Source organism: Prionailurus bengalensis, chromosome A3 (genome assembly GCF_016509475.1).
Source record: "Prionailurus bengalensis isolate Pbe53 chromosome A3, Fcat_Pben_1.1_paternal_pri, whole genome shotgun sequence".
NCBI lineage: Eukaryota > Metazoa > Chordata > Mammalia > Carnivora > Felidae > Prionailurus > Prionailurus bengalensis.
Window position 1 is genome coordinate 25884889 of NC_057354.1, and position 69745 is coordinate 25954633.

The window sequence follows — 69745 nt, forward strand, 5'->3', positions numbered from 1 at the left end:
CACTAATCTAATCCCATCATGCCTCACTCCTCCACTAGCACCCGCCAGTGCCCCAGAAGTCCAAGCATTCTGGACCATGTATCATCATTTGGACCCTCAACCCCGTGCTACTCTGCCTAAATTCTAATATGATCCAACCTCGTCCCTTCCTCCTTCCCTATTCTTCCAAATCTTTCCGTCTTCCTACTTTAAAGAATGACTGAACGTGTCCTTTGAATGTTGAGAAACCACAGTCGATGGAAAATGAAACGAGTTATTTATAATCCAAAAGTTCTACACCTCCCCCCCCCCCAAAGTTTTAGAAATCCCCTAGAAAATTAAATAGCAGAATAAATTAAACTTGTTGGAGCGTACGGGTGTGTTTTAATGTCTGAGGAAGGGTTGTAAGGGGCCTATGGAGAGCTTCACTGCCCCTCCTCCAGGGAGGACCAGGGGACACATGGCTGGGGGCAGACCCTACAGGGGTCCTTGTGGACAGTGATTTGGGATTTGGATTTTGCTCTGGATGCCATGAAAAGCCCATAGAAGGGCTTGAAGCAGGGAAAGGAGGTGATTGGATGTCTGCAATTACAAAAACCTTCTGGCCACTGAGTGGAAAATGGATAGTATGTGCCAGCCTGGAAGGGCGGAGACCAATGACAAAGTTGGAGTGGTTCAGAAGAGAGATGATGGGAGGAACCAAGGTGGAGGTAGAAATAGAAACAAATGGACGAATTCATGGGAATTACAGGAGTTGGTTCTAACACAATGGCAGTAAGAACAGTAAAGCCATGCATGACCCATCTGCCTGGGAACCAAGTTCTGGATTCTCTTCACAGACACCGCCCTCTAAGGCGGGACTTCCTCTCCTCTAGCCTTTCCCAGAACAGACTGGACAGGAAGTCCTGCCCCACTTCTCTCTGAGCTGCCCCTCCCCCCCATCTCTGGGGCTAGGATTTGGGCATTACCAAGGAGACCAGGGGAGAAAGAGACCCTAGATCCTTCTACTAGGAAGAAGAGTGATAATACAAAAGTTTCAAAAAAAAAAAAAGTTTTAAAAATCCCGTAGAAAATTAAATGGCAGAAGAAATTAAACTTCCGCCCCAGAGAGGTCTGTCTGATGATGGTGTGTTTCCTCTTTGGAGAGGTTGACCTTCCTTGACAACCCAATGGTGTCTCCCCCTCTCCTTTCCCTCTCTGATACGTGTCCCTGTTTATTCCCTCCCTTTATGACCCTCAAGACAATCTCAAAATAGCCTTTTTGGTCATTTGCTTATTGTTTTCTTCAGCCTTATTATTTAAGGTGTGTCTTGTGGACTAGAATCTAAGCTTCTAAACTTCGTGAGGGCAGAATGGGCACTCAGAGAAAGAAGGAAGGAAGGAAGGAAGGAAGGAAGGATGCAGCCAGGAATACACCCAATACACTATTGAATTACATAAACTATTGGGAAAAACCAAACCAAACAAACAAAAACAACAACAAAGAAAGTCTTTAAAAAAAATCCCTGGGCGGGGCGCCTGGGTGGCGCAGGCGGTTAAGCGTCCGACTTCAGCCAGGTCATGATCTCGCGGTCCGTGAGTTCGAGCCCCGCGTCAGGCTCTGGGCTGATGGCTCAGAGCCTGGAGCCTGTTTCTGATTCTGTGTCTCCCTCTCTCTCTGCCCCTCCCCCGTTCATGCTCTGTCTCTCTCTGTCCCAAAAATAAATAAACGTTGAAAAAAAAATAAAAATAAAAAATAAAAAATAAAAAAAATCCCTGGGAGGAAAAGCTATCTTAATTATGTAAAAGGGACTTCAGTGTTTCTGTGCCCTCTCAAGGCTGGGAGCTGGGATCAAATAGCTCTGCTGAAACCACTCTGAATGTGCCCTGTGGCTCTAAACATAGCCACGGAGCCGTTTGGGAGAGCAGCCTCTGCCTTGCTCTGGGAGGGGTTCCTTGGGCACTCTCTTGCCAGCATGTCAAATGCCCTTCCTTGTTCTCAGTTTAGCTCTTATCAGAGGCAAGGGGCCCCGAGGGCTCACACTTGCAACACTAGCACTAACCACAGCAAGCCCAGATTGAGTGCTTAACTGTGTGCCAGCCTTAGTGCCAAACACTTCAGAAAAAAAAATCTCATTTAAATAGCTTCACACTTAGAGTGTAATAACAATTATTATTATCCATTTTACAGATGGGAAAACCGAAGTTCAGAAGGCTAAGGGTCTCACCAAGTCAACCAACTGGCAGAAAGGGAAGAGTTCCATTCTTCTGACGCCAAGATGCTTATTCTCTAGTGACCTCCTGACACCAGAATTGAGTTTAGTGACGCACAAAGCTGTCTTGTTGGCAGGGGAACCTCTCTGTAGAATGCCGTGTGATTGTTTTGAACATGAAGACGCTGGCTGTTCCCCTCGCTGTCTGGCAGACAGGGTTTCCAGGAGCCTTTGGGTGTGGGTTAGCCAAACAGGTACTCTGAACTGACAATACATTGGCAGGGTCTGGGTTTCAGCAAACCTGGAGTCATTGGGCTTTATTTCTAGAAACCAAGGGCATGCATGAGAAGGACCAGCTTGTGAACCTCATTTTCTGGGCTGCTGCTGCATCTGGGCCTCCCCAGTTTGGACCTGAAGGCATGAGGTGCCTTGGGTTTCTGTAGAATCTCTGTGCAACAGGAGTCTCGCTATCCCCCTGTCCTAGCCTCATCTCCCCAGGAGGACATGGGAGAGCGTGGAACACAGTGCCTGTGCTCAGCAATATGTCTGGTTTTCCTCCCCTTCCTCGCCATAAGAAAGGATCACACTTCCCTACCCCTTGAGGTCGGGCAGGGTCATGCGACCTGCTTTGGCCAATGAAATATGAGAAGAAGTGATATGCCTCTCTTCCTAGCAGATGCATGGGAGCAGTACAGGTGTGTGACTCTCTGTGCTTTCTTTCTGCTCAAGACTACACAGTTTTGGGGCCAAACTCAGTGGGGCTTCTCCCTGCAGCTTATGAACAGAATCAGTGTGGTGGGTGGTTAAGACATGGGCTCTGGAGCTCACTCGTCAGGTTCCAACCCCAGCTCTGCCACTTTGCAGCTGTGTGACCTTGGGCAAGTCCCTGCATTTCTTGGTTCCTCGGTTTCCCCATCTGCAAAATAGGGACCTACCTGGTACCTACCTCATGGTGCTCTCATGAGGTTAAATGAGATCAAGACACAAAGCCTGAGTGCAGGGCTCAGCAGGTAGTTAAGCCCTTGATGGACATGAGCTCTCAGAAAGATGGGGCAGAAGGGTATCTTTTTTTGTCCCCTGGGACCTGGGATACAGCCATGCACCCTTTAGGACCTGGGAAAGTCTTGCTGGGGACACAGAAGAGGAAAGGAAGGGAGAAAGCAGCTGAAAGCTGAGGAAGGAGAGGAGACCCTCGTCATCATGGCACATGGGAGGTAGGCTAGATGGCAGTTCCTCTGGCAGTGTGGAGCCTGATGATTCTGAACTTGTTGCTTCTGAGTCTGGGCCCTCCCTGTGTCCTGAGGAGTGGTGGGGGAAACCGAGGCAAGAGGAATCAGCCAAATTGAGCCCTGAACCAAGGCAGTGAGAACTGAATTAAATCCCCTCCTGTCCATCAGTAGGGTCCTCATAGGTATCTGATATTTTTTTCACTCATGACCTGAACCATCCTCCATCAGGTCATAGCTACAGCTGCCAGGTGCCCCTGGCCAGCCATCGAGGGAAGAAACACCCAGACCCTGAGGGAAGGTCTTTGTGGAGACTTGCCCCAACTGCAGGGAAATTGGAATCTTTTATTGAAAGTGTAAAGTATGCAGTGTGGAGTCTGGCATGGAGCACAAAAGGCCTCTGTCCTCCAGGTGACCTCCTTCCCCCTGTGGGTGCTGACTGTAGGGCTAACCGTGGATGGGACTGTTTGCCCACAGGGCCAATGGCTGGTTCCTTTTTTGGGTGGGGGCATGTGGGAAGAGGGTTGCAGGGCTAGGGAAGGACTGTCATAGGGGGCTGAAGGGACTCGGGGCCAGGGGCTGTGTTAGGCAGAGCCTTTTCAGGGCTGGTTCTGGCTTCTTCCAGGGCTTTGGCAGCATCTCTGCCTCTGTTGTTCAGGCACTCAGCACCAGAAGGTCCTTGGAGAACAGAAGAGAGAATCCAGTTAATGGATGAGATGACTTCTGCCTGCAGCCTAGTAGTCACCTGCCTTTGGATTGGGCAAGTCACATTTCTGGGAAGGAGCAGTTCTGAAGAGAGGAGACAATTGGGGGCAAGGGGCCTGAAGATCACCCTGGCCATGTCATTGGCTTGCCCTGTACAGGGGACCTTGGGCAAGACACTTCCCTCCCCACCCCTCATCTCTTTCTTCTCCCAAATAAGAGAAGCAGGCCTGGGCCTCTGTCCACACTCTCCCCAAATCCAATTTCCACAACTAAAAATATCTACAACAAAGTAAATAATAGGTTTAACCCACAGAACAAAATAAATACCCATGAGTCTGTACTGATATAAATTATTGGATCAATAAATAAATGGTGAGCAGGGATGGTTCTTCCTCGTAGGAGATTTCTACCTAATAAATGTGAAAGGAGTTATAGAGTCTCCATTGGGCAAACACCGCACTAATAACTGTTGCAGACAAGAACCATTAAAGAATGCTAAAATGAGTGGCAGAAAGCATGATGAGAAGTAGGATATTTGGGCCATCTCCAAGTATCTCCTTGTGAGATATTTATTAGTTACAATGGGAAAAATCGTAACTTAGCAGTGGGGAAACTGGCAGGAACCACCTTAACCACATGATCAAAGTCAATATCCCTGGGAAGAAGGCGTTGACATTGTGTGCCCCCGATACGGTGCACTGAGAAGGCACACAGCATCGCTTCAGTGGTGTTCTTGCCAAAAATACATAACCTCAATCTAATCATGAGAAAACATCTGTCAAATCCAAATTGTAAGGCACTCCACACAACGGGCCAGACTCATCAGAAATGTCAAGGTCATAAAACACAAGGGAAAATTTAGCAACTGTCACACATTGGAGGACACTGTCGCAGATTTGGACTGATGACCAAATGCAAAGTGGGATCCTGGATCCTAAACCAGACAAAGGACATCAGTGGGAAAACTGTCAAGGAAGGCCTGTAGATCAGTTAATAGTTTTGTATCAGTGTGAACTTCCTGGTTTTGATCATTATACTCTGGGTATAAAAGATGGCAACATTAGGGGAAACTGAGTGAAGAGTGTTCTAGTGCTCTGTGTACTATTTTTTCAACTCTTCTGTAAGTCTAAAATTGTTTGAAAATGAAAAATTAGGGGCGCCTTGGTGGCTCAGTTGTTAAGCATCTGACTTTGGCTCAGGTCATGATCTCACAGTTGGTGAGATCAAGTCCCACATCGGGTGAGCTCAAGCCCTGTGAACACGAGCCCACTTCAGGTAAAAGATGAACCCTGCTTCGGGTGATCCCTGCTTCTCTCTCTCTCTCTCTCTCTCTCTCCCCTTCTGGGATTCTTCCTCTCTCTGCCCCTTGCTCACTTGCGCCCTCTCTCTCTCTCTCAACAACAAAAAAAGAAAATGAAAAATTAAAATACATGGCTAGACCCATATAATAATAACAAGAAGAAAGAGGAAGAGGAAGAAGGAGAAGAGAAGGAGAAGAATTAGCTACTATTTACAGAGGTTGTACGAGACCAAGACTGGACTGGGTCTTTCTTTAAATCAGTGGTTCCAGGGGCGCCTGGGTGGCACAGTCGGTTAAGCGTCTGACTTCAGCCAGGTCATGATCTCGCTGTCTGTGAGTTCGAGCCCCGCGTCGGGCTCTGGGCTGATGGCTCAGAGCCTGGAGCCTGTTTCCGATTCTGTGTCTCCCTCTCTCTCTCTGCCCCTCTACCATTCATGCTCTGTCTCTCTCTGTCCCAAAAATAAATAAACGTTAAAAAAAAATAAATCAGTGGTTCTGCTACTAGGAATTTATCCAAGGGATACAGGAGTGCTTATTCTTAGGGGCACATGTACCCCAATGTTTACAACAGCACTTTCAACAATGGCCAAATTATGGAAAGAGCCTAAATGTCCATCAACTGACGAATGGATAAAGAAGATGTGGTTTATATATACAATGGAATACTACTGGGCAATGAGAAAGAATGAAATCCTGCCATTTGCAGCAACATGGATGGAACTGGAAGGTATTATGCTAAGTGAAAGAAGTCAGTCAGAGAAAGATAGATATCATATGTTTTCACTCATATGTGGATCTTGAGAAACTTAACAGAAGACCATGGGGGAAAGGAAGGGGGAAAAATAGTTACAAACAGAGAGGGAGGGAGGCAAACCATGAGAGACTCTTAAATACAGAGAACAAACTGAGGGTGGATGGGGGAAGGGGGAGAGGAGAAAGTGGGTGATGGGCATTGATGAGGGCACTTGTTGGATGAGCACTGGGTGTCGTATGTAAGTGATGAACTACAGGAATCTACCCCCAAAGCCAAGAGCATTCTTTACACAGAGTATGTTAGCCAATTTGACAATAAATTATATTAAAAAAATAAAAAAATAAAATGTTTATGCACAAAAAATAAATAACTCAGTGGTTCTATACCTTTCAGAACCAACACTCCATTTTACATTTTATTACAGGTATTTGTGTTGTCTCTCTTATTATTCTTTTTTTTCTCTTTTATTATTCTGAAATAAAATTCATAACCTATATAATCTACTTACATCCCTTACCAGAATATAAAGAAGAAATAAAAGATAAGTAATTTATAATGAAATAATATGTATTTTGATGTGAAATACTCAAACATGATTATCCAGGAAAGAAAAAATCATCCCCAGTAATTTAAAAAGGGCTCTCAGGTTGGGGAGGGGGCTTGCAATACAGCCCCCGTCGAGAATCACTGGTTGGCGCCACCTCCGTTATTTCAGTGCAAAACCTACTTCTCAGGAGCTGGCTGACCTCGGGCAGGTGGCCTACCCTTTCTGACCCTCAGGTCCTACATCTATGACATGAGGGCAAACAGCAGCCAGGGTCATGCTAGGGCCCAAATGCGTACGAACTAGTGCATGGGACACAGGATGTGCTTGGGAAATGGCATATGATGATGATGGTGACGGTGATGATAAATTTGTGCCAATCCCATCCGTATTTCCTAACCCCCCTTTAAAAGTGAAGAGTAGTAAACACTAATGCTGTATCTTGGGGCGCCTGGGTGGCTTAGTCGGTTAAGCGTCTGACTGTAGATTTCAGCTCAGGTCAGGATCTCATGGTCGTGAGAGCCTGCTCAAGATTCTCTCTCCCTCTCCCTCTGCCCCTCACCCCTGCTCACATGCGGACGCTCTAAATAAATAAATAAATAAAAAAAATGCTGTATCTCATTTAATTTCTCATCACATACCCTATGAGAGGGGCATTACCGTTCCCATTTTCAGATGAAGAAACTGAGGCTCAGGGCAGCACCGAGGCCCTCCAGGAGCTCAAGAGATGGGACCAGGACACGCACCACTGAGGACCATCCCAGCGCCTCCATCTGACCTCTGTCCGCACTGCCCTTTCAAGGTCACTGCCCGCCTCCTTTGACTGCTCCCCTGAGGTGGTGGTGGGGGCCATCCCTGCCTGGGCTGAGACCCAAGCCCGGCAGGTGTGTGAGGAGCTGGGCTCTCTGCACGCTGCTGGAGGCGGTGTGGACGGGGCCATCTTTTGAAAAGGAAATGGTTGTTCTGGGGGAAAAGCCCATTCTTTCCATTTCTGGGAGTGTGTTCTGAGGAGCATACTGAATCCCAGACCCAGAAACACCTTTGTGCACCAGGATCTTTATTACAATGAGGACACTGAGGATGATGGACCCTTCTAGATTCCTCTCTGTGTGCCAGGGGCTGTTTAAGGCACTTTACACGTAGAATCTCACTTTATTCTAAAAGTAGCCCTATAGTTAGGTACTATGGTTAGCCCCTTTTTACAGAGGAGAAAACAGGCTCAGAGAAGTTAAGTAGCTTATCTGGGGTCTCCCAGCAGGATACTGGCAGAGGCAGGATTTGAACCCAGGCTGTTGGGTTCTAGCATCCTCATTCTTTAATGCCTGTGCCCTACTGATCAAAATTGTGTTTAAAAATAAAACTCCAGAAAGACTGGGATGAAAACAGCGAAATGCTCTAAATGTTCATTTCTAGGTTGCAAATATGTCTAAGAGGATAAACAGGTGTTTGTTTAATCTTTTTTGTATTTTCCAAATTGCAGATAATGAGCATATGCAGTTTTTATAGTGGAAAAAGACCCCCTGCATTTGAATTTCAAGGCAACTTCCATGATTATAATTAGCAATTACTTCAGGAATATTTATCCAAAGGCCCATCTTCCCACTGGCTGGACGAGCTTTGCAAGGGTCAGGGTTGTACATTTTGCTCACTGCTGTATTCCCAGCCCCTTGCATATTGTTTGGCACTCAGAAGGTGCTCAGTAAAAGTTTTTCCAATGAACTACATCACTCTTCCACTTTGGGTGAGCCCCTTACTGCTCTGAGCCTCAGTATTCCCATCTGTGAGATGGGGGCAAGGACGTCTGCCATGAGGACGAAATGAGATGGTGGGTTGGAAAACTTTATTTAAGGGTTCTTAAACTTGGTGTCCTGTTCCCCCAGCCCCGCCCTTTGAGGAAACAAGCCCCTCTTGCCCCACCCTTCACCTCCCTTCTCTTCCTCCTCCCAATTCCTGGGCATGGAGCGGAGAGCGAAAAGAGCTCTTCCTCCCTTACCTCCAAGACGTCGATGTCTGCATTGCTGAAATCGATGTTGAGGATTTTGGGGAGAGGGACGCCAGAGCCCAGCACGGCTGTGAAAAGAGACAACAACAAAACGGTCAGGCACAGTCAGCGTGGCTAAGACGTGTCAGCCACACAGGAGGCTACCAATATTTTCAAGGAAACCAGCCATTTCTCCTCCGTCTCTAAGCCTTTGTCCTTGTAGATGCTCCCACCCAGAGCACACTCCCTCACCCTTGCCTGCCTGCCAGGCTCTGAGCCTTCCCCAGGACTGTTTGGATGTCATGCCCTCTATGAGATTTCCTCCACCCCAGGCCGAGCAACCTTGGGCTCCTGCCTCTCCCTCGAACTGCCCCCCCCCCCACCATTATTGAAATCACAGAATGTTAATTCTCTGCTTCCACATCTGTCACCTCTACCCGTCTTGTGAGTTTCTTGCAGGCAAGGACTGTGTCCCTGGTGTCGCCCAGCCCTGGGCTGGGCACAGAGGAGTGGACAGATGTTTGCTGAATGGAGGTATGGAAGGATACACATGGGGCCCCAACAAGTGACTGCCATGGGATGTGCTGTTTGCTTTTAGATTGGCAGAACTGAAGTAGATTCATACTGATTCATGTTCTGGGAAGGAAGGAAGGAAGGAAAGGAAGAAGGAAGGAAGGGAGGAAAGAACGTAAGAAGGAAGAGAGGGATGAAAAGACAAGTGAAGGAATCTGGATTAAATGAAGCCAAACAGATTTTCTGCCTCCAGCAGGACTTTTCAGAGAGCAAGGGACATTGTAAACCTACCCCAGAGTAGTATATTCAGAATTTCCCAAACTTGCTTGGCGCCACGGAACCCTTTCCTTAAGAGTATCTTATGGGACAAATTTTTTCACGGAACCCACGTTGAGAATCCTGGCTCTTCTCCAACCTCTCACTTTTGAGAATGGCAAATTGCATTACAGCGAGACCAAGGGGCCTGCTGCCCAGTTCACACCACCTCTTAGTGACCAAGCCAGGGTGAGAGTCTCCACCTCTTGCCTCACAGGTCAGCCCAGCCCAGCCTAGCTCCTGACGTCGTCCTCTCCCGCTGGCGAACGTGCCTGGCCTTGGTGGCCAGGGCTTTTCTGTGATTGAGATTTGGCCTCCTCTGGTGACAGTTTTCGGGATAAAGGTCCATCTGACATCAAGAGCACCCCCAACGAACCCTCGCTGGTAGAGCTCACAGCAGCCCCTCTCTGTCCTCTTCTCCATGACGCAGAAGCAGGGAGAGGGAGGGTGCGGCCAGACCAGTGGAGGCCTTGGGGGCGAGGTTTCCAGTTAAAATGGGGTTCAGCTACCCCAGCCTCCAGTGGCCCTGCAGGTCAGGTGGCTTCCTGATAACATCCTTGAGGCACCACAGAGAGGGGGAATCATGCTCAGTCCCTTCTTTTTATGAAGTTGGGCAAGAAAACCCTCTCATGATAACGTGGCTGCCTAGGGGGCGGATTCTGGGTTAGGAGGCTGGGGAGATCGGTAAGAGCAACTTTAGCTTTATCTGTACTGACGAAACTTTCTACAACAATAATGTATTCACACTGTCTCTGCATGTAAAATTAAATACGTGATATCAAAGATAAAAAAAAAACACAAAACACAAAACACAAAAAACAAAAACAAAAATCAATCAGGGACATAACAATGTCAATATACCTAATAATACTAAACTATATACCTAAAAATGGTTAAGAAGGTAAATCTCACATTATGGGTATTTTACCACGATTAAAAATAAACCTCAAAGATACCAGGAAATATTTTAGGCCATATTTTTTTTTTAACGGAGAAAAAAGAGTTTAATAGGAAATATAACCAGGGGTCGAGATTAATTGCCTCTGGGAGGTGAGATTTTACCTTTTATTTATTTTTTATTTATTTAAAAAAAATTTTTTTTAATGTTTATTTATTTTTGAGACAGAGAGAGACAGAGCATGAACAGGGGAGGGGCAGAGAGAGAAGGAAACAGGCTCCAGGCTCCGAGCTGTCAGCACAGAGCCCGACGTGGGGCTCGAACTCACGGACCGCGAGATCATGACCTGAGCCGAAGTCGGACACTTAACCGACCAAGCCACCCAGGCGTCTCGGGATTTTACCTTTTAAACTGTTCAGGACTTTCTAAAACTTACACACATATAATTTTCATGTGTGATCAGAGTTTTACATGGATAATCAGAAAAATCAGCCAAATAAGTGAAGAAGAAGGAAAGGGAGGAGGAAGAGGAGGAGGAGAAGGAGGAGAAGGAGAGAAGAAGGCGGCAGAAGCAGCAAATATGGAAGTTGATGCACCCTTGGGGCAATATTTGCGCTCAGAGGGTTAAATAAATAAGCTTAGAATGAAGCTCTCAGGAATACGGTTGAGGTAGAATGGCTGTGTGTCAAACATGCCCGACGAACCGGCAGCCGCCAGGTCCCCAAGCCACCCCCCACCCCCGCGGAGGCACAGGCGCCGCTCTCACCGTTCATGGCGGGCAGAAACGCCAGGTCGAAGATCTTCCCCACCAGCACCTCCAAGAGGCCAACCTGCAGGGGAAGGACGAGAACTCAACCCAGGCATTGGTTCGCTCAGATCCCCGGGGGGCCCCTTGAGGCCCTGCCCTGTGGCCGGAAGGCGCAGAGCTGCTCTGGGAGAATCTGGGAGCTGCCGTGACTTTAGAACCACCTAGGTGGACAGCCGCAAAGCTCATCTGTGCACCTGCTCTCGGTGTGGTTGGGGAGACTGAGGCCCAGAGCAGGGCAAGCGCCGGCCCCAGGCTCATGGTGAGGCAGGTACTGGGGGAGGCCCAGAGCACGGGTCTACCGTGGCTCGCTCTGCAGCCACCCTGGTGTCATGGAAGGCCCTCGGGCTGTGTAGCCAACACTCTGGGGTTCCATCCCAGCTCAGTCTCCGTGGGCCTCTGAGAAGTCTCCCTCGCCTCTCTGACCCTCAGTTTCCTCAGCTGTAAAATGGGCCAGCAAGCCCAGCCTGCAAGGATGCGGCGAGGATCACAGGCGGATCAGGTAAAATACCTGGCCTTGAGACTTCTCATGTGCGCACGCTCTTGACTTCTCTAAGCCCTGGTTTCCACAGCTGAAGATAGGAGTGAATACTCCTTTCTCGTACAGCGGTTGTAAAAGCCGGATGTAAACTCCTCCGTGTAAAGTCCCCGCCTGGCTGTAGAACCGCATGGTGCGGCCGCGACAAGAGCACGCGACTTTCATCCCAGCGCTGTGACCTTGGGCAAGCCCCCCAGCTTCTCTGCATTGGGCTGCCTTATCTGGAAAACGGGCTAATAGCTCTACCCAAATCATAAGTTTGTTGTGAGGATTAAACGAGAGAAATTTGGTTAAAAAAAAAAAGAAGCTTAATTTGGTGTCAGTCTCTGTGGCCCCAGAAATAGTCTCTAATTTCACACTGTGCGAGCTTCTTTTCTTCTCGGAGTCCAGAGATGCCAGTTCTGGTCCCAGCTGTGCCCCAGGCAGCTGTGAGGCACGTCGCTGCCCAGCCCTGGGCCCCAGCTTCTCCATCTATAAAATGTGGCTGGTGACACCAGCAACATGGGTTGTGGAGGCTGGGGGTGGAAAACCCCAAAAATAGGCAACACGGTAGGTTTTTGACTCTCTCTGTGCACATGGAAGTCTCACCACGACTGTTCTAGAAAGCAAACATCTGTTGTCAATTTGTAAAAGAGAAGAGGGGCATTTCTGGAGACTCTTGGTGGTGTGGGGGGACCCAAGAATAAACAGATGAAACGGGACCCACCCCTAGAACCTGAGCTTCTCCGGTTAGAAAGGCAGAATTTCAGAACGTGGTGGTAAAGGGGTGGTTAGAAACATATCCGGAACTGTTTGCTTTACAGATGAGGAAACTGAGGCTCGGAGTGGGTTGGTATTGCCCAAAGTCACATAGGAGTCAGTGGCAAAGCCAAGCCTCCAGATCCAGAAAGGAAGGGGTCCTGGGACATGGCTGTCCCTACCGCCCCCCTGCTTCAGAGCAGAGGGATTTGGGCTAGGTTGCCTCCATTAGAGCAGGTGGTTTAAAATGGGACAGCCTCGGGCGCCTGGTTGGCTCAGTTGGTTTGGTGTCCGACTTCGACTCAGGTCATGATCTCGCGGTTCATGAGTTCGAGCCCCGCTTCGGGCTCTGTGCTGACACCTTGGAGCCTGGAGCCTGCTTCCAATTCTGTGTCTCCCTCTCTTTGCCCCTCCCCACTGATGCTCTCTCTCTCTCTCTCTCTCTCTCAAAAATAAAAACCATTAAAATGGGACAGCCTCATTGGCAGAGTTGGAGCTGTGAGTCTGTACTCTGCCCCTCACTGGCTTTGGGGGCCTCAGTTTCCCCACCTGTAAAGGAGGCCTGGCAGAGATGGTGCCAATGTTTAGGAATTCACAGACTCCCTCGGCCCCAGCTAGCCACGTGGGGACACCGTTCCCAGAATATCTTGCCCTTGAGCTTGCGCTTAGTACTTACATCAAAGTTGCCTACGTTTGAGGTTCTGAGGTTGAGGTGAGTCCTGCCAATAAAGCAAACGGCCTGTTAGAAGTGGTGATTGCCTGAGAATCATAAGGGGTTTATATTCCCATAAACTATCGAAAGCCCCTCCGCGAACATCCTCACAAAGACCTTGCTTGACCCGGGGGGCAGTCAGTAAGAACGACGTTGATCTCCGCGTATTGAGCACCAACTATGTGTTAGACGCGACGCGGAGGCTTTTATACTCTACACAGGAGCCCCTTAGCGGAGGTTTTGTTTTCCGTGGTCTCAGTGACCCGCACTCAGCTGCAGTCTGGAAGAGATGATCCCCCTCCTGATGTGCTGCTGGAAGGTCAGTGGTAGCCTAATGCTACATCACAGTGCCTACATCATTCACCCAGCTTCATTCATCTCGGCACCTAGACATTTTATCGTCTTGCATCATCACCAGAAGGCGGGTGAGTACAGCACAGTATTTTGAGAAAGAGAGACGTAAATTTTATTATGGGGTGTCGTTATAATTGTCCTCTTTTATTATGGTTGTTGTTAATCTCTTACCGGGCCTAGTTTATAAATGGAACGTTATCACAGGTTCATTTGTACAGGAAGACCCAGACCCAGTAGAGGTGGGGTTCGGTACCGTCTGCACTTTCAGGCATCTGCTGGGGGTCTTGGAACGTATCCCCTGCGGATAAGGAGGGACTGTCTGTACATAAGGCTCAAATCATAACTGTGACCCCTACTGGCTGTATGTCCTTGGCCAAAGTACTTACCCTCTCTATGCCTCAGTTTCCTCATCTGCAAAGTGAGTGGCTGCAAGGACTAAAGGAATCATCCAAGTCAAGCCCGTGCCTGGTACATAGTGCGTGCCGTGCACACATAAGCAATCATCCCTACCTCGCCGGATCCTTCCGGCAACCCTGTCAGGGAGTAACCTGAGGCTCCCGGGGTAACTGGCCATGGCCACAGAGCTCAGAAGGGAGAGCCCAGGACTCTGCCCTGAGGTGCGTTTTTGGCTGCTGGGCTATTCTGAGGAGGGAGGCTCGAGGCCTGGGTTTGAGGTCCCTGTCTGTGCTGTGAGGGTCTCAGTCTCACTGCACTCGAATCTTACCTGCAAACCCACAGCCCTACCTGCGGCCAGACCAGACTCACGCATGGGGCAAAGCCATTGGGGCCGTAGGGCATCCAGCAGGACAGAAACCAGTGTTTTACTGCCGACTTCCACTCCCTTCCCTCCTTTTCCCTCAGCCCCTCCATCCACAACACCGCAGCTTTTTCCTGCCCTTTAAAGTTTGCCTGCACTGCTCTGGCTGCCCCCCAAGCCCCCACTGGCCCCTTCTCGTCATCCAGGCCTTAGGTCGGGCATCACCTCCTTAGAAACTCTTGGATGGCTCTGAGTCATGTCTTATTTTGAGTAATTCCCATTGTTGGGCTTGATCAACTGTCCTAAGAAGAAAAAGTGATAATGAACGAGGCACACGCTGACAATTTTGCACACAGTCTCGCTTATCTTGAAGTGGGAATGAGAATAGTACTTACTGCCATAGGCTGAGGTCAAGAATGAAATGAATTGAGACACATTCAGGGCTTAGCTGAATGCCTGGCACGTAGTGTTATTATGAGTCCTATGAGGTAGGGACTATTATCCCCATTTTCAGATGAGAAAGCTGAGTTTCAGAGAGACAAAGTCACTTGGCCTCTGTCACACAGCCTGTCAGTGGTCACGTTAGGATCTGAGCTCATATGGCCTGGCTCCAAAGCCTGCACTTGTAACCACGCGATGCAGCTCCAGCTCAGACAGACCTGGGCTGGCCCAGAGCCCCTCTCTGGACCTGCTGTGTGGGCCTGAGTAAGGCAACCCACCTCTCTAAGCCCTAGTTGTCTCCTCTTTAAGATGAGAGATGCCGCAGGGCCATTGTAAGGCTGAACAAGAGAATGCACATAAATACCTAGTGCAAAGCCTGACCCATCATCATCACGGCCGTCATCATTATTATTGATATGGTAGTTGTTGTCGGCAGTAGGTTCCTTCTAGCAAGCTCACGGCATCACCCCCACTGCCCAGCTCACGCCAGCGGCCTTGGCGGTCACAGCCCATTTTCACCTTTGCAGCCTCTTGGATTTACCCAGCCCTGACAGCCATGCTGGGGGACCTCCGGTGACCTCCCAGATGTCCCTTCAGGAGCCGGCACCAGGCACGGCAGCACCAAGGAGGCCTTTCTGAGCAGCAGGGGCCCGAGTCTGCAACCCCCTTACTTGTCCAGCTTGGCGTCGATCATCAGCTTATCCCCCTCCACGGAAAACATGGCCAAGAGTTCTGTGTCCTGGAGGAAAGAGGGATGAGAATGAAGTGTCACCACTGGGAGCGCTCTGTGCACCAGGCGCTGGTTGGGCGCTGCGTCAGCACTCAGCGTAACACAGGCTGTTCCCCGAGGTCTTGGCCAAACCTCCTTTCACGGGCCGCTGAGGCCCCAGTAATGCTCACTCGGCCAGATGAAAAAGAAGGTGTGAGAGTGATCCAGGCAGTGGGAAGGGTATGTGCCAAAGCCCTGGGGCAGGAAAGAGGATGGCGTTAGATGGAAGAGAGAAAGCCGGAGAGCAAGGAGGTAAGAGGGCTGCAGGAGACTGAGTGGGAAGGGGCCAGATCGGGCAGGGCCAGAAAAATCAAGGCTGCATCCTAGAGGCACTGGAGAGCCATGGCAGGACTCTGAGCTGGATCATACAGACATTTAGGCTATTGATGGAAAAATTTCCACACAGCAGGGGCTGATCAACAGGGGACTGAATCAGGCACAGCCATGTCCACTCCCTGGGTGAGAACCAGCCCTTTGAATCTGACATCTGATGATGCCCAGAAAGGACCCCCAATACACCATGGCTTGGCATGGTCTAGCTGAGAATACCCACTTCCCGGATTAGAAGTGGCTCATTTGGTCTTGAGCTCTGGGAGGAAAGACCGAGAAGACATAGCAGATGGGGCAGAACCCTAAGTGTCTGAATCTTAAGCTTTAAGCACCAAGGGGGAAATGGCACTTAACACAGCTCATTGCTTCAACAAATAGGTGCTTTACTGAGCACCTACTATGTGTAGCACTCTGTGGCTAGGCTGAGGATGCTGTAGTGAATAAGACAAATTACATCTCTGTCCAGAAATAAACTAACAAATGCATTTTATAGTGTCAGGTTAAGGCTACAAACCAAGTAACGCAAGAGAGGCAGAGAGAGAGAGAGAGAGAGAGAGACGCATCCAAGCTCACATAGCTAAAAGTGCTAAAGGTTGAATTTGAATCAGATCATCTGGCCCCAAGTTGGGCTTATAGTCACTACGGTTGGTTTTGTGGGGACCTGAGGGGGTCTGGGGACTCCGGAAGACCACTCGGCGCCCCCTCCCCCCCCACTGATACTCACCACATCGATGAGGCAGATGGTGGTCTCAACGTCATTGGGCTGGGAGACCATGACCTCGGAGGTGGCGAACACCCTCACCAGTGCCTTGTCCTTCTGCAGTGTCACTGAAGGCGGGTTCGGTACCTGGATCCTGATGGTGAGTGGGCGGGACTCGGGGTACTGCTGGAACACCTTGCGGGGGGGACACCAGGCCACAGTGAGTGGGGCCCTGGGTAGCAGGGTCAGCAGCCAACTCTAAACACATGGCACAGGTGTCACCCTGGGCACCTGCAGCAATGCCCGAGCCCTGCATGCACGTGAGGGCTCTCACCTGCTGCCGCGTTTGGGGAGGGGGCTGCCCTCTCTGAGCCCCTCATAGGGCGTTGCTACGAGAATTAAATGTGGGGGTGCCGGCAAAGCCTCGAGCTCAATGCCCGATACATGGAAATGCTCAGAATTTGCGACTGAGCAAGATGGGTTTGTCCGGACATTCACGGTTGCATCGAATCATTACAACAAATCCATAGGGTATTTTTTTCTCCGTGTGACAGAGTTAAAAAACTGAGGTTCAAGCAAATTGTCCAAAGTCAGCAGGCGAGCTGAGATGGCAGCCCAGGGCTGTGTCACTCAGAAGCCCAGGGCCCATCTCCCCTCCCGCTGCCTCTGGACACCCCACCTGGAATGAGAAAGTTTGTATTTTGGGGCACCTCACAGTGAAAACTCAGAGCAAGGCACAGCCTACCTGGGTTTGCAGGGGTCTCTGGAGCCCCCCAGGTGGGAGGAATCTGAGCCTGTTTGCTGTGAATGGGCTCCCCAAAAGCTAATGAGCTAAAGGGACGGTTCATCAAAAAGTCAGTTCCCATATGTGCTGAATTACTGCTTTACCAAAAACTTTATTTTAAGGAACATTCTTCTTTCTTCTTTCTTTTTTTTTTTTTTTAATTTTTTTTTTTTCAACGTTTATTTATTTTTGGGACAGAGAGAGACAGAGCATGAACGGGGGAGGGGCAGAGAGAGAGGGAGACACAGAATCGGAAACAGGCTCCAGGCTCTGAGCCATCAGCCCAGAGCCTGACGCGGGGCTCGAACTCACGGACCGCGAGATCGTGACCTGGCTGAAGTCGGATGCTTAACCGACTGTGCCACCCAGGCGCCCCTCTTCTTTCTTTTTTTAAAAAAAGACTTTAATCTCTACACCCAGCGTGGGGCTCACATTCATGACCCCCAAGATGAAGAGTTGCATGCTCTTCTGACTGAGCCAGCCAGATGCCCCGAAGGAACACTTTTCTTAAAAATACTAAATGGGGGCACCTGGGTGGCTCAGTCGGTTAGGTGCCCGACTTCAGCCCAGGTCATGATCTCGTGGTTTGTGAGTTCGAGCCCCACGTCGGGCTCTGGGCTGACGGCTCGGAGCCTGGAGCCTGCTTCTGATTCTGTGTCTCCCTCTCTCTCTGCCCCTCCCCCACTCACGCTCTGTCTCTCTCTCCTTCAAAATTAACATTAAAAATTTTTTTAAAAATATATATTAAATGAATTTAACTATATGGGAAAAACTACAAAGTTACTTTAAAAAGAAATCCATGTAAATGGAAACTTCTCCGCAGGCAATGCAGCAGTGTGAATCCTGGAACTAAGAAGATTCTACTCACGTTCTTGAACACATTGTCAAGGTGAAATTCTTTTATTTATTCTTACTTATTTTTAAAAAGTTTTTGTAAAGTTTATTTATTTATTTTGAGAGAGCACAAGCAGGGGAGGAGCAGACAGAGAGGGAGGGAGAGAGAATCCCAAGCAGGCTCCATGCTTTCAGCACAGAGCCTGATGCAGGGCTCAAACTCACGAACGGAGAGATCATGACCTGAGCCAAAATCAAGAATCAGATGCTTAATTAACGCATCCGACTGAGCCACCCAGGCACCCCAAGGTGAAATTCTTTTAAACAAACTCTTGATCTGTTGGCAAATCTAGTAGATTTAGCCAAATGACCACTGAGCGAATTCACCCTTTGGCAAATTGGCTTTCAACAAATCAATAATTTGGTAACTGGCTTTTCACAAGGGGATTTTGGGGATACCTGGAGGAGCCAACCCCAACATACACGGTCTCCAATAATTAGCAACACCTTCCTTCACAGGGACGCGGAGAGGTTACCTCAAACTCTCCCCACAGCAGCAGGAGACCCAGGATGTGCACCCCAGCTCTGATTAAGCCTGGATCTCCGGGGGACACTCTCTGTGTCTAGCCTGAATCTCTGCTGCTGCAGACCCAGAGTCCCATTTCAAGGTCTGAGTCTTTGTGCCAGCACAGCATTTGCCATGTTGTGTGACTTCTCTGAGCCTCTGTTTCCCTGTCTGTGAAATGGATTGCTCCCCTTTTCCGGCTCCATGAATGAGGGGGATGATTAAAACCAAATAAAAGAGGGGATTCTTAATTTTTTTTCATAAACTGTAAAGTGCAGTGGACATAGAAGTGGTCCAGTAAATAAAAGGTCCATTTGATAGAACTCTACCTGCCCCTGGGACCTGCCGCTGTTTTTGACCTCAGATAATGGTGCTATGCCATTCAGCTTCCAACCGCATGAGGGCGATAGTGATCATTTGTTGACTTAGGTCTCCTTTCCTGCTTCTGAAGTCGAACCAGGAGCAGAACAAGTAGAAAAGAGATGAAAAATGTCTAAAATGGTCGTAGGTTACAGCAATCCTTTGTACCTGCCTAGCGCTTACTGTGTAAGAAGCTCTCTCCTGCCAGGTGCAGGCTAACAGGTTTTGGACCAGCGCTGGGACAAGAACTGGGATCGGAAAGGCCTTTGTTCCAATCGTATATAGCTAATAATCTGACAAGAGCACACTTGCCCTTTCTAAAAAAAAAAAAAAAGATTTTGTTATTATGAACAAGAACAATAATAGTGAACATTTATCAAATGCCTACTCTGTGCTTATGTTCAACTCCCAGGTTCACAGCCACATGGTGAAGTGGGCATTGTTAGCCCCATTTCCCAGAGGAGAAAACGGAGGCTCAGAGAGACGTCATTTGCCTATGGTAGTATGGTTGAGATATGCTTAGCTGGAATTCAAGTTCATGTTTGCTCCAAAACTCTGGCTCCTCCCTTCTGAGCTACCATGCACCTGCGCGTGTCAGCATCTTTACGTGAACCATCATCACCTTCATCTCCTTCACTCTCCTAGACGAAGGTGTGGAGTAGGAGCTTGCATCCTTTTTTTACCAATGAGGAAGCCAAGGCTCAGAGATGTTAAGACTCTTGCCTGAAGACACACAGCGATGAAGTAGCCAGACGAGGATTAGAAAGGTGCAGACCAGTCCACAGCTACAGCTCAGGGTCTTTCCACCTCAACCCTCCATGCCCTCCTGGCATGGGGATTTGGACACCACACCTTTGTCACTGCACTCAGATCACCCCACCCTGGTTGTGGGCGTCTCCCCTTCTGACCCAGTTCCCGGGACACCTAGAAGGAGGGGAGGGCTGAAGACAAGGGGACGCGTCTGCTTTACATACCTTGGGAATCAGAGCTCCCAGCGTGGACGTGGTGAGAGGAGGAAGTTCTTCAAACTGCAGGGCAAGAAGGGGCATGTGAGTCCCTGAGGCTGCAGGGACAGACAGGAGTTGCTAACACAGTGCTTAAACGCCTACACACCCTCAGGCAACCAGCAGAGGCATCTTCTTCCCTTCAAAGACCCCTTGGGAGGTCCTGCCTGTCCAATGGCAACCCACATACTGATCACGGCAGCCATCTTGTGGTCAAGGGGACAGGGCCAGCCACTTAAGCTTACTATAGGCATGACTTTATGGGGGCAGGAGGTAAGAAAAGACCTGACTCTTTCTCCTCTAGATGTAATTCTTAACTTTTTTTGTTGATTTATTTATTTATTTACTCATTCATTTATTTATTTATTCATTCATTCAGAGAGAGAGAGAGAAAGAGGCAGAAAGAGAAGGAGAGAGAATCCTAAGCAGGCTCTGCACGCCAGCTTGGAGCCCCACGTGGGCCTTGAACCCACAAACCGTGAGATCATGACCTGAGTCAAAACCAAAAGTCAGATACTTAACCGACTGAGCCACCCAGGCGTGCCTAAATGCAATTCTTTATCAAAACAAGGTGAACATCGGTGAGTCCATGTGCATAGCCCAGTGTCCACTAAATGCATAATTCTGCCATATCCAAAGATCTGCTTTTGAAAACCTCAAATACTAAAAAATGAAAAGTCTGGGGCGCCTGGGTGGCGCAGTCGGTTAAGCGTCCGACTTCAGCCAGGTCACGATCTCGTGGTCCGTGAGTTCGAGCCCCACGTCAGGCTCTGGGCTGATGGCTCAGAGCCTGGAGCCTGTTTCCGATTCTGTGTCTCCCTCTCTCTGCCCCTCCCCCGTTCATGCTCTGTCTCTCTCTGTCCCAAAAATAAATAAACATTGAAAAAAAAATTTAAAAAAAAAAATGAAAAGTCAGTACCATTTGACAGAAAGAAATGGCAACTGTGAAAGTAAATCCAATAAAAATGAAACAGTGCCATTATATTCTCCATGGATCTTGTCTGTGGAGGGCTTTGAGGGGGGTGAGTCCTGTTCTCTCTGAGTTACAAAGAGGACACTTAAAAGTACAAGAGAGGATTAACTATATACTAGCACCAAATGGAGACTTCTTGGTGGAATCAAGATGGACGTAATTCATACGGTGGTTTTTTTGGAGAATAGCTTGTTCTTAGGAGACACACACAAATTTATGGAGTGGGATGTCATGTTTCTAAAAACTTAAATTGTTCAACAATAGCTAGCTAGTTTGCTGATAGATAGGTTAAATAGGTGGATGAATGGAATGATGGAAGGAAAGAAGGAAGGAAGGGAGGGAGGGAGGGAGGAAGGAAAGGAGGGAGGAAGGGAGGAAGGGAGGAAGGAAGGGAGGGAGGGAAGAGGGGAGGAACGGAGGGAGGAAGGAAGCATGGATGAGTAGGTGGGTAGATCAGTGGGTGAGCAGATGGATGGATCCGTAGACATGAAGCAAATATGGCAAAATATTAACTGGTGAATCTAGGTGAAGGATATTTGGGCACTGTGCTATTTTGTAACTTTTCTGAAGGCTTGACATTTAAAAATAATTTTTTTTTCAACGTTTATTTTTTTGGGACAGAGAGAGACAGAGCATGAACAGGGGAGGGGCAGAGAGAGAGGGAGACACAGAATCGGAAACAGGCTCCAGGCTCTGAGCCATCAGCCCAGAGCCTGACGTGGGGCTCGAACTCACGGACCGCGAGATCGTGACCTGGCTGAAGTCGGACGCTTAACCGACTGCGCCACCCAGGCGCCCCGAAGGCTTGACATTTTTAAAAGAAAACGTTTGGAAAGAAAATCATTCTGGAGCATACCTTATTCTTATGTATCTTTCAGTTATTTAATACCAATGTTTACCAAGTAAAAGGATCCTAAGCATTTATATTGAGATACGTATGTAAGAATATACACTATGATTTTAAAGAAGGAGTGACATAAAATTAAATAGAACTGAATAGAGACCAACTTTCTCATCATATGATTTGATCTTCTTTAATGCCACGTCAATGAATCACCTAAAATCATCTCAGTCACCGTGCTTTGGTAAACACTGACATAACCAATACATGCCCGTGAGTGCGAAATGAGTCAGGGGCGCACTGTCTGCTTACTGTTCTCACTTGAAAGCAATTTGCCCAAGGCTGTGGGGACTAGACAGGACCAACGGGGAGCTGTTTGCTGCCCGGCCCAGCCCACCTCCGGATGGGACCATGACTCACCATGCCGTCGGTGATGTCGATATCCAGTGCCCCCTGCTTCTGCAGGAGGGCCAACACTGAGCCCAGGAAGTTGGCAGAAATGGCCAGTTGGGAGTTGGTGTTGTCGCCCATGGGGGGTAATTCTGGCATCTTTTGTCTGGGAGTCATGGCTGGTCGCCCCAGTGGATAGTCAATGAGCTCTCCTCCAGCCTCCCCGACCAGAGTCTGGGGAAGCAGAGAGGAAAGGGGTCACAGGGAGGGTTACAGGGAGATGAGCGGAGGAGGCTGAGACTGGGGTGACGTCCTGGCAGCCTTCCTCGATTAAACCCACTGGGTCTGAGTTACCCTTTCTTTTATGGTCTCTGGCTTTTCTTCGTTTGTGATGGCATGGAACCTCCTGCAGTTCTCACTTTATGGCCACTTACAGCCATGAGCTATCGCCCTTTATTTTAAATACGTGTCCAACATGGATTCTTGCCCCTCCACCCTGCCAAAAGGAGCTAATTACGTGTCCGCACAGTGCCTATGGCGTATCTACTCCCTGAAGACCAGACCCCTCTCCCTGCTCTACAGATGCTGTGTGGTCTGCCCGTGGGGACTTCTCCGCCTCGTTGAGAGCCACTCCGTCCCTACTGCCCCTGGTCAGTCCCTGCCACCACCTCACTACTCCCACCGTGGCTCCTTCCCACATACTGTTCCCTGACCCACGCTCTTCTCTTATTATGGCCCACTTACTGGCAGGTCTCAGCTTACATGTCACTTCCTCCGGGAAGCCCTCCATGACCTCCCTGGATACAGCCTGACTCCTTGCTTTAGGCTCTGATATCCTGGGACCCTCTTGCACAGAACTGATGATCTTTAATTGTGTATTTGTTTGAGTGACTCTTGGATGGCCTAGCCCCTCCAACGGATTGTAAGCTCCATTAAGGCAGAGGTCTTGCCTTGTTCACGGTGCACCCCCAGCCCCAGCACGGAGTCTGGCACGCAGCAGGTAACCGACAAACACCTCTTGAATGACTACTGTTTGCGAATAGACTGGGGGGCACGTATATGTGTTCACACGTATCCTGTGTACGTGGCAGCGTGGGGTTCACCCGCAGTTCTGTAGCTGATAGAGCAGCGGGGGAAGCACCCATGTTGGTACAGGCTGGGGGGGAAGAACGTGTGTGTGTGCCCCGTGCACAGGTAGGGGTCAGATTCAGTGGTGTGCTGGAACCCGCTCACGCCAGCTCGGAAGAGCAAAAGCTCCATGCATGTGATATAAAGTTAGTAGCTTGAAACTGGCCCTGGTGGGAGTCTTTAGAGCATGGACATCAGCACGGAGGTCACCTTATTATGTCATACAGTGGCTGTGAAGACAGACGGAGTCAATCTACATAAAGCACTTGGAACGTGCCTGCCACGCAGCGAACACTTGGTAAGTGTTGGCTGCGATTGTGTTTCCTGATGTGGCTTCTGGAAGGTCTTCAAGTAATCAGAAGAGGGTCCTGGTCCAACACTGCTTCCCAGACACTGAGTAGAAGCCCATGGGTCTGGCGCTCACACCCCTGCCCGCCTTCCCTTCCCTGAGGCCCCGGCACTCACGTTGAGGTCCAGCTCCAGGAATTCCCCGGTCACGAGCGGGAGGCTGGAGAAGGTATACTGAACACTTCCCAATATCCCCAGAGGAACCAGAGCTGCAGGAAAAGGTGGGGTCACAGGGAGTCCCCTTCATCCTCCCAGATGCCTTCCCTTCTTATGCCCCAAGGGGGGCGGGGCAGCAAGGCTCCAGCTCCAGACGGCAGCATGAAAAGAACAAGAGTTCTGGGTTCAAATCCCACCTCTGCCTCTTCCTTGCTGTGTGACCTCAGGCAAGACACTGTGCCTCTCTGAACCTCAGTTTCTTCCTCTGTAAAATAGGTTTGTATAACTCCTTGGACTATATTGTGGGGTCTGTGGGATTCTGGATATTGATAAGCTTTGTAAACTGTGGAGTACTGTGACCAGGGAGGAAGTTTTAAGGTTCCACAACGTGGTGCTTAGTTGAAGCTGGCATTTCCCTGACTGCTTATGACCAACAGCCCCATCTTCTGGGCTCTCCCTCCCTTGTTCCTGGCCACAAAAGGACAGAATTTCACCCGTCTGCAAAAGCCATCCCCAAACTTCCTGGGGTCCCAGAGAGACGGGAGCGCCACCCAAGAGGACCGCCCTGTATGGCTATAGATACTGTGCACCTCACAAGTCAGGTGCCTCTGTTATGTTGCAGTCTATGTGAAAGGAGGTCCCTGCCATCCTGCTGTGCATGAACCGCACAACCATACGGGGCAGGCTTGCCTCCAGGAATGTTCACTCAGAAATCGTGGACCACGGCTGGTATCGGAGCCTGGTTCTAGGGACCTGAACGGTATTCATGGTGTCTCCTGTTATTCACTCTCCAATCCCTCTGTGGGCTGAAGCCAGCCCCCCATATTAGAGTTGAGGAACTGGAAGGAGTCTTTCCAAGTCCACACAGCTGTCAGGAAAGAGCCAGGGCTCTGACCAGCCTCACTGTCTCTGTCCAGAGACTTAGCCACCGGGCCAGGTGGGATGCTCCTCCCTCCGGGGGCATGTCTGGCGCCAAGAGGGAAGGCCAGGTAGCCTCTCTCCTGTGACATCAGCCACACCACGCTCTAAGGGCCCGAGAGGGGCCTGGTGCCCCCACCTCACTGGACTTTCCTCCCAGACATGCTATGCCCCCCGGCGCCTTCCCTGGCTGGGCCCAAATCAGGGCTGGAAGACGCTGGCTGAATGAAGCAAAACAGGAAGGACTTACAGTCCACGAGACCCAGCTGGTCGTTGACAAGACCCAGCACCACATCCACGATGGGGCAGAGCTGTGGGGGAGAGATGGAATGAGGTTCTGGAGCCGGGGCTGGGCGCTGGGGCGCAGGGCGCAGGGATAGCAATGACAATAGCTGCGTTTACTGCCTGCGTGCTCTGTGCCTGGCACTGTCCTCCCCACAGCCCTGCGGGGAAGGCGCTCTCCTGATCCCCATTTTATATATGGGAAAACCGAGATCAGAGAGGTGATAGGATTGTCACGTGGCTCGCAAGTGCCCGAGCTGGGATTCAAACCAGAACTGTGTGACTCTTAAGCTCCACTTCCTTATCCCGTCACTCATCTGTCCCTCCACATTCGTCAGGATCCTCCCCAGACCCCCAAGAACAGGCCCCAGCCCTCTGGTTCCTCTGGGTCACCTGCACGCCCACAGGGATGGAGGCTGGACTGCGCTCCCTCCGTCTGGGGAAAGTCTGTGCTCCTTGCTCCCCATCCCAGGATAGGTTCTTACCAAGTCAGGGAGGACGTTGGCCAGGACTCGGTTCACTAAGTTGTCCACGAGGTTGGGGAGAAGCCTGAGGAGAGAGGAGTGGGGGAGGAGGAGGGAGCTCACCAAGCTTGTCCATGCAGCGTCCCGAGCCAGGCCCTGGGCAGCGAGAACCCCTGAGTGCTGGAAAATTGTTCCGAAAGCCAGATAGACAATGTACATTCACCACAGACCTGGCCGGACAGGCTGCCCAGGCAAATTGCTTGGCTTTTCATTCACTCATTCACTCATCCATCCATCCGTTTGTTCAACAGACGCTCCTTGAACTCTGCACTGGGCTAGGCCCAGGCTGGGATGCTCCTGTGTGCAGAAGTCACTCCCTCCTGCTCATCTGCCCCTCTAGCGGGCTGCTTGCTGCAGGAAAACGAACATATTCCTCTGTCCAAGCACCCAGCACAGTACCTGGGGCACCGTACGTGCTCAATAAATGTGTGTGGAAGGGACGGGAGGAGAAATACTGGCCGACAAAATGTGCTCATGGGGTCCACAGGAGAAAACGAGCTGTTGCTGTTGAAAGTCTGGGAGATGGAATTGGTTCTACAGACAAGGAAACAGCTCTGGAGAAGTGGTCCAAGTGCATCATCCAGCTGTAAACAAACCGTCCTAACCAGTTGGTTAAGGGGGGAAAGAGATCATAGTATTGATGCATAGGCAAGACACCTAGATGGACAGACAGACAGACTTGTAGGGCAAGGGTTTATTTCCCGAGGCCCCGCAGTGAAAAGAAGGTGAGCGAAACATGGTCATCCTCACGCAGTGTCACCGATAGCTTGGCCCCTTAAAAATCCGCCCTTCTGTCCCCACTGAACACTGCCCTGCCTGCACCCTCCCAGCTTGTGTCCAACGCTTGCCAGTTTGACAGAGCAAAGCATTTCTTGAGATCATGTCCTAATTAGAACATTTCTGTACACGTTTTGGTCTCCTTCTTAGGTGGATTCACAGCTTAAGGGACCTTGTGTTGGTTCCAATGCTCTGTGGATGATAAGGCCCTTGAGAATTTATCCATGCATGGGTGCGTGCGTGCGTGTGTGTGCATATGTGTGTGTGGGGGGTAATTTGAATTTAACCTATGTCCATTCAGGGCACAGACCGTTGTCTCCTTCTGAGAAATTATCCAACAGATACATCGGCCCATGTTTAAAATGTACATAATTCACTGTAACCTATTCATCAGAGCAGAAGATTAGACAAATTGCAATGTCCCCACACCAGGGGACTGGACGAATACATGATGGCTCATCCGGACAACGGAATACCACACAGCTGTAAAAAGTTAAACAAAAAGGAAGCTCTTGATGTCCAAATACAGGAAAATCTCCAAATAGAGTAAATGAAAAAGTGCAAGGTGATGTTTATAGTATGTGTCCACTTGTGTTAAAAGGAGGGTGGGGAATGAGACTCTATGTTCATGTTTGCTTCATTTGTAGAAAAGAATTGGAAGGAGAATCAAGAAACAAGCACAGTGAGCTTGTGGGGGGGGGGCAGGGAGATGGGAGACAGGGTGAGAGGGGGCTCTCCAGTCTGTGCCTTTGTATTTTTGTATATCTTTGAACCATGTACTACCAAAAATATTTCCTAGAAAATTAAAAAATCTGTGAGGTTTTAGGATGCCTGGGTGGCTCAGTTGAATAAGCATCCAACTCTTGATTTCGGCTCAGGTCATGACCTCACGGTTCATGGGTTCAAGCATCGCACCCTCTCACTCACAATAAATAAATAAACTTTAAAAAATCAATCTTTGAGGTTTCTGGGTGCTTCTCTCCCCTCCTCTTCTCACCAAAATATCAGGGGCCAATTTTCTCTGTCCTTACCCACTCTAGAGCAGAAACAAAGACTCAGAGAAGTTCACATGAATCAGAAATTCTTGGGGTCAAGTCGTACAGTGAGGTTATCTGCTCCCAAAGTCTAGATAAGATGAGCACTGGAGTGACAGGGGCAAAAAGATTGATAAGACAGGAGGGGGAGGAGCAGGCAGCCAGAGGCCTCAATGGGAGAAGCCAAAAAGACACATTTCCCATGATGAAGGCCAGGGAGGGAGGAGAAAGGGGCTCAGCTCTGAGCTGCCCTGGTGTGCCCTCATCCAAGACCATCACCTGGAGGCAGCGTACCCCTCAATACACACACACTTGAAACCTCTCTGGTTGTGTTGGCCACTTTGTGGGGAGGCTATGATAGAAAAAAACCCAACCCCTAACCAAGGTTGCATTGGATAGAACCAACTGGGAAACTTCCCCATGAGTTGGGGCTCCAAGGGACAGAAAATTCCTGCTAGACATATGTTCAGAAAACTCTTAAAATTTTTAAAAAAATTTTTATTCATTTTTGAGAGAAAGAGAGAGAGAGAGAGAGAGAGAGAGAGAGAGAATGAGCGGGGGAGGGGCAGAGAGAGAGAGGGAGACACAGAATTTGAAGTAGGCTCCAGTCTCTGAGCTGTCAGCACTGAGCCGACGTGGGGCTCAAACCCCCAAACTGCGAGATCATGACCTGAGCTGAAGTCGGATGCTGAAACCAACTGAGCCACCCAGGCGTCCCAGAAAACTCTTTTTCAAAATATTTATTTATTTTTAGAGGGGAGAAAGGGCAGAGAAAGGGAGAGGAAGCATCCCAAGCAGGCTCCGCACTGTCAGCACAGAACCCAACACGGGGCTCGAAGCCACAAACCGTGAGATCATGAGGTGAGCCGAAATCTAGAGTTGGAGGTGTAATCAGCTGAGCCACCCAGGCGCCCCTCTTCAGAAAACTTAAAATGTGCCAGGTTCTGTACTGTTTTGCATTCGTTATCTCCATTCCAAAGGGAAAGAGAATTAGCCCATTTCACAGACACAGCAAGTGGAGCTCAGATTCAGAGGGCAGCAGAGTTGCTCAAAGTCACACAGCAAGGAATCGTGGAGGTTGAACCGCAGGCTGCTTCTAGAGCCTCTGCTCCTGACCACATGGTTTATCAAAGATAGACCACTCCACCATCCACCGAGGCACTCCACTGCCCACCGGTACTCACCCTCGAAGCAGCTTGACTTTGATACCCCCCAGGAGGGTGTCACATCGCTCCACAACTAGCCGAGGGTAGCCTGTGCGGTCCATGGTCAGCCGGACCTTGGCTGTGATGTTCACTTCCACCGCGATGTCCAGGAAGCCAATGAGACTAGAGGAGGTCGTGGGGCCAGGGAGACGGCTAGTCAACCTCAGCCTCCAGGCCTCCAGCCTCATTCAGTTCTACCCAGCACCTTGCACCTTGGGCTGTCTTTGCTGTCCCCGACCCTTGCTGTCGTGCATCTATTCTGCGCCTTGCTCATCTCTAGGGGTCCCAAACCAGAAGGCTTCCCGGGTCCCTCTACATCCATGAACAAATCCATCTCCCACTTAGTCGATGAGAGAGCCTCAAAGGCTGGGAACAGGAGTCAACAAATGAACTCTATACATAAATTCTGGTTTTCAAAGTGACTACCCACTGACCTAGCCTTATAGACAGGACCTCGTCCCATGGGGAGAAATCAGCACAAAAGTCCACTCTCTAAAGTCCTCCGCTAAGCACCTACTTTGTGGCGGGCACTATCAGGGAGACATTTTCTTGCTTTCCCTCCCTTGCGGCCACAGCCACCTGGAAAAGGAGATGTCACTATGTCCGTGGCAGGTGAAGACACTAAGACTTGGTGACATTAGGGGCTGACCAGAGGTCACACAGCTTGTAATAGAGTCAGGATTCAAAGCCAGGCTGTCACCTGTCTCTAGTCTCCCAGATCTTAACACCCATGCAGGCTACCTTCACTGCTGACTGGGACCGGAAGATGGCCTGAGCCCAAGGGTATAAGTCAGGTGCCGGTAACACATTCTGTGTTAGTATTCCTCACATTACGGACAAAGAGGCTGGGGTGCAGACAGGGGAAATGACCTGCTCAAGATCTTTCATCCAGGACCTCGGGTGGTGGGGACCCCTCCAGGGATGAGGGTACACACCTCTTCCCATTGATGGCCACGCGGGTGTACAAGCTCAGGTAGACGCCCACACCAGGCAGGAGCCGCACGGACACTCGGGGGAGGGTCAGCTCCACGATGCGCAGCCTGCATAGGACCCAGGCTGGTGAGATGGTCATCCCCGGGGTCTGCCGCACTTCACTGGGGGTGCCCTGTGTCATACACCCCCTTCTCTGTGCCACATTCATTCCCCCTAACTCTAACGAGACCTGAGGTTTGTGGATAGAACTTGGAAAACACAGAGAAGTGACAGGAAAAAATGCCATGACCCACACTCTCATTGCCTGGAGGCCCACTGTTTACATTTCCTTGTATTTCCTTTGAATTTTTTTCTTGTAAAGATGCCATTCTCCCTGCTTATCCTTGCCCTTCTTTTCCTGGTTCCTTCCTACAAATTCTCTGCTTTCAGTTTAAGACCCTCTTCCTCCAGGAAGCCTTCCCTGACCTCCCCCGCTATACACATCCTTATTTCTCCATGAGCTGCTAACCAGTGTTATAATTGCATGATTATTTTCAGGCGTCTTTATCAAAGCCCATATACCCCATCGGCCTGTAAGCTCTGTGAGGACTAGAGATGTGTCTTTTCTTGGCTAACCATGTGTCCTTGTCCCCAGTGCCAACACAGTGGCCTGCACATAGGAGACGTGCTCAGTATTTGTTGAATTAAATAGTGACTATGAGAATATGAGAAGGATACTGGGCATAGCTGAAATTATATGTGTGTAGTTTTAAATCCTTGCACATTTTCTACTTTAACTATGATGATGACCATTCTGTAGATGAGGAAATTGAGACTCAGAGAGGTGAAAACAATGGCCCAAAGTCACACACATACATAAAAAGGTGAGCTGTGACTCAAATTCAGGGTTGTTTAGTGACTAGACCCCAAGCCACACAACTTGGGACTCTCAAGATGTCCAGTCCTGAGGCCAAGTCTTGAAGTGCATGGGGCTCTGAAGACTGTCACCCCTCCAACTCTAGGCCCCTGGGGTGATCACCATGTTTGTTAAGTTCATCATTTGGGCTTGATAGGGAGAGCCTGCCCCCTCCTTACCCGGTGATGCCCTGCACGGTGCTGAGGATGCCGCCCTCGCCAAGCACGCCCAGGACTCCACCTCCTCCGAGAAGTCCTCCATCACCAAGGAGACCACCTCCTCCGAGCAGGCCACCTTGGCCCGACAGGATGCCATCGGCTGCCAGCATGCCCCCAGTGCCCAGCAAACCACCTGGGCCCAGCGCCCCAGTGGCTACACCGGGTGGTATCTCTCCGGGCCGCAGCTCCCTCCGGTGAAGCCTGCCCACGGCTGCCGCACCTTCGGCCGACCTGTACTGCCCACGGCCCCTGTGGCCGCCATATGCATTGTCAGCATTGCGGTAGTCACCTTTTCGGAGGTCCCTGATGCTTCCATCTGACTCAAGGATCTCACCGTATCTGTATTTGCCCCCCAGCTGAGCAGTGTTGTCATTGGTCTCGATGTGACCATACTTGTAATTACCGCCAAGCTGCTTGCCATTGGTATATTTGGGGGGGCGCTCTCGAACATGGAAATCGTTGTAGGGAATGCCACCGACACCTCGGGGGAATTCAACGCGTCTGTAGTCATCGTAATGGTGTCGGCCACCACCCAGAAGACCACCACCGCCACCCAAGAGACCACCACCACTGCCACCCAAGAGCCCCCCACCACTGCCACCCAATAGCCCCCCACCACTGCCACCCAAGAGCCCCCGCCATTGCTGCCTCCGCCGCCCAACAGCCCCCCACCACTGCCACCCAAGAGCCCCCCGCCATTGCTGCCTCCGCCGCCCAACAGCCCCCCACCACTGCCACCCAAGAGCCCCCCGCCATTGCTGCCTCCGCCGCCCAACAGCCCTCCACCACTGCCACCCAAGAGCCCCCCGCCATTGCTGCCTCCGCCACCCAACAGCCCCCCGCCACTGCCACCCAAAAGCCCCCCGCCATTGCTGCCTCCGCCACCCAATAAGCCTCCCCCAACCCCACCCAACAGGTCACCACCACCCCCTCCGCTTCCACCACCAAGCAGGCCCCCCAGAAGGCCACCGCTCCCACCACCTCCACTTCCACCAAGCAGACCCCCCAGGAGAGGTCCTCCACCATCACCACCAGCTTTACCCATGGGCACCTCTCTCAGGGCTGAGCGGAGAGCATCACTCTGCTGCAGGGTGCCTGAAATGGCTGCAGAGAAGCAAAGGCATTAGTGAGGGCTTCCTCCCCCAGGCGCCACCTCTGGCCCACTCCTTGGCATTCTGGGCCCCACCTTTCCCACCGGTAGAATGTCAAGGTCGAATGGGAAGACTCCCCCAGACCAATCCAGCCTTGACATTCAGGTGGGCTCAGTAGCTGCTAACCTGGACCTGCTCTTGCTTTAACTAGATTTCAACATCATTCACCGAACCTGGAAAGATTTTCTTCCTTCTACTCCCTTTCAAGTGCTCCACACTTTAGAGCTTATAAACCTGCTTGGATGGCATCAGGGCAGGTCTTTGCCAGATGACAAAAATGAGCTCCCAAGAATTAAAGGGGGGAATAATTACAGCCCCCACATTTGAAGGCCTTCAATGTATGTACCAGGAACGGGATCACGTTTTCAGAAGGCTACCTCGTTCATTCTCAAACCAGTCCTCTATGACGGGGGCCACAATCACATCCATGTTGCAGACATCCATGTTGCAGAAAACTGAGGCTCAGAGAATTCAAGTTGTGGACTTAAGGTCGGTCAGTATTTGAACCCTGGGAAGGCTGACTCGAGGACCCAAGCTCTTAGTCACTGCTTCTACCGCCTCAGGCATGAAGTCCTCAACATGGTGTGAGTGTGTAGGGAATGGTAACCAAAAGCAAAAGGGGGAATAATTTACCCACCCACCTGACGTGAAGAGGGTCCTTGGGACTTCAGAGTTGGCTGGACGTGGGGCCCTGCCCACCCCACGTCACCCCTGACTGCCGCAAGCCTGGACTCACCATTGCTCAGCACATCTTTGGTAACCCTGAGGACAGTGTTTGTTTCTGCACGGGTGCCACAGAGAGCTGCCACAGACAGAGCAGCCACGCACCAGGCTGTCCACATGCTGGCACTGCTTCCCTGCTGAGGAGACAGTGCATCAGAGTCACCACCCTGGAAGCAGGTGGAGCTAGGCACTCCCTGCCAAGAATCATATCGGGATCCCGAGGCCCAGGGACATACGGGGCAGGGTCCAGAATTCCCAATACCATCTTCTAAGTTGAATGAATGAAATGAATCCAGAGACACAGAGCAGACCCATTAACCAAACTGTCCTAGAGCCATGGATGTCTGATTATCCCCCAAGATGAAATTTCCAAATGGAGCATCAGGGAGAGAGGTCATGAGGACTCCAACCAAAATAGCAAACTCACAAGCAGGCAGACTCTAGGGAGAATCTCTCCAGCATCTACCCGTCTGTTCACCCACCAATCCATCCATCCTCCCATCCACTCTTCCTTCCTTCCTTCCTTCCTTCCTTCCTTCCATTCATCTGTCCTTCCTTCCGTCTACCCATCCACCCCTTCATAAATCCATCCATCCATCCATGCATCCTTCTATCAGTTCATCCATCTATCAACACATTCATCTAGCCACAATTTCATGCATCCATCCAGCCAAAAATCACTCCTACCTCTTTGAAGGAGACAGTTCTATACCAGGTACTTGAGATTAAGAGCTCTGGATCAGAGCTATCTGGGTTCTAATCCTTAGACAAGAGAGTTTACCTTTTTGAACCTCTGCCTCCTAATCACTAACACACTGTTTCTGGCACATAGTAGGCAATAAACAGCAGTTACTGTTACTGTTTTGGCACTATTATTTTAGACCCCTAAGAAGTGGGTGGGGGGCGCCTGGGTGGCTCAGTCGGTTAAGCGTCCAACTTCGGCTCAGGTCATGATCTTGCAGTCCATGGGTTCGAGCCCCACATCAGGCTCTCTGCTGACAGCTCAGAGCCTGGAGCCTGCTTGGGATTCTGTGTCTCCCTCCCTCTCCGCCCCTCCCCTGCTCACACTCGCTCTCTCTCTCTCAAAAATAAATAAACATTAAAAAAAAAAAAAGAAGTGGGTGTGGAGTGTTATCGATTGGGAGCGAGGAAGCATGCATTTTGGGATAAGCTGCTCAGTCTTTAAGAAACCTTAGTTTGCTGCCTCCATGCCCTCACCTACTTCTCTCACTCTGTCAACTCAGTCTACCTAGTCATCAGCTTCGGAGCACCATGGACTCTCCTCTGGGCCACATTGTAAAATCATTGTCTTCAGCCCTCTCCACTTATGCACCCTCTTCCCTTTTCCAAAGCCTCCAGGTTTTTTCCCCACTCCATCTACTCCCAGAATATTGGAAGCACTCATTTATACTAGAATATGAAGGGTTAACATGTGCAAAAAAAATCTTTTTCTGGTTTCCTTACCTCATCCTAACCCACTACCCAGAAAGTTCTCTGTTCAAAGAGGGATCATCACCTTCGGTTAAAAAGATGGCACCAATGGAGGGATATCTGGCAAGCAGCTGAGGAGTCTCAGAGAAAAAGCAAAGGCACCAGATACCCCAAATCCCTGAGAAGTGTAAGTGCAGCTCTGTTAACTCAGGTCACTGGGGTGACTCAGGCCCTTTTCAGAGCCTCCCTGAGAGGCTCTTCTATGTCCATGTTATAGGAAAGACAGAAGAGGCTCAGAGAGGGGTTACACCGGCAGGTTTCCAGTCTGAGACTCTCCTCATTGCCTCCCGAGGCCTCAGCCTCCCCCCTGCCCAGACACTGAATAGGGAAGGGGCTCCTCCTTACCCTGCAAGGTCCTGGCAGCTCAGTCTTGAGAGGTCCTATTCACCAGGCCCTCTGATTTTGCCTGAGTCTATTCAGAGGCTGGCCTTATATAGCAGCTGGGTCTGAGTCCAGACCTAGAGAGGGAAACACCATGTAATTATGAGAGACTGGAATCCAGATTTGCTCTGCAAATCAGACATCGAGCTCCAAAACCACAAATAGCTGCGGTTTGTGGCTAATTCTGAGAGCTACGTTCACTCACTCCCGGATGGTGTCACATGAGCTGAGGTTTATCAGCCCCTGGTCCGGACACGTTACTGGAGACTCCAGCTAGGCCCCCACGTGGGGGAACCAAAAACACCTACAGGTGCATCTGGTTGCCAGCTCTAAGTCAGCCTCTGCCCACTCCAGATGGCCTGGGCAGCCAGGAAGTGCCCCCAGACTGGACTCAGCAGCAGGCTAACTCAGATTCAGACTCAGCTCAACCCCCAACTCGCCACATGACCTTGGGCCAGCCACTTCCCTTCTCTGTGCTTCTCATCGTTTCCATCTGCTAAATGGGTATAACACCTGCTTCACAGGACTGATTTGAAGATTCAGGGAGATGTATATAGATCTGACTCTCCAAACTTGGGGCTGGTGTGAAGAGAACAAGTAGATGGGCTTCTTTTGACCTGAAGGTTTTTCTCCCAATATTTCATTATGAACTGTTCACACATACAGTGAATTTGGAAGAACTGTAAACTGCAGGGAACGGTACATTTCCCTGTAAACACTTCAATACGTATGCCATTGCGATTGTTTTCTTTGGGTGTAAAGCTTACAGACAGTGAAATGCACAAGTCCCAAGTGTTTATTTGTTGAACTTTGACAATTTTATTCAACGATGGAGCCCACACCCCTGTCTCAATATAGAACTTTCCATCACCCCAGAATGTTCCCTCCTGCCCCTTCCCAGCCAATGCCTCCAGAGGCAGCCATTGCCCCTCCAAGACCTGCTGGGACACAGCCCAGGTCCCTTCCTTGGCATCCAAGGTGGGTCTGCTCCTCTCTCCACTCCCCACCTCCGTTCCCTGTCTCTGGGCCTTTGCATGTGTAATATTTGCCACAGAACACCTTTCTCTAGACTCCACTGGTCATAGTCATACAGAAATGTCAGCTGCTCTGCAAAGCTTTCTGTGACAACCCCAAGCCTGCCCCCCTTCCTTGGCCCACCCAGCACCTTCGACAGCCCATGTGATATGGTGTGGCTCTGGAGAACCAGGCGTGTGCCCCACCGCCAGCCAGCACAGGCACAGATGCCAGTATAGGGAATGGACCATGCATGCTCTCACTCCCCACCGGGTGCACTGTAAACTATAGACGGCGGTGCACACAGGAAGGTGGTTCTCTCAGTCGCCTGAGGCTCTGTGCCTTCCTCAGGCCCGACACCAGCCAGACCCTGGTGGCCATGAGGCTGACCTGTCCCCTGGGGCACCAAGAGGATTAGTACAGCACTGGCGCCAGGGAGATCACCTGGACTTAGTGTCCAAAAGGCTCCTTTGTCTGGGGCTGAAGCAGCCAGGCCCTGGGAGGTGACTGAGTCACGCAGGGGGCCAAGTGGGGGGCTCACGCAGGGGGGGCTGAGGGAGCAGGAAACAGAACCGCTCCCATTCCTGACCCCTCCTTCAGCCCGTTCCTGTCATGAATGGTCAGCGGCCAGGGCTGCAAGGGAGCTGTCCATGGTGGGGGGGGGGGCTCCCTGCACATCTCATTTCAGGCCTCTACTCTAAGTGCAGAGGTTCAGAGCTGGGCTGTGGAGCCAGGGGGCCTGCGTTCAAATCCTGGTCTTGTCACTTCCCAGCTGTGTGGCTGTGGGTAAGTCACTTAACCTGTCTGTGCCTCAGCATCCTCACTTATGGAATGAGGGTAAAAACAGTTCCTAGAAAGCACGGTTGGCTTGGGGCCCAGTGGAGACAAGCTTCTCTCACTGCTACTCCATGCGGCCACAGGACTCACCATAATGAAGCAGATACCTGACCTGGCGGCGCTCTTGGTCGAGCGGGACAATGGGACCAAGGGGTGACAATCCAATGTGGTGGGTACAATAATGGACCCTGCCTGTGGCACAGAGAGGCTGGGGGCTGAGGTGCCTGCGTGTTGAGGGACAGCAAGTTTGCCAGGCACACTTGGGGGGAGTGTCTGGTGCTCAGGAAGACGGAAATGCCATCCAAGGGCCTGGCTCCACATCACGTGCATTTACCACAGGCCAGGTGCTCTTCTCTGTGCTTCACATTTTCTCATTTAATCCTCAGATGACCTCTGAGTGAGTCCAAGAGTGTTCCCATTTCACAGATGAGGAGCCTGAGACACAGAGACGACTCTGCTCCTTCTCCGTGCTCCCAGAGGAGTCGGCGGAGGCCAGGCCACGGGCGGTCTCAAATGCCACCCTGGGATTTTGGATGATTTCCTGCTGGCAGTGAGAATCCAGACAACGAAGGGCTGTCAGCGGTGATGAGATGGTCAGATGAGGACAAGGGGGGGCTGGTGGAGGATGGGACGGGAGAGAGGAGGGAGGGACAGATTGATAAGGAGGGTGTGCGGGGTGCAGGCAGAGAGGAGGGTTAGAGTAGATGAAGCCATGGTGAGAGGGCAGAGCAGTGCATGAGCTCACCATGCTAAGTGCTGGGTAACCCTCAAAACCTTATTCCTATTATCCCCAAGTTACTGATGAAGAACCAAGAGTCAGAGAGACTGAATGACGTGCCCAAAGTCACGTGGCTGATCAGTAGGTAGGATGGGATTTGAACTCGGACAGCTAACCCGGGCCACTCAGTTAACCATTGCCCTGCTCTGGACAGGAGTGGGGGGACAATGGAAGTGGGAAAAGAGTCAAGATAAATCCCAGCATGCCACTTCGCACCTGGCTTGGCATACATGCTGATAGGTTCCCATAATTGTAGGGTGAGTGGATGAAGGGGGCAGAAGGGAGGGAGGGAAGGAGGGTGGGAAGGTGGGAGGGTTGATGGGTGGTCACGGGGTCATTCCTATGGTGGACAAACTTTGAGATGGGCTCTAACTCTTCTGCCTCCCCAGATCCCGTGCCACTTCCCAAAACTTTATTGGCACCTTGAGCCCACCCATAAATGCCAACTTGAGGCCATTCCCCAGGACCCAGGAGGCCCATCCTGAGCAATGGGAGGACCAGGACCGAGGCGGGACCCCCAGTTTCCCACCCCAACTCTGCCGCTGTATGGTCTGGGGTCCGCCAACAGTTTTCCCATCCACACTATGAGCATTTAGTGTAGCTTTGTTCTGTCCCCAGGTAAGTCCACCGCCGATGTGCAGACAGTAGGGATCCCTCCAGGGCAGGACCAGGTCACCCTTGCTTCCTGGAATGCTGGCTCCTTTTCTCCCTAGAGGACTCCTATTCACCCTTTGGCTCAGAGAGAAGTCCCATTCTGTCTCAGAGACACAGAGACAGACAGACTCAGAATCAGACAGCTCAGAGAGACAGGGTGAAAGACACAGGTCCTGAAAAACAGACAGGGGGGAAGGGAGTAGAGGACAGGGGAGGGGACAGGAGGAGCTCAAGGCAGAGGTGAAGGAAGGCAGGACAAGACACAGAGGCTTCACAGGCCAACCGGGTAAGTCTGGGACGCAAAGCTACAAAGAACAGGCCCCAAGTCCCTCACCTCCCAGGAGCCCTGGACTGGAGCTGGAGAGGGTCCAGAAACGGAGGCCAAGGCAGCCCCTGTATGACTGGGGAACAAACCAGCCGGGAGGTACTGAGATAGAGGAGTGGTTTATTGAAAGCTCACAACTCTCCCCTGAGGCCAGAGCTCTCTTCGAAGCGGAGTCCTGTGGCCAGCCCTGTAGTCCCCACCCCAGGCCGGGGGCAGAGCTGCAGGGCCAGAGCACCTGGGTGGTCCTGGGTGGTCCTGGGTGGGTAAGGGACACTAATACTGTCACCGACGCAAGCTAGAGGCTGGGAGGGAAACTGAGGCAGAGTGGGCAGGTGTACAGACTCTGGCAGTGAACGGGGAGGGAAGGTGGCCGTCTCTCAGCTTCAGGATGCCACGGTCAGCACAACAGCGTTCTGCAAGGAGCGATGGTTCTCAATTACATCATCTGGGTCCTTGTGCCCAAGACCCCTGCCATGCCCTCCATCCCTGCAGCCACCTCTGTGTCGTCCTCCTAATTCTCCCCTTGGCCCCGCGCCCTGGAGTTAGCACTGAACCTGGAGCACAGCAGGCACTCAGGAACGGGATGAATGAGCAAACGAATGAATGAATGAATGGATGACATCCAGTGCGGGAGAGGTCACTGACTTTCGAACTTAAGTCAAGAGACCCAAGTTCACGGGCCATTTCTCCTGCTAATTTCCTGCGTGGCCTTGGGCCAGAAATTTGGCCTCCTTTATCCCTGATCCTCATCTGAGAAATGGATCCATAACTCCTGGCTCTGCCCACCTCCCACAGCCATTCGAAGACTCAACACTGAAAAGGATTGTGAGGCCATGTTGCTATCGAGCAAGAAAAAAAAAAAACTGTCATGACCTACTAGCCGTGCCTGCCACAGGCACAGGGTCAAGGAGAGACAGGACATGTATTTGCCACCACTGGGCCAGCAGAGCTGTGGTTCTGGGAGCGAATCTGAGAGTCCATTCTATAGGTCAGACACGTGTCTGAATTCAACAGGAAAGGACTCTGTGACCGACGGACAGTGTCAGGAGTTTTAAGTGAGGCTCTCCAGAGACAAGATGAAGGCCCGGCGAGGCCACACCTGTACGGGAGGCTCACCTCTATGATCTCCAGGGCTGCAGTGGCAAAATTGACGTTGAGAACCTTAGGCAGGGGAATTCCAACATCCAGGTCCACTGCGAAAAGGAAATGGTTAAAAGCAAAGGTACGTGGGGGCTGGGACCAGTTTCCTTAGGCCAGCCATTTCTGTTCTTGGGGACTCAGTTTCCCTTGTTGGCGGACTCATACCCATCCTACTAAACCCAAACAAAAGCGCTCCTTTTCTGTATCTATATCATCAGTGTCTCCCCTCAGGTTCTGTCAGCCCCCTGCACACTCTGAGTCATCTATATTCTTTTTTTTTTTTAATTCTTTAAATGTTTATTTATTTTTGAGAGAGAGAGACAGAGTGGGAGCAGGGGAGGGGCAGACAGGGGGAGACACAGAATCTGAAGCAGGATCCAGGCTCTGAGCTGTCAGCACAGAGCCCAACGTGGGGCTTGAACTCACGGACGGTGAGATCATGACACGAGCCAAAGTCGGACCCTTCACCGACTGAGCCACACAAAAGCCCCTGAGTCCATATTCTAGTCATTCGTTTATATGACTATTTCCCTCTGGATTGTGAGCTTGAGGACAGGACACTGGTGAGATAGTTCTCAGGGCCCGGGGTCTGGTGTGATGGAGGTACTAATCGATGTGGTTTGAAATGGAACATTGGTGCCTCAGTTTCTGCATCTTGGAAATGGGGATCAACCCCCCTCCAGCCTCAGTGTCTCTATCAGAGCAATGAACAATCCTGAGTTCAGACACTCCACGTTTCCAAGAAGATAGCAAAGTCCTCCCATACCATTGAGCTTCGGCACGTAGGCCACCCGGACCACATCACTGAGCCATTCTTCTAAATGGGATGCCTGCAACAGAGCACAGGGACGGCTGGGAGGTGTGGCTTCACAGGGAGCGGCACACCCCTCCCCAGGGAGGGAATCCAGAGATCCAGCTTCTGAGCCTCCCCAAAGCCTGAGGACACAGTTCCTGGTGGGCACAGGGCCCACTGGGGTGGCTGTCAATGACCCCAAAGGGGACTCTGATTTAGGACGGCTTCACGCAGGCCCCATGAGCTTGGAAAAGTTGCCTTCCTAGAGGAAGGGTCTGTGGGGCCTGGAAGGGGCAGTGCCTGTGAAAGAGAGCAGAAAACATGCCCAGCTCCCATGTCCAGCTCCAGTAGAACTTTGAGCGGTCTGCTCTTAGATTCTTATTCATTTAGGGACCCTTAGAATGTTCTAGAACCTGAGACCATTGAGAGACTCCAGGACCTCAGAACTCTGAGAAGCAGGACACTAAGGGCTCTCTGGGGCTCTGAAGCACTAGAACTTTCTGAGTTCCAGAACATTATTACTTGTGCAAAGTTCCAGAATTTTGAACCCTTGTGAGATTCTGGATGTTTACGATTTGTGAGCTTCCAAGACTTGGCAAGACGATGAGATTCACCTTCCTAAGACGATGACTCTTTCACACACACATACATGCACATGCACACCTGCTCTGACGTTTGGCCACTCTGGCTTGCTGGGGCAGAACCCAGACTGAGGCCAGCTCAGTCATATGACCGTGACTCATCCTGCCCCTTTCCACCCCCCACTTGCAGACCCTCACCACTGGCAAGCTGCTCACTCTCCCAGGAACTTACATCAAAGGTGTGGGCAAAGGAGGAGGCCAGCTTGACACGAAGCCTGGAGGAGAGAAGAGAGGTGTTGGGGGGCCCCGCCACCCACCACACCCCCAGTGCACCCCACTCCTAGCTCTCCAGGATCAGGAAACAGGGTGACAGCTCCAACTCTGCCTCTATCCGGCCTTGACCCAGAGACTCAGTTTTCTCACCTGTAAAATGGGCCTGAAGGGATCTAACTTCCTTCTGAGATATCACGACTGCCCCCTCTGATGCTCTGGCCCTGGAGCCTTGGTGTCACCCCCAGCTGGCCCCGGGCCAGTGGCTGAACCTCTCTAAGCAGTGGCCCTCCCACAGACCAAGCTCTGGGCACAGGGTTCCCCGCATCCAGCACGCGAGCACTAAAGACAGCAACACCGACGGATCCCAGCTAACCCAAATGCAGGGCCAGGGCCAGAGCCCGATGCACGCCTCTATTTCCTGAAGCCTGAGGCATGAACTGCCACCAGGAAGGGGAGGCAAACCCAGGCAGTGGGAAAGGTTAGAAATGGTGGTAATGGAGCCTTTCAGGGGGGTGCAGGGGACACTAACGTGGGGTCAGGTGAGCACTGGGGGCCTACGGTTCAGGACGGGCAGATCCCAGAGGCCCCTGGGAAATCCCCTGCACCCAGGGGAGGGACAGGCAGGTCCCCAGGCCTCAGGCCAACGTGACAGCACTGGGCCTGGAGAGCGGAGGCCCAGACCGCAGACCTGCTTCTGGGGACAACCCACTGTGTGAGCCTGGGCTTTGCCGACTGTAAAGTGCTGGGCGTGTGTCGGGAAGGACTGCCATCAACATCACCGTCTCAGTTCTTGTGATTACCATGGGGCCTAGTTACTACGGGGGTGGGCCCTTGAGAGAAGTACGCAGTCTGCATGAATAACAAAGCATGTCACAGCCATCTCTGTGGCTAGCCTCTGCGGCTGATCCCTCGGAAGTTCAGACTCCGTGTCCTGGCAGCAGGTGCATCTCCCAGGGTCAGATCTGGAGCAGGTGCGATGGAAGAAGCCTGCTCCGGATCCTGCTTCCCTGAGCCCCTATTGTCTCATCTGTAAAATGGGCTAACACCGACCCCTCCCTGGCAGGTCCTGGAGGCAAGGAAGATGCTGGTAACTTAGTTGATGCTCAGTGAATGGGAGGCGGTTCTAGCGGGTCCCTCATTCTTGTTCCCAAAGACAAGGCCCAGGACCCAATGTTACTGTTCCAGGGACAGCGAGAGGTGCAGCTTGGTAGCCGAGGGGGCCAGCTGGGCATTTAAAGTCAAAACCTGCATGGGGAAAGCAGGTGGAGGTTACCCATGAATTCAGCAGGAGGAGCTTGAGGGCAGGTCCCCTTGGGCCAACAAGGGACCCACCCGTTCCCTCCACAAATCCTTGCTACGGCCCTCTTGTGTGTTAGGGCCCGTGCTGGGCTCTGAGGAGGTAGCTTGAAGGTTCTGGTGTTCAAGAACCGGAGGACTGAGAGTGACTGACGTTGTATGAGAGGAAGCTCCGGGCCTCCAGGAGCCTGGAGAGACCCTCAATCCAGCCTACAGCGAGGAAAGGTGTCCCCAGCGAGGTGACGCCTGAACTGCATCTTGAAAGATGAAGCCAAGTGTGGGGGGAGGGGACGGCACTGCAGGTGGTGGACCCTGCCCGACAAAGGTGGGGAGCTGGCACCTGGCGGCCCCGAGTAACTGCGGCTTCGGGAGAAGGAAAGGCAGAGGATGAGGCAGGAGGGCACTGAGTGCCAGGCGAAGGTGCTTGGTCCTGGGGGGGGGCAGGGCAGAGAGTGAGCAGGGGAGGGACCCGCCTCTGCCCCGAGGTGCCTTGGGGAAAACTAGCAGAGGTGGAGGGCCGGGAGGAAGCCCGAGGGTCACCCGAGAGACGTCTGAGCACACAGAGGCTGAGGACATGGGGAGTCTCTCCTGAGATCCGAGGAAAGCAGAGCGGACGGGACTCGGGCCAGGACAGATGTGTGACGGGAGCAGGCAGGAGTCTAAGCGGGCGCTGGGGCTTGGCCCAGACGATGACAATGGCAGGGGGCACTTCCTGTGCTGCACCACGCAGGGCGTCCCACTCTGAAATCAGGGGGAAGGCCCCCCAGCATCCCGGAGACGGCAGCCCTGCTCAGAACCCCGGTGCCAGGCCCCCTCGGGCACTCACCGCATTCAGCTCGAAGAGGGCTTCAGGGGTCCCTTTAGGGCGGTAGGACAGCACACGGATGTTAGCTGGGATAGACACTGTGGCCTTCTTGTTCTGGAGAGTGACCGAGGCTGCCTCTTTCACCCGTATCGAGAGCAGGAGCTGCTGGCCCGGGGGCAACTTTCCCAGGGCCTGGAGAGAGGCAGGGGCCGGGCAGGGGGCACGAGGGCAGCTTCAATGCCCCGATAATAGAATCAGTCAACAAACACTCACTGAGCACCTAATGGGCCCTGGGCACCATGCTGGGTGCTAAGGTTATAGCCTGAACCAGACTGTCTTGCTCCCGGCCCTCTGAGGCTAACATTCAAGTGGGGAGACATCAACCCATGGGACAGCTGAATCAGACTCCCACCTCGCAGTCAAAATCCCCTGCAAGAGCCAGAGGCTCTACGTGACCCGTCCTCTGCCCTCCTCTCCATCTCACCTCCAACCACTGGCCCCTCGTTCTCCTCTCCAGACTCACTGGCCACTCTGCTGTCCCTCCAACCTGCTAGGTACACTCCTACCTCAGGGCCTTTGCACTTGCTGTTTCCTCTGCTGGAAATGTCTCCCCCAGGTACTTGCGTGCTTTCCTCCCTCAGCTCCTTCAGCCTACTGGTCAAATGTCACCTCGGTGAGGCCTTTGCAGAGCACCCTGTTTAAAAGCACTATCCCCACCTTCCTAATCTGCCTTCACTGCCCCATTCGCTTCCACCTTCTGATGCTATGTATATTCTACCTATTCATTTGTCTGTCACCCCCACCAGGAAGGCAGCTCCTGAAGCAGAGGCCTTTCGTCTGCTTTTTGTCTTTTGCTCCATCTGTGTGCCCAGTACCTAGCACGGGGCCTGGGACTTAGTAGGTTCTCAGTGAATGGTAGTTGACTGACTGTATGAATCACACACTCAGGAGAGTCCAAGTTTCATAATCATGACGTCATAGAATGATAGGAGTGCTGGGAACCACGGAATCACAGAAGCTTAGAATCACTTGAATACTGGGATCTGGGGACCAATCCAAGCCCAGACTCCCAGAGTTGCAGGGTCATAAGGACAGGGAGTCACCAGATCCCATCCTTATGTGTCCACAGGTTCTGAAGCCACGGAACCAGATTGAGAGTGGGGGCCATGGGGCTCTGACGCTGTGAGAACAAAGGCTACAACCTCCCGAGACAGGCCCAGCCTCCCTGAGCTGGAGGGACGTGGCCCGGCTTACTGCAGGCATGGGTCCCCATTCCTGCCACTTCTGGCTCCCCAAGTCTTCTCCATCTTACAACTCCTGCTCTCAGGAGGTTCTTCTGAATGTCTAGCCCCACCTCTTCCTTTGCCTAAGACTCCTGTGCCCTTTAGCCAAGGACTCCAAGAAGCAGAGGCTTCTATGACATCCACCAAGGCTGATCTGAATCACCACCACCAAGAGTTCAATTTGTCCTCTGTGTCTCCAAACTCCGCTGCCCCCTCGATCTTCCCCAGTGGAAACCTTCTGGGCCTCACCCCCACCTCTATCAGAATCTGCTATTACATAAGGACCTTGCAGGAGTCATTTCAACTTCAGTATGAGTTCAGATGCCCACGGCTAGCAAGTGGCTGGTCCAGCCCTAGTGGAACAGTCAGGAAAGCTGAAGCCAGGCCCTGAAGCCACACACTGATTGATGTGCACTAGTCAAACCCCCCTGCCGAGTCCTCTCCTCTTCCTTCCCTCCTCCAGGCCAGCACCCAGAGTCTTCTCCCTGGGGGCAGAGAAGACTGAGACCAGGATGAAGCTGGGCAGGTGGAAAGAGGGGAAGAATCTCCTGTCCTCTGTCATGGAGATGACAAATACCCATCTGACTTCTGGGCAGTTAAACTCTGATCCTTTCCTCTCCAAGCAAAAATCTGCTGTCAGGAAAGTTTAAGTGTAAGGGATTCAAACTTGAGTGGGGATTTGGACTCAACATTCAATTGCAGCTGTCTGGAGAGCTGTATTGGGAAAGATTCTGGAGTTCACTCAGGCTCATCGGGAAAGAGCTACAAGGATCAAAGCCCATGAGAGGGTCACTCACCTCGGGGACCAAAGCTGCCAGGTCTGTCGTTGTCAATGGCACGTTGCTGGGAACCTGGACCCAAGACCAAATGGGGTGTAGGGTGAATACAGAGACAAGACAGGAATTCTTGAGCACACACAAAGCTGTTTTGCCCACACCCCACCCCACCCCTGCCAATTATGCATACACAACCCTACACACACTCATGTTCCTCCTATTGGCCAACGATGAGTGTTTACTCGCCAGGCACATGCTAAGTGTTTTGTGTGCCTTTGCTCATTTCCGCATCTATGACATTAGCTCAGAGAGGTAGGTGCTATGATTACTCCCATTTTACAGATGGGAAGCCTGATGCTCCTGCCCAAGGTCATAAGCTGGTGAGTCGTACTGCAGGATTTGACCTGGGCAGGCTAACTCCAGAATTTTTAAACTCCTCTGCCAGAGCTCACAATCTGAAGGTCCAGGGATCTGGTCCCAGACATTTCTGCCCTTTATCCAAACAGTATTTTCAAAAATGATGAGTTTGCTTCCAGTGTTAACAAATCAAGAAATTTCATATAAATTTGCCAGGCTCTGGCTAAAAATTTGGAAAACCTGGTCACACTGGGCCTGTACCCCATCCCCTTGGGGAAGCTGAGTGGCAGGTAGGCACAGGCTCCCTCGTTCACTACAGTCCCATCAGGCAGGCTTTCACTGATAATGGCCCAGCATCCCCAGCCCTGATGGTTGAGGTCCCTGAACTACACGTGCCTACTTCTCAGAACATGCCTGTTCACACAGGATAAATATACACACACACGTTCTCTCCTGACCAGAGGATTCCCAGACACTTACCCAACACACAGCTATCACCCACAGGGGAGGACAGCACCAGGACATAGCCACTATGGTCCCTTTCTCCTGCCACCCACGCACACCCACAAGCTGCTCGGACACACACATTTTCACACTCGGTCTCTCCCTGGCCTTCCCAGTCTCCTCCTCCCTCCTCCCTAGAAGACACCTGGCTCCCGGCTCAGGGCCCTATTCCCACCTCCCACAGGCCTTGACAGTGCTCTCTGAACCCCCACCTTCAGGAAGTGAGTGATCAACCCTTGCTCCCTTCAGCCTGAGCTGCAGGCAAGGGCCCCAGGTGGCTCAGACTCACTGCCTTTGGAAAGGGTGAGACCAAGAAAAATGTCTCTAGGTGGGGCTCCTGGGGATTAGGCCTTCCAGACATCCGTGAGGGTATGAAAAGGGCCAGAATGGAAGTAGAGAGGTCCGAGAAGCTTTAGAACAAATGTCCGAGTGACCTTTGGTATAGTCCAGCCCTAGTTTTCTTTTTTCCAACTCAACTCTGCTCTTGAGAAAGCAGTGGAAATGTGAGCCACTCACACTTTAGTATAAAATCGGGCTCTGACTCCAGAAGAACTCATAAGGTACAGGGATGGAAAACTAGCTACATTTCATATGCCAGTTCTGACCAATCGAAGGTCACTTCCTGGAGTGCCACGTTGAGAAGGATTCAGAGGTCCCATTCAGATTTAGACAAGCAGAGGGCCATTATCGATTAGCGATGCCTGCCACAAGGACAAGAGTGGGCACATGCATGCCATAAATCGTCCAGCCCTCTCCAACTATAGAGAAGAGGGCTAGTCAAGGCTGACCAGTGATGATGGGACTAGCTCATCACTAGCACTGCCAAGCCATAGTGGGACAGGGAGCCTCACTTACCAGCTCGGGGGTGATGTCTATGTCGAGGGCACCGTTGGCCTGCAGAAGCCCAAACACAGTGTTGAAGAGGTACAGAGGCACAACCACCTGAGATGTGTGGTCATCCTTGGGGGGCACCTTGATGGGTTTCGGGGGCTTGGGGAAGTCGATGATGTCACCGGCTACGCTTTTCACGATGGGCTGTATGGGAGGAGACAGAATGGCTTATCCACCTCGCTCTGAGCCAGCATCCCCTACCCAGCCTCTGCCAGCGCCCCGGCACACCCCGGCTGTGGGCAGGGCCTTGGCGGGGACTCACGTTGATATCCAACTCTATGTACTGGTTAGAGATAAGAGGCAGCGTGGCCAGAGTAAATTCCACGGACCCAAGAGCCCCAATGGGCACCAGGCCTGTATGGGGAGGGGAGGAGGGAGAAAGACGCCGTGAGCCCAGCCCCCAATAACAATAGGCCCAACTACTATTTATTGAGTGCCCAGCCTTCCACTAAGCATTCACTTGAACACTATGGTCGTCCCCACTTTATAGATAAAGAAACTGAGGCTCAGGCAGAGAAGTCACCAGCTCAAGGTCACACAACGCCACATATAGAGACAGAGGTGCCCCTAATTCTCTCTCCTTATCCTGGTTCTGCCGTTTGGTATTTTTCAAAGGCATCCCTGTCTCCGTAAGGCTCAGGGAGACTGGGGACCACTGCTGCTGTGGGACTTTGGGTTCCTGACTTAAATTAAGCTCTGGGCCTCAGTCATCTGGTCTGTCCAGATAATAATATCTGCCTCGTGCTCCGGACGGTGCCAAACACACCATCAGTGTGGACAAGTGGCCTGCAGCCCCTGGCAGGGAGAGGCCTGGGTGGCTCAGGGCCTCTAAGCCCTGCTGAACTGGCCTCGGCCCGGAACCCCACCATTAGACCTCTTCCATGTGGCGGCCTCATCAGTCTGAGGAGGGAGTGAAAGGTTCCGGAATTCTGCCCCTTCCTGTTTCCCTTGGTACCCCCACCCACCAGGGTGATAGGAGGGAGGGGCAGGAGAAGAGGCAAGGGGGAGGGGGGTGGGGCCCAGCTTACTCAGCGCAGTCCCCAGGAGCTCATTCACCACGCCCAGCACACTGTCCACCATGGGGCACAGCTGTGTCCGGAAGAGACAGGTGTTACAGGAAAATGGAAGTGGCCCCAGCCCAGTGCAGGGGACAGGCTACATTTTCTCTAGATGATTTGCTCTGTGGTCCTGGGGACCAAGGCAAGTCAGAAAGTGAGACAGATTGGGGGACACACGGGCGGGAGGCAAGGGGGGGACTGGAGCCTGAAGTGTCGGAAGGGGCAGGGGGTGGTACAGAGGGCCAGTTCCATGGGCCCCCTCAGAAAACCTCGAAGGATGCAGGAGGAGCGGGGGAGGCACTGTTCAGAGGCCAGCTGGGGTGTGGGGACAGAGCCCTCCACTGTGAGCAAAGGCAGCTGCCCCCTCTGAGGTCTCGGGCCCCTCCCGCTATCCAGGTGGGCACTGGGCAAGCTAGGATTCAGACACTGAGGGGGGGGGGGCAGCCCCAGAGAGTCAGGCCTGTGCCCTGGGGCATCTGCTGCACACACAACACCACTGTGTGTTCGCTGGGCTCTGAGGACAGAGACACAGTGGTGTGGCTTCCAGAATCCCAGGTCTGGAAGTCATAGAATCTGAGTCCACCAGAGCAGGAACCCCAGAGTGACCCAGTCCAGCCCCTTCATTCTACAGCTGGGACAGGAGAAGAAAGGTGACCGGCCCAAGGTCCCAGAGAGACAAGAAGGTCACAGAGAGACAAGAGAGGGCTGCCTTTTCATTACACTCAGGGCCCCCAACTCCAGGGCTTCTGGGGTCAGGCGTGTCACAGAAACAGGAGGAGGAGACCAGAGGGCCTGGGCCGGGCAGGAGGAACTCCTTCCTGGGTGCTGGTGCGTGTCACCTGCAGGAAGGAGGCTCTGTGCGGCTAGGGTGGCTGGCTACACCAGAGAAGCCAGAATACGAGAAACCTCCAATCTCTAAATGCTAGTAACTAAGTCTTATTTTTAAAACCTCTTAGAGCTACACAAATCCTGCTTTGCAGTCAGTTGTCCAGGTTAGGGGCGCTGATTTATTGATTTATTGATTTTTAATGTTTATTTATTTTTGAGAGACAGAGACAGAAGGCGAGTGGGTTGGGGGCAGAGAGAGAGAGAGGGAGGCACAGAATCCGAAGCAGGCTCCAGGCTCCGAGCTGTCAGCACAGAGCCCGATGTGGGGCTCAAACTCACGGACCGCGAGATCATGACCTGAGCCGCAGTCGGACGCTCAACCCACTGAGCCACCCAGGTGTCCCTAGGGACGATGATTTAAACGTACCCACTCCCGCTTGTTGAAATCCGCCTGAAATGGGCCTGGGTCAGGGTCCTTGCAGCCGGAACCTTCCCTCCTCCTCCTGCACTTCGTTCCCGACTGGCTTTGTCAAGCCCAGGCCAGTTTTGCCAACCACAGGCTCCCACAGCTATTCCTCACAAGGACTCGCAAGAGAGGTCCTGCCAGAACTGTGGGTCTGGAGGTCTGGCCGCCCTTTGCTGGCTGTATAACCCCAGCAAGACCATCCCCTCACTGGCCTCAGTGAAAGGGGGCTGTGGACAGACCAGCCTTTCTCAGGTGTGGCTCACGTCCCCTGGAGGAAACCAGGACGGCTGGGACAGGCCATGAGCAGGCATCCTAGAGCAGCTTAATTATAACACGTTCAACTTCTGATGTATCAATATATGTGTATGCAGTTTCCTGAACACGTTTGCCAAGCCCAGGGCTCTGCTGTAATTTAATTCAAAGTTAGTTTAAAGAAAACCATAGGGGCGCCTGGGTGGCTCAGTCGGTTAACTGTCCAACTCTTGATTTCGGCTCAGGTCACCATCTCAGGGTTTGTGGGATCAAGCCCTGTGCCGGGCTCTGCGCTGACGGTGTGGAGCCAGTTTGGGATTCTCTCTCTCCCTCTCTCTCTGCCCCCTCTTGCTCTCTCTTTCTCTCCCTCAAAATTAATAAATAAACTTTAAAAAATAAAGAAATCAAGAAAACTATTAAGTCAATAACGTAGGAGGCAAAGACAGAGCAGGGAGGAAGAAAGGGGCTTGGACTTGGGAGCAGGGGACTCAGGTCATCTGGAGCTATAAAGTCAGGATCCGGAAGTCTGGGGATGGATTGTGTCCTGCCACCTGCAGACTTGCCGGAGGCACCTGGGGGACTCGTGGGCAGGCCAGGATGGGATTACCCAGTGGGTGTGGAAGGGAGGAACAGCCTAATCCTGCCTGGCGCCCAGATTTACTCAAAGCCGAGGAAGGAGAGGCACAGTCATGGGGAGGGGCATGCCTGGCCCGTGACTCACACACTCACCAATCCCGGGAGCACCTTGAAGAGGGTCTGCTCCACGACCCCAAAGAGCGGTGCAGGCAGCAGCCTGGGTAGAGAGAGAAGTGTGAGGGTGTGGCCACCACACAGGGACAGCACCAACTGGGATGACAAGGCAGAGTGGGCACTGGGGGCTCTGGATGTCTCCTGTCTCCCCTCCTGGGGCTGAGGGGGTTGACTCAGGCTTTGGAGACCTGGGTTTAAATCTTGGCTCTGTCTTGCCATGGAAAGCAGGGGGATGACTTCAGTTTCCCCATCTGTACAATGCCCACCTTAAAGAATTGTTGCTGCCGAGATTAAGTGGGAGTATACTCATGTCTGGTATACAGTCTGTGCTCCGTAAATGTCTGTTCCCTGCGTCTCCTCCAACATTTATAGACAAATGACATTTGGGTCCAGAACAGGACCTGGCTTAGAGCGGGGGCTCAATAAATATCTGTTGAGTGAATTCATGAACATTTGTTGAATGATTGAATGACTGAATGAATAAGAAGAAGATGTTCAGGTCTGTTTGGATTCTAGGGGAGTCTGGAGAGCAGGGGTGGCAACCACAGAACCACAACCACAGGTCGCCAACACCATCCAGGCTCTACTTCCTCCAAGGCCGCCTCCAGCCCAGAGGAGCAGGAGGGAGCCACTGGAATTTAAGGAGCCCAAAGACCCCACCTAGAAACTCTGGAAAGCCCTTCTGGAAACATAGGCATCCCTGGTTCCCCCTACTTATGGGAGCTAACACAGAGCTGTCTGATTACCCTTCGCGGCTACAGCCACCCAGCAAAGATGGGCTGGCAGGGTGGGAATCAGCCTGGAATCTAGAAACTAATGGGGCGGCGCAAAGTGTGAGGCAGGGGAGGGGTAGGTGCCCCAGGGGTGCGGGGAGGGTGCAGAGCCCTGGGGAAAAGCCTTGGATGAGTCCAGAGACCAGCCCATGTCCATCCTTGCTGCAATCTGTGTGAGACCTTTGACAAGTCTCTTGCCCTCTTTGGGCCTCAGTTGTCTCATAGGAGTGATGGTTCAACACAGGTGTAGGGAGGGCCACTGTGTCCCGAACAGTTGGGGAAAGAGAGGGAGGTAAAAGTGCCAGAGCCTTCTGGATCATCAAATTTAGGTCTTCATTATACAGACGGGCCCAGAGGAGGAGGCTCCTCTGGGGTCACACAAGTCACAGGCAGAGCTGGGTCTCTGATGTACTGAGTTGGGGAACTGAGATGGCCAGGGTCTGCTCTATCTGGGAGAGGGGACGACAGGATCTCGGGCCAGGGTGGCTGGGGTGGAGAAGGGGGACGCCCAGGAGTGGGTGATGCTAGCTAGGAGCTGGGCAGTACCCCGTGTCCGTGCTGGGCCTCAGTCTGCGGGTCCACGAAGCCGGCTGAACTTGGCCGGACCGACAGGAAGCTGGGTGGTATCAGGACCCGCCCAGCCGGAGACCCAGGAGATGCCCCAGCGTGCGCCCCGGAGAGGAGCCCCTCGAGGAGCCCCCCCACACATACCCCCGGCACCTGCAGGCGTGGAAGCCGCCTTCTGTGGGCTCGAGGCCGCGGACTCACCCCGAGAGCAGGCTGATGTGGCCCAGGAGCGTGCTGCAGCGCTTGAGGACGAGCGTGGGCGTGCCCCGAGAGCTCACGCCCAGAGCCACCCGCGACGACACGTTCACCTCCGCGGCCAGCTGCAGGAGGCCCCCCAGGGGCCTGCGAGACCCGCTGCTGGGGGCGTGGCCAGGCTGCCCGGCCCACCCGACAGCGCCCGCCCAGGCCACGCCCCCCCGGGGGCTGCGAGGGCCCTGAGGAGTGAGTAGGGACAGGCGAGCTGGCTGGTCCCCAAGCCTTCCTGCCACTCCCTGCCCCATTTTCATGTTCCTGCATCCTCTTCTCCCACCTCCTCGAGTGAGCCCTGAGCCACGGGGCAGGGGTCTCCAGGAAAGTGAGATGGAAGTTGCTGGAGAACAGTGTGATGGAGATCTCCGGGAGGGGAAATGGGGGGCGAGGGGGCAGATCCAATATGGTGGGTGTCCCTTCGGGAGGAAGTAGGCGGGGAGGAAATGGGGGGGGGGGGTCAGTGAGATGGGGGTGACAGGAGAACAGAGTGGGGGTCCCCAGTGGAGCAGTGGGCTGGGCTGGGAAGCAGTGGGGTAGAGGTTCCCCGGGATGCACTCACCCAGACCCATGCAGGCCCACCTTGGTGTGCAGGCTCAGCTGCACCCCAAACCCAGGCAGCAGCTTCAGCGACACCTTTGGCAGTGTGAGCTCCTCAATCTTCAGCCTGGGATGGCGACAGGAGTCAGGGGGAGGGCCACTCACTCCCAGCCATCCTCCAGTGTCAGTCCCTTAGTGCCTGGGCCATCTCAGACCAGGTGGTGCCTAGACCCTCTGGAGGGGGAGGTGTCCCAGATCCCATCTGTAACTCATAAATCCAACTGTGTGCCCAATGACTTCACCTCTCTGGGCCTCAGTTTCTTCATCTGGAAGGTGGGACGATACAAGCACCCACCTCAAATGTTGCAAAGACAAGTAAGACGATGTGGGTGCTGATGCTGGTACAGCATGTGTTCAATAAATGTAATATCATCCTCATTAGAGGCTCAGTGTATTAAAGTGATCTCCCCACCCCATCCCCATGGCCTCAGTCCTGGTTCAGTCTCTGACCTGGACCATTGTCTCCCTACTCCTATCTCCAGGCTCACGCACGTGCAACTCAGGTGGCTTCTTGAACACAGCTCCTTGTGTGTTCAAGACAGCTGATTGTTTTCTCTGTCTTCTGAGCCTCTGCCCAGGCTGTTCCTTCTGTCTAGAACACTTTTCCTTTGACTTTCCTTCCATTCTGCATCTGCCTTCGGCTAACTAACTCCTCCTGGCTATCCAGATTGACCTTCCCCTGATTCACCACCAACGAGGGAATGGTTCCTACCCACCTGGGGCAGGCCGTAGGGCTGGTGATTAAACACCCGCACCCCCACCCACCACTCCCTACCTGGGTGAACTTGGGCAGGTCCCCTCACTGCCGGGGGCCTCAATCTCACCTGTTAAATGCCATTGATAACAGTCCTCTTCTGGATTACATGGGATAATTAATTTACAGTGTTCAGCACAGTGCTGGTTACATAGAAAACCCGGCTAAGCGGTGATTAAGTTATAAATATTAGTTAGCTATTATGTGATTTCATTCATTCATTCAAAAATATTTTTTGAATATCTATTACATATTAATGATATTAATGATATTAGGGATATGGCAATGAACAGGCCAGACGAAAGCCCTACCCCTCCTGGGGTTTATAACCTAGCAGGGGAGGCAAGAAACAAACCAGTAAAGATAGAGGGTTCAGGGGAGTGATACATCTTCTGGAGAACTTGAAGTCAGGGGAGGGGAAAAGGAGGGGCTGGTGGGCATAGGTCTCTTTGGAGCAAACGCCCAAGGAGGTGAGAGGGAGCCGTGCAGATACCTAGATTAGCGCAGAGAGACTAGGCAACTTGCCCTAGGTCACACAGTGAATAACTGAAGTCAACCCGGAACTGGAACCCTCAACCGCAGGGACATGCTGCCATTCCTGTGTTTCCTGATACACAGTAAACTCATTATTTTCTGACTCAGGCCCTGGGACTCCCTATGCAGGGCTCCCCACATCACCCCCACTGCCTGCCAAGAAATCGAAGACAACTTCTCCTCTCTTCCCTGAAGCAAAAAAAAGAAAGAAAGAAGAAAGAAAGAAAGAAAGAAAGAAGACCAACCTTCCTGTAGGGCACATAGCATGTGGGCAGTTGAGAGGCCACAGTGAAGACTCACCCAGAAAGCTCTTCCACAACGCCAAAAATCCCTCCATAGCTCAGCAGGCCGCCTCCTCCGAGCAGTCCCCCAGAGCCCAGGAGGCCCTGGTTCACAGATGTGACTGTACCCAGCACGTTCTGCAGAATGGGCCCTCCAACCAGCGAGTTCTGGATGGCTGCAGGGAGGATTGAAGGGGGAAGTTCATTTTACAGAAGGGGAAGTAGGGTCCAGAGGAGGGCAGAGACTTGCTCAAGCTCATACAGCAAGTTGGGTTTGGGGCCAATAGTATGACTAGAGCTCCTTGACTCTGGGCCACCTCATAGCACCAAAAGAAAGGGCAGAAGCAAAGGAGGGAGCACATAGCCACCAGGGCTTGACCAAAACGGAGGAGGTGACCCCTGCTCTTCCTGGGCCCCCCTGGCCTGGCTCTGCAGAGAAAGGCAGGACAGAAGAGGCCTCCTTGGGAGGGCTGGGGCAGGCCAGGCTGATTCCCTGAAGAGTTTCCTGTTCACGACTGCCCTATTCTACCCCTGAGACAGTCACCCTGGGCCATTGGGCCCCAAAGCATGCAATACCTCATTGAGTCCCCCCACCCTGGAAACGTGGGGCAGAGACGCTGGGCCCGCCAGCCTCCTCCATCCCACCCGGCCCCATCCCTGAGGCAGACACAGCCCTCACAGGCCTCACCCAGTCCTCCTCTCCGGAGGAGGTCAACTGATCACCCAAGGGGGCCTGCAAGCAAATTTTAACCCCTGAGCTCTCCGAGCAGATGAAAATCACAGCCTGTTTCCAGCACTTCCTTAAAGCAGCCACTCTAGCATCACCATGCGGATGTCTACACTGCAGCTGGGCCCCTCACAGACTGCCCGTCTTGGGCTCACCTTTGCCAAGTTCATCTTTGTCAATCCGAGCCAGCGTGCCCACCGTCTCAAGTAGCCCCTGGCACGGAGTCGCCAGACCCCAGAGGAAGAGCAAGGACCACATGCCCAACATCATCGATGGCACACCTGTCAGGGGCAGAAGCAGGAACTCTGAGGCACTGCTCGTGCCCAAGACCTCACCTGACCCCCGTGCCGCATCACCAGCCTGGGGCCCTCCCGCCTGCCTGGCGCGGCTCCATCCGGCCTCACTCCCAGGCACTTGTCTTTATGGAGTGACTGCTAATGCGGTCACATATCCATCTAACCCCTCATGTAATCTCTGCTTAAACCCCACTTCCCACTGCCCTTGGGATACAACCCAGGCTTCCTGCCATTCCCCACTAGGTCCCTGACTGCCTTTTTGACCTTCTCGGTCTTAAACACCTAAGCCCCTTTCCACCTCAGGGCCTTTGCACATGCTGTTCTTGCTGTTAGGAAGGCTCTTCCCCTGGTTCTTCGCATGACTGACTCCTCATCCCAGGTTCTGAATAAATGTTGCCAGCTTGGAGAGGCCTCCCTCCTTTACCTTGTCTAAAGAAGCCTGTTTGCCACTAAGCATCGCTTGGCGTATTTATTTTAAGGTGCTATTATGCTATCATACATTATGTGTTCGTGTCCTTGTTTGCCATCTCTTTAAGCTCCCCGAGGCCAGAGACTGTATCTAGGGCTTCTGTGCATGATGTGTGCTGGATGGGTGTTTGCTGAGGGGGCAACAGGGGATGGAAACCCAGCTGCACTTCACTAGCCCACCGTTTGCCCTGGCACAGGCTGTGTCTGCCCAGAGAGGGCACTTTTCCTCATCTGCGCAAAGGTACATATGGGTGTCATGTGCACCAGGGGCAATCTCAGCAGTGTCTGTCTTCTGTCTCCAAGACTCATCCCAGAGTGGCTCCCTGTAACCTTGGGGTCCCTTGCGGAGGGAAACAGTCCCACAATGGGAAACCAGTTGGTTTCCATGGCTTAGAGAAAAATGCACACCCCTAGAGCCCTGTCCATAAGACATCCCTGCCTTTGCCCCCATCTGAGCCCCAGTTTTCCCGTCTGCAAATGGGCTTTTTCTCCCGTCACCCTCCAGGCAGCCCCCAGTGCCCTCCTATGGTGAATTTGTTCTGTGCCCATTATTCAGATGGGATAGCCGGGTGGTCGCAGGGTCAATGGTTGGGGATCTGGATGAGGCTAGGGCTGCTGCAGGCTGCCTTACCCACACCTGCAGCTCCACGAGGGGTGGGTGGAGGCTCCCAGCCTCTTGCCGGCTCCTCCACCCTCTTGGGCCCCGGGGCGGCCCTTATATGCCCACATCAGCTCTGGGGACACAAAGGGGCACAGCCGCCAGAAATCCGTCAATGTGTCATGTCAGAAGCAAATTGCGGTTTTTCCTGAGGGCCTGGGCTAAGCCTTCCTTCTGAGGGGAGAGAAGGGGGAGCGGGTGGGGGCTGGGGTTAGTGCCCAGGGGCGGGAGTGAAGGTCTGGGGCTGTGGAGGCAGCCACCTCTTCCCAGAGCTGGGGGCAGGGTGGGGCGTTCCGCCCGCCTATGGAGTCTCCCTCCAAGGTTCTCCAAGGGCCCCCTGATGGCACAGAATCTACCCTGCCTCCCACCTACTCCAACTAAGGCCAAGGGAGAGAAGAAAGGAAGACCCCTGCCACCCCTACCCCAGGCCTGGCATGGAGATGGCCATGGGACCTGGAGAGAGGAACTCTGCACCAACTTGGGGGAGGGGCACCAACTCCCCCCCCAACCCCCACCTCCCAAGGCCCCGTGTCCCCTGGGCTCCAGAACAGGCACTTTTCCTCATTCCTGAGGCTGGTGCCAATGATGGTGGAGAGAAATTCATTCATTCATCCACTCATCCATCATCCATCATCCATCATCCATCATTCATTCATCCATCCAACCGTCCATCCATCCATTCACTCATCCATTCATTCATACATTCTTCAGCAGGCATTTGTGGAGTAACTACTACTTTTTAGGTGCTGGGGATACAGCAATAAACAGGAGAAACAAATCCCCACCCCTGAAGGAGATGACCGATAGAAATACAAGGCAATTTTAAATGTTCTAGTAGCCACATTTTTTTTTCAACGTTTTTTATTTATTTTTGGGACAGAGAGAGACAGAGCATGAACGGGGGAGGGGCAGAGAGAGAGGGAGACACAGAATCGGAAACAGGCTCCAGGCTCGGAGCCACCGGCCCAGAGCCCGACGCGGGGCTCGAACTCACGGACCGCGAGATCGTGACCTGGCTGAAGTCGGACGCTTAACCGACTGCGCCACCCAGGCGCCCCCACATTTTTAAAAATAAGTATTCATTTCTGAGAGAGTGAGTATGAGCCGGGGGTGGGGGAGGGGCAGAGAGAGAGGGAGACTGAGGATCTAAAGAGGGCTCTGCGCTGACAGCAGCGAGCCCGATGTGGGGCTCGAGCTCACGAACCTCGAGATCATGACCTGAGCTGAAGTTGGACACTCAACCAACTGAGCCACCTGGGCACCCTCACATTTTTTAAAAAAGTAAAAACATACAAGTCCACTAATTTTATTGTTTTTTAAGTTTTTTAACGTTTATTTATTTTTGAGACAGAGACAGAGCATGAACGGGGGCGGGTTAGAGAGAGAGGGAGACACAGAATCTGAAGCAGGCTCCAGGCTCCGAGCTATCAGCACAGAGCCCGACGCAGGGCTCGAACTCACGGACCGCGAGATCGTGACCTGAGCCGAAGTCAGCTGCTTAACCAACTGAGCCACCCAGGTGCCCTGAAGTCCACTAATTTTAATAGTACAGTTTATTTAACCCAATATATCCAAAATACTATCATTTAACACTTAATCAGTATAAGATTATTGATGGGATGATTTATAATCTTTTCTCATAGTATATCTATAAAATCTACCAACAGCACACCGACTTTAGACTCACCACATTTCAAGTGCTCAATTGTCTTTTAGGGATATTGCCACCCTATCGGACAGTGCAGCCCTGGAGGAAACAGATAAACCCGTGATACAGTAAGTCAGAGGCTATGACAAAAATACAGCAGGGGTGGGATGCAATTTTCAATATGGTGGTCAGAGGAGGGCTTGTACCGGAGCAGGCATGACTTTTGACCTGCAGGAAGAGAGGGAGTGGGCCCAGGATGTCTGGGGAAGAGCCCACCAGGCACAGAGAAGGGCAAGAAGAAAGGGCTGCGATACTGTGTTCCAGGAACACCAGGGAGGCCTGTGCGGTCAAAGGGCAGTGGGGAGCATATGGCCGAGGACACGATGGGGCCCTACAGGCTACTGTATGGACGGACGTAGGGTCTTAGGCTTTTGTGTGCCATTCTTCTCCGGGAACTGGCTTAGGCATCCCCTCCTCCGGGAAGCCTTCCTGACCCCCAAGCTGGCTGTGATCCCACAGCCCCCTGGGATTCCCTCTGTTAGAGTCTGTGACCTGTAGGGCTGTCGCCTTGTTTCTGGGTGTTTGTAGGTCTGTCTCCTGCATGGAGCCCTGAGCCGCTGCCTGGTGAGATGGGAAGGTGGAATAGTATTTGCCTCATTCACCGCATAATCTCAGAACCCCTGCCTGTACAATGTTCATCCTGATGACTTCAGACGCCGAGCCAGGTTACTCAATCACATCACTCTTTAAAAATCAACTTTAGGGGTGCCTGGGTGGTTCAGTCAGTTAAGCGTCTGACTCTTGGTTTCGGCTCAGGTCATGATCTCACCGTTTGTGAGTTTAAGCCGCATGTCGGGCTCTGTGCTGACAGCTCAGAGCCTGGAGCCTGCTTCTGATTCTGTGTCTCCCTCTCTCTCTGCCCCTCCCCTACTTGCGCTCTCTCTTTCTCTGTCTCTCAAAAATAAACATTAAAGAACAACAACAACCTGAATCAAAGACCTGCTTCCTTCTCTCGCTGTGACCTTGAGCCAATCACACACCTTCTCTGGACTTTGTTTCTTTAAAGGAGGATGATGCATCCTGCTACTGAGTGTGGTGTGCGGAGGAAGGAGGAGACTCACACTCGGGCAGACAGGCTTCACGTCCCATTCACACACACGTGTGCCCTTGGGCTGCTCACTTCACCCCTCTGAGCTTCCACTTCCTCATCTAGGGCTGGGCTGGGAGAGTCTTGGAAGGTGAGCCATGCACATGGGTAGAGAACCTCCATCGTTACCTTCCCAGGGGGTGGGGTCACAGCACCGGGCTCCCCTTGCCAGCCCGGCCCCCATGTCTGCCCAGGGTAACTGACCACTCAAATAATGTTGAAATCAGAGTGGAGGTGAGAGCATCTGACCCCTCTCTCATTTCCCAGTTGGGAAGACTGAGGTCCAGAGAGGAGCTGGCACACACAACGTGCCCCTGGTCATACCAAGGTGAGAGCCCAGGTCTCCTGACTCGCACAGATCTGTGCCTTGGTTTCTCCACCTGAGCATGGGCCTGGGGAAGGTGGCAGCGAGGCTCCGGTGGCCACGAGCGTACCGTATGCACATCCAAGGGCGGGACTGGGGGAGGGGAAGGGGCGTCTCTGGCATATCCAGGGAAGAGTATCAGCCACCCCTGGATCACACAGGCCTCTGTATCTGCCAGGCCTGCCTCAATGCTGCCATTGTCCCAGCGCTGGGGAAACGGTGGGTGATGGGATTAGGCCTGCGGCAGGAGACAAGGAGACACAGCCCTGGCGTCTGGGCCTGGGCCAGGGAGGACCCCCTCTCCTCCCTCCCCTCTCCTCTCCCTCCTCCCTCCTCTGTGGCAGGCATGGGTCGGGGCCAGGATGGGACAGGATGGACCTGTCCAGGCCCCACAGGCTCCGGGGGTGCTGGCCTCCTGACCAGACTCTGGCCACACCATACCACCCACAGACACCTATGTGTGCCCAGACATGGACCCCCCACCGTCACAGACCCACCCAGACCCCCCACATACAAAGACTCATCCCCAAGAGGGGGGATAGAGACATTCTAACGGACGCATGCACCAACACCGAGAGATACAGACACATGGCCACCACCCCAGTAATTTCCAGGACTAGAGTACCAACCAATCTCCCCTCATGTACATTTTTTTTTCAAAGTTACGGATTTTTTTTTTTTACCTTCTAGCAAAAGACACTGATTTTGAGGGTCCGTATAGAAGACACTTGTTTTAAAGTGCATTGTTCACTTTATTATGTATAAACTACATTTTCTTTTATTTTTTCTTCCTTTATTTTTTAATATCTTTTTTAAAAGTGTTTATTTATTTATTTTTAAGAGGGAGCACGAGTGGGGGAGAAGCAGAGAGAGAGAGAGAGAGAGAGAGAATCCCAAGCAGCTCCGTGCTGGCAGCACAGAGCCCGACGTGGGGCTTGATATCACAAACTGGGAGATCACAACCTGAGCGGAAATCGAGTCGGACACTTAATCGACTGAGCCACCCAGATGCTCCTTTATTTCTTTATTTTTAATTGAAATATGCTTGGCCTATTGCCTTGTGTAAATTGAAGTGTCCCACATTTGCTATTAAGGGGAGTCGATTTGGAGACTAGGATCAGTGCCAGTCTCGGGAGAGATGATATGACAAATATTGGGAGCCAATCCCTCCATGAGTGTTGTCTGTGAGACGCGGAAATGCCCCCGGCACAGACCCACAGACATGGGTGGACAGGACACCGGAGGCCTTTTCACACGCAAACCTCTACAAACGGACCTTCCCGTCTGCACACACGGCTCAAACTGCCCCCACCCGTGGGCTCTTCACACACTGACGGGGGCTTGAAAACACACAAGCTGGTGCTTGGTTTTGCACAGTTAGCACCCCTTCCCCGACCCTGACCAGACACACCTGTTCACATCTCTTTCGGCCTCAAAAACTCATCTGTGCTGAGCGCTTATTGAGCACTTACTGTGTGCACAAGAACTTTTCATCGCTTGATTCATTTAATCCTCACGACAATGCTGCAGAAATTAGTACCGTCATCATTCCTATTTTCCAGGTGAGAAAACAGAGAGAGAAGTGACTTGCCCAGGGCACACAGCAGCAAGGAGGCAGAGCCAGGATTTGAACCCAGACAGACGGGCTCGAGAGCCCAAATTCCAATTCGAGCCCTGGCCTTTGACTTGCCAGGTGGCACTGGGCTAGTAGTTCTACTTCTCTGAGCCTCAGTCTCCTCATCTGTGAAATAGGTACAGTCCTCACCTCCCTTAATTGTTGTGAGGATCGGAGAGGGTGACACAGGAGAGCTGGGAACACACTGGGCTTCTGCAGGCTCCCTGTCGTCAGAGCCACCCTCAAGATAAGATTTGGGGCAAGTAGATGAGACGGGCTGCGAAGAGTTTTGCTATTTGCTAAACTGTGTGACCTGGTAAAGGGAGCTGGCCCTGTGCCTCAACTTCCTCGTCTGTAAAGTGGGAATGGCAATGGTTGCCCTTCTCTCATAGGGTTATTGTGTGGATGAAATGAGATAGTACAAGTAAAGCCAGAGCATGGCATTCAGCAGGTTTTCATGAGGGAGCCCGTGCCTGCCCCCCCAAGGCCGTGACCAGCATCCCTCGGACTCCAAGCTGGTCTGATACCCCAAAACCCACGGAGGGGGAAGAAAAGGCAGACGTCAATTTATTACAAATAAAGAGATCAAACCATCAGATGTTTGTGAGGATCTTTCTCCTGTTTATTGACAAGGCCCAGCCCGGCCTGCCCCGCTTACTCCTCTTCAAAGGAGGGGTCCACTGGTGGGAAGGGGCCACCGGCTCCAATCGGGGGCTCCTCCAGAGGGCACAGGCGGTCAGTGGCATGCGGGCAGACCCTGCCCCCGTCAGTCCAGCTTCAAGTCGAGCACCAGCACCAAGGCATTCTGGCAGGAGGCAAAGGGCCAGGTGGGGATGAGTGGCCGTGGCAGGGGATAGGACCGGTCGGGCTCATGGCCAGGAAATGGAAGCCAGGAGCAGAGGCTAAATTAGACCCGCCTGTGGCCCTTCGTGTCTACGGGTGTCAGTTTTCTCAACGGTCAGGTGGGGACAGCATCCCTCCCTCTCGGAGTGGAGAGATCAAGTGAGAAAAATGTAGATTTAATGCTCCAAGCAGAATACTTGGCATGTAACGTAAAGCTGGTATTTATTAAGCACTTACTGTATGCCTTTAGGTGAACTATCTCAATAGCTCTCTGAGGTGGGTACACCCCTATTATCCACGGAAACACGGAGGCATAGAGAAAAGTGAAGTAATTTGCCCGAGGTGACGGAGAAGGAAGACAACAGAATCCAGGTTGCCTCCTGGGGAGCCCCTGGCCAAAGGGGGCCCAAGTCCTGAGGGGCAGGGTCTTGCTCAAGGGAGTGGCAGGATCGTACTGATGGCCACTACCCTCCTCAAGCCTCCTCCCCTCAGGCTGAGAGAGGAAGGCTTTTGCTCCTGATTCATTGGCCAAACGTGTTGACTGACACGGCTTTTCTCAGCTCCTTTCCTCACCTCTACTATGTCCAGCTCCGCCAGGTTGTAATCTATGTCCAGCAAGTCTGGAAGTGGGAACCCAACTTGGAGCACATCTGAGAAACACAGTAAGAGTCATTTCAGCCACTGCTCTGTAGCTGACTACTCCTTAAAGCCACTCCTTGGCTGTCTGGAACAGGGTAGTGGGAAACAGCACGGTGAGTGATGGATGACGTCTGCCAGCCGCACAGGCACAGAGCACATAAGCCTCACCACCTTGTATTTATACCCCAGGCCTGGGTCAAGATCAGACCCATGGCATAGGATGAAGGGCCAAGGGTCCCAAGTTGTGGGAGGGGCCTTTGTCCCCAGGTAGGTGACATTAGACTACATCAGCCTTGGGGCGCCTGGGTGGCTCAGTCGGTTGAGCGTCCGACTTCAGCTCAGGTCACAATCTCACGGTCCGTGAGTTCGAGCCCTGCGTCAGGCTCTGGGCTGATGGCTCAGAGCCTGGAGCCTGCTTCCGATCCTGTGTCTCCCTCTCTCTCTGCCCCTCCCCCATTCATGCTCTGTCTCTCTCTGTCTCAAAAATAAATAAACATTAAAAAAAAATAGACTACATCAGCCTCAAAGACTCAGCAGTGACTATTCACTCCCTTTTAGCCTCCCTTATCTGGGGTCAGTGAAAGGGCCTTGAGAGCACCCAGGTGGCATCCCTTCCTGCTTACAGTGCTTCTTAACAACCAGCAAAATCAAAGCCCACAGGAGCCCTCACCATTGACGACTGGGACATACGCCTCTTGGAGATAATCAGTGATGAAGCCAGTCAACTCCTTCTCCTGGGGGTGAGAGAGGAGAGGGAATATTCACATCCATCGTTCACTTCACTTCACTTCAATTCAATTCAATTCATCCAGTGTGAGTAACTGGATGGAAAAGTGGATGTTGAAGTAGGAAAATCTGATGCTCAGATTTTCACAGCCCTCACTTCGACTGGGTGTGGGGACCACAGGAATGAATATTAGAGACATCAAATAATTTGTCCACCTACCGTCAAAACTGGGCTGGACCCTGCTTAACTGTAGGCTGATGCCCTATACCTCCACTTGGTCCCTGTTGAGTGACATATGGGCCTGGGGTCATAGTGCAGGAGGAATTCAAGACACCGTGGGTGACCTGTGGACTTCATTTTGCTCCTACAGAAAACTCAGTAGTTTCAATCAGTCATTCACTCACCACCACTCTGTACCTCAGTTTCCCCACCTGTGAAAGTGGAATGTAATAGCACCTATGCACAGGGATTCGGCGAGTTTGGGTACAGCCCAGAGCAGAGTGAGGACTCAACAAGTGCTGTTGTTATTGTTGACCAGCTGCTCAGGTTCCATCTTGGGCTCTGAGGCTACAAAGACTAATAAAAATGACAGCCGGGCCAACCGAGCCAGCCTCAGGCTGCTGCTATGCATGACAGTGTTATTAAAACCAATCCAGGGAGATGTCCAGAATCTATCCAGAAAAGGTGATGGACTCAGAGAGGCTAAGTGACTCTCCCAGGGTCACACAGCACGTCAGCTGCCCCAAGCCCCACAGGGGTCGGTCTATTCACTCTGCCTCCATTTCAGGGCCCGTCCCCGCAGTGCCGAGGGAGAATAGGCACAGTCTTGCCCCAACACCAGGTCAGGCAGAAGAACTTGAGATACTTACACTGAAGGCACCAATCGAGGAGGACTCCCGTGATAGGCTCAGTAATCTGCATGGGGTGTTGAGGGGGACAAGGAGCAGGCAGCACAGTCAGAGCCACTGCCACTGGCCATGGATAAAGGGGACCACAAATACCCACAACCCCTCTCTGAGGCAGAAGTCCCTGTACAGCCTTCAGACCAGGTGCTCATAAGCCTCTGCTTGGATACTACCTATGACGGGGCACTCATCACCTTTCATTATAGCCCATATTATTTGCCACAGCTCAAATCACTTCCTCATCTCATCGGTCCTGACTCTTCACTCTGGGACCCCCAGTCACATCTATTGCTCCTGCCCAAGGCCAGGTATGCAGAGGTTTGCTGCCCAACCAGTCAGCTCCAGATCCTTGCAGGGCACAAGATTAGGACCCTTCACGTGACCTCCTTCCCTGCACAGCCTCCAATAAGCACTAATACATAATGGCACCAGAACAGGCCACGTGATGGTCGTCTGGGGGCTTTATCTTCCCAAATTCTATTCTTTATTCCAGTAGCAGACCCTCCATTTTCCAGTCTCATTCCAAGGCCTACAGAGTTGCAGCGTGAGCACATGACCCAGACCCGGCCCATCAGAGCATTCCATCTCTGGTGTCAGTGATTAGTTTAGGATTGGCCATGTGGTCCACGCTAAACCAATGAGAAGCAGCCTTGGTAATTTAGTTAGAACTATTGGACAACAGGCCTCTTTTGTTGTTGGCCTCTTTGCCACCACCCGGCGGGGAGAGGCTGCCTGAGAATATAGCCAACAAAGTGGACAGCAAAGGCCAAGGGAGGAGGGAGATCCTGAGGACTTTGGGCACCTAAGATCTAGCCATGCCTGAAATTAAGATCTACCCCTAGAGTCTCCAATCACGTGAGCCCAAAGATTCCCTTTTGGGCTTAAGCCAGTTAAGTTGAAATTGTCTCTGAAAGAATCCTGGCTGAATACAAGTCAGATCAAAGATTAAGACAAATATAAAAATTAATGAGTAACTAGATGGAAAACTAGGATGCTGAAGTAGGATAGTGAGTATAATATACGTAGCCACTGCTCCCATATAAATGTTAGCTGTTGCTAGCATGACAGGCTTCCAGGAGGAGGCATTTGAAGTGGCACAGGGAAAAGCCTATTAAGGGAAAAGGGGACATGGACCCATGATCAGGCGTGCTGTGCAAGACCCTAGTGGGAGCACTGGTGGGAGAATTTGAGAAAGGACTTGAGGGCCAGCCTAAGATTTGAGAAAAGATCATGCAGGTAACAAGCTAGTGAGGATTTTAGGACAGGGGTAGTGACCAGAGCAGCCTGGCAGTGTGGGCCATGCTGGATGGACCAGTGGGAGACTATGGAGCAGAAAACCAAGCACTGGTGGTAATGCCCACGTGGGAGTACAGGGACACCGGCACAGGCAGCAGACTCCTACCTGTCCAGAGAGGTGACCATCAGCAGCCGGTCCTCACGAACTGAGTACTGGATTTTCAGGTTGAAGTGCTGGTGGGTGGTGGGTGGGGACAAAAGCAGGGAGAAGGCTGTGGTAAAACCAGGGGCCCCACCTTCCCAGTACCATTGCCTTAACAAAGTAGAGGTCTTCCTCTCTGCCCATCTTATCTGCAGGAACCGAATCCAGTAGTCTCCCCTTGCCCCCAGCCCAGGCTCCTTATCTTCTCTGTAGCTGCCCCAGGACAAGACTCTCAGAATACCTAGCACATTTGTAGGTCCTTGTGCACACCGCACTATTGTTTCAGCCTTTGAACATCCTGTGATCTCTACCTGGAGTGCCCTCCGTCACCAGCCTCCCCAGCATCAACCCTTTCCCTGGCCAGCTCCTGCTCAACCTTCAAAACACAGCTCAGGCATCACCTCCTCTGGGAAGTCCTCTGTGATTTCCTCAGCTAGATTTGGGATCTTCCCATAATCCCCTGGGTGAGCCCTTCTCTGCCTTTGTAGATGCTAATGAAGATGGGGAGGGGGAGGTAGGGGGGGAGAACAAAAGGAGAGAGGAAGGAGAGAGAAAGGAAGGACTGAACTCTTGGCCTCAGTTTGTTCATCTTTCTAGCCATTCAAAGGTTTAGTGGCAGAGCCAAGGATCAGATGCCAGGTGACAGTTCCCAGGAGGTTAGGATCACATAAATGACAGTAATTAAGGATTCTTCAATCCATTACTTGGCTATTAACTAAGATCCTACACTCCAGTCTTGAATAGCCACAAGGCTGGGCCTAAATGGGGAACAGATTCTACTCACAGTTTCCAGGAGAAAGAGGGATACAGGAGCCTTCCCTCGCCTCCGAGCAGCAAACATCTCCAGGGTGCCATGGAGGTGCAGCAGGCTCTTGCCTGTCTTCATGGTGACCTTGGGGGCTTGTTTATCCTGATCTGGGTCACCAAGGGCTTCGGCTTGGGATAGGCCTTAGCTACCTACAGAAAGCAGGAAATTCTCCTCAGGGAATGCCACCTCAGACTGGTGGCTTCAGTTGAAACCAGGAGTCCCTCCTGAAATAAGGCGATTTGTACCTTGGACACAGGAAACATGGCATGCAAGGGCTGGAATGTGTCTATCAGGAAATAAACAAAACAGACAATCTGGCTATTTCTTATTGGACATAGAAAGTAAATCTCACAAAACCTGAGCTGCTTCTATGCTGGACCCAAAGAGCACTTTATGGAGACGTTGGGATGATTCCACATCAGTCAAGGGAAATGTGGCCTTGAAAAGCTGCCTCCCAAGGGTGCCTGGGCAGTTCAGTCAGTTAAGTGTCTGACTTCAGCTCAGGTCATAATCTCACAGTTCACGAGTTCAAGCCCTGCATTGGGTTCTGTGCTGACAGCTCAGAGCCTGGAGTCTGCTTCAGCTTCTGTATCTCCCTCTCTCTCTGCCTCCCCCTCCACCCCCGACTTGCACTCTGTCTCTCTCAAAAATAAACATTAAACAAAAAAAAATTTTAAGAAAAAAAAGAAAAGATGCCTCTCAAATCCCTTGTCCCTTCAACTGGAAAACAAGGCCAAGTAGGCATGGTGGTCATGGCAAGTCAGGGCACTCACTTTAGGGATGAAGCCAGCCAGTGTCTTAGTGGTTTGTGGGGGCAGCTTACCAATCTACAAAACAAAATCAAGGTTAGGGCTACTAAAGCCCTCCCCCACCCTTCCTAACAGACTCTATAAAGTATGCCCTCTGAGGTTCCCTTCATCATAACTTTATTACTCTGTGATTAAGTAGATAAGGAGACCCTGGCTATCCCAGACTGTGGCTTATACATCCCAATGCCCATGGCTCTTAGCGTAATGTCAGATGCTGAGAAAATGTTGGATGAAAAAGTGGCAGACAGATGGATGGATGTGATGTATGAGAGGGGGTGGGTGGACAGCTTTGTGGATGGATAGATGAATGGGAAATGGATAAACAAATGAATGCTGAATGGATGCATGGATGGATGGATGAACACTTATGTAGGAGAATGAATAATAGATGGACGGTGGGGGGTGGATGGAAGGATGAAAGGAATGACGTATGGGAGGAGAGTGGATATGAAGATGTGGAATGGTCTGATAAACAGGTGGGAGAATGGATGATGAATGGATTGATTGGTGGGAGGATGGATGAGAAGGTACATGGATGGATGGTGGTTACATGGATGGGGGGATGAATGCCTCGATCAGTGATGACGGATGAATGGATAGATGAGTAGGAGGATGAATAATGGAGAGTTGGGTGGATAGATGGGTGTTTGGGTGACCAAGGTCAGATACGTGGACTCACTCAGTAGTACCAGACCCTGTTCTAGGTATGGATGGCATAAAGGGTGGATGGATACTAGCTGGAAGGCTAGAGTCTACAGCATGAATATATGATAGCGAGATGAATGAATGAGTAGCTGATGACTGGATAAAAAGAAGGTGGATGAATGGCCAGTATATGAGAGTTGTAGGTTGATGGATATATACCCGGCTGTGTCAACAGTTGGAAGGATAGATGAGTAGATGGTGGTTACATGGACAGAGAGATGGTAGGTTTTGGGGCAAACTGATGATAGAAACCCAGATCAGTCCTGGCATCTCCCAGTCTTGGTGTTGCCCACGGCCCCAGGATAATTCTCAGAATAGACACACCGGGCAAGGACTGTCATTACAGGGCAACTCACCTTCATATCCTGGACATTCACATTAAAGGACTTCTGCAGAAGGGCAAGCTCTGTGGTGAGGAAGGTGGCCGAGAGCAGCAGCTGTGAAGAGCCTTCAGCATAGCCCTCAGGGAACTCGAGGGCCTCCCCGGCATCAGCAAGCTGGATGGTGTTGCCCTCTTGCTGCTGCACCACAGGCTGTGGGACAGCGGGGAGAGACATGCTTAGCCTTGGCCATGAAGAACTATGGCTGCAGGCAAGGCTCTGCCCTCAAAACTAAATCAGCCTCCAAGTTGGCAAGTCCCTAGATGGGAGAGCCAAGAGCAGGCTACCCTCCCAGTGTACAGATGGGCAAACTGAGGCCTGTGAGGATAAGGGAACCAGTCACTAATCGATGGTGGTTGCTGATGGGATTGCTTAAGTAACTTCATTTAGTCTGACTGACCAGTTGGAACACTCATTGATACAGACCTGCTTTCTGTGTATTCTCAGAAGAGGTAAATAGCAAACAACGTGGGGCCTGGAAGAACCACACTGGAGGGAGACTTCACAGGGAGATGACATTGCGGGATTTTTCTTCCCATTCCTGGAAGAGGCATCTCACCTAGTCACCTGGAGATCTGGAGACCTGAGTGAGGACCCAACTCTGCCACCAGCTTACAGTGAGACCCTAACCAAGTCCTGCCTCCTCCCTGGGCCCCAGTGTTCCCATCTGTACAACTGGGTGGGCCACTCATTGGGAGAAGCAGACAGCCTCGGAGAAGGTGCATGTGTGGGGTCAGCAGTCCTGGAAGTCAGCTCAGGACTAAGGGTTCGTGTTGAGAGCAGATAGAGGGAGAAGGTTTCAGTTTGGGGGAACACTTTCATGGCGGCCTGGTCTGCCAGGGCCCGAGGAGCCCTCGCACCCTCCACAACCCAGTCCAGCCGCCTCCCCTGGCAGAGGCAGGCTGGTGAGAGCCCTGTCCCCTGGTGGCCCCCTGGCACTTACACTGAAGGCTACTTGGAGATAGTTGGCTGTGGTGGTTGGCATGGATGTCAGGACATATTTGACGATGCCCATCTGGCCCATGGGCATGGGAGCTGTGCAAAAGGAGGTTCTACTCAGAGAGGCATCAACTGCAGGCAAGCCATAGAGGCTGGCACCAGTCAGCTGCCACCTGAGCTGGCCTGGGTGCCAGGAACCCTTGCCCTCTGTGTGACCCAAGGCAAGTTACTTGAGCCTCTCGGGGTCTTAGTAATTCCATCTGTAGGAGGGAGGCCGTGGTGGCTGGTCTGGAAATCCTCCTCCCACACACCTCTCTGCAGGCACAGAGCTTGAGAGTTCCCGAGGGGTGTTGTGGCTCAGTTCCCACAATAGACTGGCGTGATTAGGATTATTGGCTCTGTTTTACAGACGAGAAAACTGAGGCTCAGAGGAATGAAATGATTTGCTCCAGGCCACACTACTGAGCACACGAGCCAGTTTTCTTCAGGCCCAGCCATTGGGCTCTCCTCTCACCTGACTAGCGAACCCTATGAATCCTGAGAAAACAGAGGTAGTAAATCCCCTCGACAAAGGAAAGAGTTAGAGGTCACCACTATAGGATTACTATTCAGGGTGTAGGCTTTGTGGATGAGCCTACGATAGCTGCTGTTCTTGGAGTCTAGGGGGTGAGGGGTAGAACACTGGATGGAAGGCGGAGACAAAAAGCCCAGAGTCCCTCAGGGCCTCAGGCCTCCCATCTGGACAGT

General features: G+C 52.1%; 3 protein-coding genes across 3 annotated transcripts in view; all 3 read right to left on the reverse strand.

Moving 5' to 3' along the window:
* Positions 1–3722: 3722 nt before the first annotated feature.
* Positions 3723–32713, reverse strand: BPIFB4 (BPI fold containing family B member 4). The gene is made up of 16 exons (XM_043553260.1): positions 32608–32713; positions 31762–31824; positions 30682–31201; positions 29610–29714; positions 28654–28797; positions 25620–25683; positions 25103–25163; positions 23896–23987; positions 22333–22536; positions 20069–20122; positions 16576–16746; positions 15424–15491; positions 13165–13207; positions 11174–11237; positions 8694–8770; positions 3723–4075 (listed from the first exon to the last, which is right to left on the reverse strand). Exons 1-16 carry the CDS (start codon positions 32711–32713, stop codon positions 4052–4054), a joined length of 1860 nt encoding a protein of 619 aa, XP_043409195.1. The 3' UTR covers positions 3723–4051.
* Positions 32714–38288: 5575 nt separating this feature from the next.
* On the reverse strand, positions 38289–54882 carry BPIFB3 (BPI fold containing family B member 3). Its single transcript, XM_043553261.1, has 15 exons — positions 54765–54882; positions 53902–54058; positions 52276–52380; positions 51669–51809; positions 50107–50170; positions 47802–47862; positions 47036–47127; positions 46738–46917; positions 45043–45096; positions 42984–43154; positions 42039–42106; positions 40821–40863; positions 39981–40044; positions 39191–39267; positions 38289–38487 (listed from the first exon to the last, which is right to left on the reverse strand). The coding sequence occupies exons 1-15, from the start codon at positions 54877–54879 to the stop codon at positions 38458–38460; spliced, it is 1422 nt and encodes a 473-aa protein (XP_043409196.1). The 5' UTR covers positions 54880–54882; the 3' UTR covers positions 38289–38457.
* Positions 54883–61403: 6521 nt separating this feature from the next.
* Positions 61404–69745, reverse strand: part of BPIFB6 (BPI fold containing family B member 6) — a 12506-nt gene continuing 4164 nt past the window's right edge. Inside the window, 10 exon segments of the mRNA XM_043553262.1 lie at positions 61404–61610; positions 62222–62298; positions 62958–63021; positions 63884–63929; positions 65322–65389; positions 66142–66251; positions 66254–66314; positions 66939–66992; positions 68036–68212; positions 69003–69094. Coding sequence (XP_043409197.1) covers positions 61572–61610; positions 62222–62298; positions 62958–63021; positions 63884–63929; positions 65322–65389; positions 66142–66251; positions 66254–66314; positions 66939–66992; positions 68036–68212; positions 69003–69094 — 788 coding nt within the window. The 3' untranslated portion in view covers positions 61404–61571.

Coding starts and splice junctions, on each gene's coding strand:
- BPIFB4 (XM_043553260.1), bottom strand. CDS start 32,713: ATGTGGACAGCCTGGTGCGTGGCTGCTCTGTCTGTGGCAGCTCTCTGT. Junction 31,202..31,761: donor CCTGAGAGAGGTGCCCATGG/GTAAAGCTGGTG, acceptor AATTCCCCCGAG/GTGTCGGTGGCATTCCCTAC. Junction 16,747..20,068: donor TGGGAGCTCTGATTCCCAAG/GTATGTAAAGCA, acceptor CCCCCCCGCAAG/GTGTTCCAGCAGTACCCCGA.
- BPIFB3 (XM_043553261.1), bottom strand. CDS start 54,879: ATGATGTTGGGCATGTGGTCCTTGCTCTTCCTCTGGGGTCTGGCGACT. Junction 54,059..54,764: donor CAAAGATGAACTTGGCAAAG/GTGAGCCCAAGA, acceptor TCCTCCCTGCAG/CCATCCAGAACTCGCTGGTT. Junction 40,045..40,820: donor CCTTTGCCCACACCTTTGAT/GTAAGTTCCTGG, acceptor GCTCTGTTGCAG/GCATCCCATTTAGAAGAATG.